Source organism: Diceros bicornis, chromosome 38 (genome assembly GCF_020826845.1).
Source record: "Diceros bicornis minor isolate mBicDic1 chromosome 38, mDicBic1.mat.cur, whole genome shotgun sequence".
Lineage (NCBI taxonomy): Eukaryota > Metazoa > Chordata > Mammalia > Perissodactyla > Rhinocerotidae > Diceros > Diceros bicornis.
Window position 1 is genome coordinate 4,904,080 of NC_080777.1, and position 71,817 is coordinate 4,975,896.

General features: G+C 48.2%; 1 protein-coding gene, 1 long non-coding RNA gene and 1 pseudogene across 2 annotated transcripts in view; 2 read left to right on the forward strand and 1 right to left on the reverse strand.

Moving 5' to 3' along the window:
* The first annotated feature begins 25,119 nt into the window (after positions 1-25,119).
* On the forward strand, positions 25,120-29,326 carry LOC131399377 (left-right determination factor 1-like; annotated as a pseudogene).
* Positions 29,327-35,825: 6,499 nt separating this feature from the next.
* Positions 35,826-45,965, forward strand: LOC131399378 (uncharacterized). The gene is made up of 3 exons (XR_009217121.1): positions 35,826-35,886; positions 44,383-44,449; positions 45,928-45,965. It is a non-coding gene; the product is annotated as an uncharacterized LOC131399378 (long non-coding RNA).
* A 25,226-nt stretch (positions 45,966-71,191) lies between these two features.
* LOC131399379 (pyrroline-5-carboxylate reductase 2) overlaps positions 71,192-71,817 on the reverse strand; it is a 3,526-nt gene continuing 2,900 nt past the window's right edge. Inside the window, exon 7 of the mRNA XM_058533561.1 lies at positions 71,192-71,460. Within this exon, the coding sequence (XP_058389544.1) occupies positions 71,295-71,460 (166 nt within the window). The 3' untranslated portion in view covers positions 71,192-71,294. The remainder of the gene's footprint in view (positions 71,461-71,817) is intronic.

Here is a 71,817-nt window from a genome sequence, read left to right on the forward strand (position 1 = left end):
TGATCACCACATTAAGTCTAGTTGACCTCCATCACCATACATAGTTCAAATTTTTTTTCTTGTGATGAGAACTTTTCAGACCTACTCTCTTAGCAACTTTCAAATATACAATACAGTATTTTAACTATAGTCACCATGCTGTGCTTGACAAACTGACTCTAAAATTTACATGCAGAGGCAAAAGATCCAGAACAACAAACACAACATTGAAGCAGAAGAACAAAGTTGGAGGACTCACACCACCTGAATTTAAGGCTGAGTATAAAGCTATAATAATCAAGACAGTGTGGTATTGGTGAAAGCACAGACAAATAGATCAATGGAACAGATGAGGGAGCCCAGAGATAGATCCACAAAAGTATAGTCAACTGATCTTTGACAAAGGAGCAACGGCAATTCAACAGAGCAAAGAGAGTCTTTTCAACAAATGGTGTTAGGATAACTGGACACCCATATGCACAAAAATAGATCTAGACACAGACCTTATACCCTTCACAAAAATTAATTCACAATGGATCACAGACCTATATGTAACATGGAAACTACAAAACTCCTAGAATACAACATAGGAGAAAACCTAGATGACCTTGGATATGGCAATGATTTTTAGATATAACACAAAAGGCGGGATCCCTAAAAGAAAGAATTGATAAGCTGGACTTTATTAAATTAAAAACTTCTGCTCTGTGAAAGACAATGTCAAGAGAATGAGAAGACAAGCCACAGACTGGGAGAAAATATTTGCAAAAGACACATCTAATAAAGAACTCTTATCCAATATATATAAACAACTCTTAAAACTCAACAATAAGAAAACAAACAACTCAATTAAAATATCGGCCAATTAGCAGACACCTCACCAAAGAAGACATACAAATGGCAAATGAGCATATGAAGATATTCCACATCGTACGTCATCAGGGAAAAGCAAATTAAAACCACAATGACATACTACTTCACCTCTGTTGGAATGGACAAAATCTGGAAAACCAACAACCCTGAATGTTGGGGAGGATGTGAGCAACAGGGGCTCTCATTCACTGCCGATGGGAATGCAAAATGCTACAGCCACTTTGGAAGACAATTTGGCAATGTCTTACAAAATTGAATTTACTGTTACCATAAGATCCAGCAATCACCCTTCTTGTATTTACCCAAAGGAGATGAAAACTTAGGTCGACACAAAAAGCTGCACGTGATGTCTATAGCATCTTTACTCATCCTTGCCAAAACCTGGGAGGAATCACAATGTCCTTCAGTAGGTAAATGGATAAACTGTGGTACATCCAGACAATGGAATATTATTCATCACTAAAAAGATATGCACTGTCAAGCCATGAAAAGACAAGGAGGAACACTAAATTCATATTATTAAGTGAAAGAAGTGAATCTGAAAAGGCTACATACTGTATGATTCCAACTGTATGACATTCTGGGAAAGAAAACCATGGAGAAAGGAATAAGATTAGTGGTTGCCAGGGGCTGGGGATGGGGTTGGGGGGGATGAATAGGCAGAGCACAGAGGATTTTTAGGGCAGTAAAAATACTCTTTATGATACTATAATGATGGATACATGTCTTTATACATTTGTCCAAACCCATAGAATGTACAACACCAAGAGTGAACTGTAATGTAAACTACGAATTTTGGGTGATGATGGTCTGTCAGTGTAGGTTCATCAATTATAATAAATGTACCACTCTGGTGTAGGATGTTGATGATGGGGGAGGCTATTCATGATTAGGGGAAGGGGGTGTATGGGAAATCATAAAGTCTTTTAAAAAAAAGCATTTATCAAAATTCAACACCCTTTCATGATAAAAAACATTCAACAAACTAGGGACAGAAGGAAACTACCTCAACATAATAAAAGCCGTATATGAAAAACCCACAGTCAACATTATAGTCAATGATGAAAGACTAAAAAGCTTTTCCTATAAGATCAGGAACACGACAAGGATGCCTGCTTCTTTCAACGTGGTACTGGAAGTTCTAGCCGGAGTAGTTAGGCAAGAGAAAGAAATAAAAGGCATGCAAATTGGAAAGGAAGAAGTAAAATTATCGGTTTGCAGATGACATGATCTTCTATGTAGAAAACCCTAAAGATTCCTACACAAAAGTTTTTAGAAATAATAAATGAATTCAACAAAGTAGCAGGATACAAAGTCAACACACAAAAATCAGCTGCATTTCTACATACAAACAGTGAACTCCCTGGAAAGGAGATTACAAAAATAATTCCATTTACAATAGTATCAAAGGAATAAAAATACTTAGGAATTAACTTAACCAAGGAGGCAAAAGACTTGTACAAGGAAAACCATGAAATATCTGAAGGAAATTAAAGACATAAATAAATGGAAACATATCCCATGTTCATGGACTGGAGAGTTAATATGGTTAAGATATCAGTATTACCCAAAGCAATCAACAGATTCAATGCAATACCTATCAAAATCTCAATTTCTGCATCTTTTGCAGAAATAGAAAAAAAATTGTAAAATTCATATGAAATCTCAAGGGACCCCAAATAGTTCAAACAATCTTGAATAAGCTGGAGGACTCACATTTCCTGGCTTCAAAACTTACTTCAAAGCTATAGTCATCATAACAGTGTGGTATTGGAATCAAGACAGACATATAGACCAACAGAATAGAACAGAGAGCCCAGAAATTAACCCTCACATTTGGGTTAAATGATTTCTGACAAGGACTCCAAGACCATTCAACGGGGAAAGGACAGTCTTTTCAAAAATGGTGCTGGGAAAACTGGATATCCACATGCAAAAGAATGAAGATGGACCCTTACCTAACACCATGTACAAAACTTAACTCAAAATGGATCTATGACCTAAATATAAGAACCGAAAGTATAAAACGCTTTGAAGAAAACATATGTGGAAGCTTCATAACAATGGACTTGGCAATGATTTCTTGGATATGATACCAATGACACAGGCAACAAAAGAAAAAATAGACAAGCTGGACTTCATGAAAAAGTTTTGTGCATCAAAAGATGCCCTTTTAAAAAAAATTGAAATTTCAAATTTCACTTTCTGATTGCCATGATTTAAAAGATGGACATATTTAGGTTTTGACCTTGTATTTAATTTTATATGAAGAATTTGTAGCTGTTAAAGGAAGAACATGTCACTTTTTCTGTTTTCATAAGCAAATGTAATTTCAGGAATGTCAAAGATATAAAATATTGAATCATTATGAGATGTGTTTGGATGGGCACAAGTAGGTAGAGAATGACTGTCCTGGGAGGTATGTCACATAAGCTTTCTCTTCTGTAGACAATTTGACTTTTAAATCATTAGGACTCGACCTCTTTGAAAAACAGTTTGACTATTCCTTAAGATGTTCAACATAGTGTTACCGTATGATCCAGAAATCCACCCCTAAATATACCCAAGAGAAATGAAAACAGATGTCCATATGAAAATTTGTACATGAATGTTCAAAGCAGCATTATTCATAAGAGCGAAAAAGTGTAAAAAATCCAAATTTCCACCAACTGATGAATAAATAAATAAAATGTGGCATATCCCTACAACAAAATATTATGCAGCAATAAAAAGGCAGTAGGTACTGATACACACTATAGTTGACGAACCTTGAAAACATTGTGCTAAGTGAATGAAGTCAGTCACAGAAGACCATACATTGTATGATTCTATTTACAGGAAATCTCCAGAATAGGTAAATCTATAGAGACAGAAAGTAAATTAGTATTTGTCTCGGGCTGGAAGTGAGATGTTGGAAAGAAGTGGGAAGTAAGTGCTGATGAGCACAAGGTTTCTTTTAGGCGCAACGAATTTGTTCTCCAATTAATTGTGGTGATGCTTGCACAACTCTGAATGTACCAAAAGCCGTGGAATTGTACAATTTAAAGTGGTGAATTACACAGTGTGTGAATCACATCTCAATAAAGTTGTTAAATATTAGGCTCTAGTCTTCTGATTTTAAAAAAGGAACTATTTTGGAGATAATCTTTATTTGTTACTTATTGAAATTACACAGGTAGAAATACTAGGTCTGACTTTGCATTAGGACTAAGAAAATAATTGGCATCCAGCCTCCAAATGCTATTTCCCTGTCTCTCCGGTTTCTACTAGCCAAGGTGTGTTTCTCATTAGATGAAGAACTTAAAAATCGACCTGCGCAGAGTAACACCATGTGAATGGTTGTGGGGGTCAGAGGGCTGTTAATAATCATTTTCATGGTTAATCAGTAGAACTAGAAGTCCCTTTTTGGGGTGTCTTAGCTGCTTTAATTTTAGATTGAGGGATAGAAATTCATGTTACATCAGTTAGAAGATGCAAAGGCAATCTGACGACAGCATGAGCTCCCACGCAGCACATATATATTAGAGAAGAATCCCAAAGGTGTCACCAAGAAAACTTACAGGTAAGTCACCTTCACACATGAAACATAGTCATAATATTGTTCTTTTAAATTATGAGTCTGTTTTATTCCTGACCTTATGAGGCAAAATGTCATCATCCATCAGGCTTTCTCACCTGGGGCTCAAAGAGAGAATTAAGCTTCGATGGCTGAAAGCATCTGTGATCTAGAACGATTCCAGTTACCTACCATTGTAGGGGAGGCCACGACAGAAATAATTTTCTACATTTGGTGATTCAGATAAAGAATTGTGGTTGAGAAAGATATTCATTGTTGGCTTTTTGACATGTCATTGTGTAAATACTAATTTTCCCCGAACAGCTGATTTCTCTAACGTGACATAAAATATAACAATATTTGCACAAGGCACACACTGTTAAGACTAGCACACCATCTTCTGAATTTTAAATCCAAGCATCAGAAATTGTGAAAAGCCAACATTAACTCTGCTTTTTTTTTTAATTACTCTAGCAAAACTGGAAAATAGCAGTTTTCAGAATTACCATGCAAGTATAAATTGCATGATATAATGTATTTCTGTTCTTTTTTCAGAAATTCATCTCTCTAGAGAAGAGAAAGGGTATACCCATCAGAGAAAGGGTATAATTCACCAAACATGTTCATTTCTCAGAAAAACATGTTTGTTTTGGGCTACCTAGTTTAAAATTAATTGTTCAATGGAAATACGCCATCAAGACAGCCATAAAAAGCTTTCTTTGCCCACGTAATTATTGCTTTATAAATTAAGTCCCATCATTAAGCTTTAGTCCCATAGAATCTAATATTCAGAAGACCTACCTTCTAACAGCAATATGAAGATCCTTAATATTCATAAATATCATATTTGGATATGACCAAGAAGAAAAGTGAGACTCGTTGCCGTCTGGGGTCAGCCATCCTGACGATGGGTAAAGGCTCTTTGAGTCTCTGCTGGTGAATGGGTGGGCAGCAGAGTTGGCTTCATGCCTTCCAGTAATTGGTAAATAATATTACAGTCTGGCTGCTCCAGGTCCAGCCAAGATGTTTGAGAGCGCTGCTTCTCAGAGAGGCTCAGAAAGCTAATGAGAACTGTCAGGACGACTCATCTGCTCAGTGTCAGGAAAGGGGACTTGATTTCCAACGACTGCGCTCAAGCAATTTTATTTTGACCTGGTTCATGCAAAACCAAAGGTGGACCTATGAATAGCAGTAAGGAAATCTCAAAACATTATTAGAAGTGCTAAACATACAGTTCTGCTTAATGAGATGTATAGAAATCCTACTATTTAAAAAGCACTGGCCTGGAATCTGGAGATGCTAAATGCAATAAGATACCGTCCATTGTCTCAATGCAGGTGAAGTGTTTCTTACCTTGAAGGACACTGGACAAGACTTACCCCTTCTCTGGCCTTAGCTGTCTCACCTGTGAAATTCCAAGATTTGACCATTTGATTTCGAAGGTTCCTTTTAGGTTAAAAAGTATTTTAAAAAGCAAACAAACAAATAATATGACTTGCTCACTCTAGCCATCCCTAGAAAGCAGAGGTGACTTTACCATAAGTTTCATATGTTTAAATGATATTTATAAACATAAGAGAAAAGTCTGTACAGGGTCACATTGTTTAGACTATTCTTTGTCATTTGTATCAGAATTTTGCAGTTTATATTTTTTGCATCAAGAGTTCTTATTCCAGGAAGCAGGAGAAATAAACCACACTATTTTCTACTAACTTGTCAGGAACAAGGAACCATTTACTAGCTACACTGGCGTGAGCTCCCTTTTCCTCCCTACAATTTGTAGACATCCAAATGCCCATCCCTGGTGGGGGTGTTGGAAGAGATGGAGAGGGGACAACAACGGGCTCCCCAGGGTCAGAGAGCAAGGGGTATCTCTTACTGGAGTCGTGGGTGACACTGTGGGAGATCCAACAGGCTTCCCAAGGGGATCAAAGGAGTCCCCTGAAACCCAGAGTGGAGAAGCAGGCAGCAGGACAATGAGGGAGGCCCAGGGCAGCTAGAGAAGTCCAAGCAGAGGGGAGATTCCAGGACACACCTGAGACCGGGTTGGTCCTGGCTGGGGGCAGGCCTGGCTGGCCCGTTCCGAAGCAGCCTGTTTACCATGACCTCATATCCGGCTGGGGCAGGAGAGTTTCAGTCTCAAATACATTCTCAAATCTGTCAGATCTTGTGTCCCAAGTCCATTCATTCAGCAGCGTTTCACACCTGTTATTTGGCAGGGGCTGGGCTAGTGGCCTGGGATATACTCGGAACCACGGTGTAGACTCTGCTCTCAGACGGCTCAGCAACTATTATAATATCATACAAAGTGATGAGCTGTTGTAGGGTAGGTAATCAAAATCAACTCCTTTTCTCTCTCTCTATTGTTATAACCATTTTTCATTATTCTGACCCTGAGGCTCCTTTAGCATATTAGGTTTTTAGCCAATTTCCCCCAGGGGGGAAGAAGAATTTGTGCTTTGGGCATAGAAGACAGTGAGTACCCAACCTTAGCTGTGCTGAACAGGAGATCTCCCACTTGGACAGACTTGGGCTGAGATCTCCTGCCTGTCACCTTCATCACGTCCCCCAGAGTCTCAGGGACATTTCCTCCCACGGTCTTATGAGCAGACCGCTTGCGACCCAAAGATTTCTATCACAAAGAAGCGGCAACACGATTACAAACATCTCTAATACACTACATCTAAGGTCTAAAGATACTTTACAAAGATAGATGTTTATAGATGGAGGGAGGGAGAGAGGCCGGGATGGAGGTGGACACAGACAGGGGGTTTTAATATATAATTTTACACGTCTATGTCACAAGCCACATCATCCAGTCAGTGGTATTTCTATTTATTTCTTTATTCAATATTTATTTCTTGTGGGGAAGTTTCCTTAGCTTCCAAATGAAACTGAAGAAGAAAAGCAAATAAATATTCGCTAAAGAAATCCTCCAAGGTTAAAAAAACGTGTTCTAAGGATCAACGGTCAAGTACAATTTGGAGGAGCGGCAGTGTCGTTGTCACAAGCAACCACGCACTGCCCTCTGGTGGCCGAGGGGGACATGGCACGAGGGCGGCGGGGCTCCCCTGGTCCTGGCTGGGATAGAAGCCGTCCTCCAACTGAGCCATATTCACAGGCTTGCTGTTGGACCAAAACAAATTCTGTAAGAGTCAATGTTTGGGGGGTACCTTCTTGGGGAAGTCGTTGTCTTGTCATTTCTCACTGTGAAAAAATAGGCGTCTTCCCAAGTTTCAGGGCCCCTGAAGTTGAGCACCTGGGTCAGGCACTGGGTCCCAGGACGGAAAACAGGGACAAGGTTGCTGCCTCCCAGGACCCAGGGGGGTGGGGGTGGGAGGGCGTTGGGATAGCTGGTCTACCTCACAGCTCTGTACGTCTGGTTTAATGACAATAGCACGTCAAAACAGAATATTTATAGAATCCTTCTTATTTTTTAAACAATAAAACATGTAGAAAATAGGGAAACTACAACTCAACATATTTGTATACTTTCATCTAATTTCAGATATAGAGTTATTCCAAAAATGGGACCATCTTATAGTCCCAGTCACTTTTATGATAGTTATCCCTGCCCTCTAATATTGTTGAATATATGATGTTGACGGCTGCCTAGTGCTCCTTCTCATATCTTGTACAGGAATTAACTGCTTCTCTAGTTCCGGCTGTCATCTTCCTCCTCCAACCACACCTGCTTATCTCTGAGAGTCAAGTTCCGTTGACCTGAGCTCCAGGCAGCTTCCAGGCCTGGAATTAGTCACTGAACTTCTAGACCACTGTCACCTTATCCTTTTCTCCCAGGTCAGCAGGCGCTTTGAACCATGTCTCATCTCCTTCTTTCGACTGGGAGCTGCTCCCAGGCCAAGACACTGCTCAGTCAGTGCTCCGTCCAGCTCCCAGCCCAGCACTTGGCATAAGGCACTCAGTCAAGATTTGAAAAACACAGTAAATCTAAATGACTTACTCGTTGCAGAGAACTTTAACTGTCCATCAAAATCCCTTCTCCCTGTCGTGGGGCACACAGCTCGACTACATGATCCAGGCTCCCTTGCAGCCACATGACCACATCTTTGCCAAAGAAAGAGGAAAGGACCCGATGTGTGCTGTTCTAGACCCGGCCGGTCAAATCCCCCGGGGACTCAAGACACTGTGTCCCTGTTTACTAACCATTAGACTCTTTTCCTTTGTGGAGGACTATTCAGATCACTTGCTCATTTTTCTATTAGACTGTTTTCTTTTACTATTGAGATGTAGGAGTATATATCTCTATCTATCTATCTTCTGGATTCAAGACCTTTATTAAATATACATATATTGATATATACTTGATATATATTGATACATATATACTGATACTTGATACATATACATATATATTGTACATATACTATATTTATATGTAAATATATTTATATTATATATAAATATATAAAAGTGATATATATTATATTTGATATATAAATACGTTTACCTATATGTTACATATATATTTGACATAAGCAAATATATTTAATATCAAATATATAATATATATAAAATATATATTATATATTATATCAAATAAAGATAATGTTCAAATTTTCCTCCTAAAATTTTACAATTTTAGTTTTCATATTTGAGCCTATGGTCCATGTTAAATTAAGGTCAGTGTTTGGTATGTTGTAGGGAGGTTCTTTTTTTTGTCGCCATAAAGATGATAAACTAAATTCTGAACATTTTTTGTCATGTCTTTTTTAGTAATCTTTGTAACCACGGCCCAAATAAAGATACAGGATATTTCCACCACTCCAGAAATTTCCCTTTTCCGTCTTTACAGTCAGTTCAATTCTCCCCTTTGACTCTAACATTTACACTTCTGCCCTAGTTTACACAAGAGGGAAAGGTCACATCCTAGACTGTGTAGTTCAGACCCAGACACGTGTTAAAATGTGTATCCGTCAGGATCTACTCAGGAAACAGAAACCACACCAGTAATTTGACGGTTAATTCAACATGATGAATTATTAACTGGGAAAGGTCCTTAACTAACAGAGATAAAAAGAGAACTCTGAAGAATGCAAGAATTGCAGATGGCCGAAGCTCCACCAATCAGACCCATTTTGGGGGATTTCAATTCAAAAGCAAGCTTTGTAAGGAAGAAATCTCCGCGTTTGATTGAAAAAGTGGATACACATGCGTCTGGCTTTGGGAAGCATCAAGCGTGCAAGAACAGGTTCCCGACACAGAGGCGGCTCTGGTCACGGCGACAGCAGCAGTTGCTGTCAAGTCTGGAGGTGTGGCGCCCTCTGGTGGCCATGAAGGGAAGGTCAAGAGAATCACTAAAATGCGGGACGGAACATCCTGAGTTGCCTCTCCACGTGCCCTCGTCTGTTGATGCTGACAGTCTGGACAGCGTCTCATGTTCCAGCTCTTCCTCCCTCTCCATTCGCACCCCGCCAATGGTTACCTTTTCTGTGTACCAGTCTACTTTTATAAATCGTGTTTATTAGTCTCTCCAAGTACCTCCTCTTACATTTGTTGCTTTTTCCTGGTGTACATCTGCTTTCTATTAATTAATTTCTGCTCTTACTTTTATAATTTAGTTTCTTCTACTTTCTTTTGTTGAATTTGCTATTCTTTCTCTGCCTTCTTGCAGTAGAAGCTCAGTTATCTGATTTTCAACATTTTTTTCTTTTCTAATAAAGCATTTGAAGCTGTCATTCTCCCTCTAAGCTACATCCCACAACTATTAGGATATTGTATTTTTGTTACCATTCAGCCAAAGACATTTTCTAAACTTTACTCTGATGTCTTGTTTGATGCCTGGGTCATGTAGAAGTGTGTGGCTTCATTTCCAAACAAAAGGGGATTTTCTAGTTCTCTTTCTGTTGTTGATTCCAGTTTAATTCCCCTGGTTTCAGGGAACATGCTCAGTGTTTTGTGTATTAGGTCAAGATGGTTAATCGTGTTGTTCTAGTCTCCGCATCTTGACTGGGTTTTTGCCTGCTTGTTCTAGCAGTTAGAGAGTTGGGTAAAATTTCCAATCACGGTTTTAGATTTGTCTATTTCTGCCTTTATTTTGAAGCTATGTTATTACACACATACAAATTTAGGATTTTTATATTATCCTGTTGAACTGACCCTCCTAATTATGAAATGTTCCACTTTATCTCTGGTAATAATTCTTCACTGGAAGTCAGCTTTGTCTTAGAGTAACATAGCCACACACCTTTCTTTTGGTTTGTGTTTGCAAGGTATTTATTTTTCTATCCTTTTATTTTCAACATTTCTGTGTCTGTTTGTATGTGCTACTTGTAAGCAGAATATCGTTGTCTTGTTTTTTAGTTCAGTTGGCTTGTGTTTACTTCTAATTTGCTTTTGATTAGTCCACTTACATTTAAGGTAATGGTTGATATACAACTGTATTTGTGTTTGCCGTCATGCTATTTGATTTGATTTAACCATTCTACGCTTTCTTCCTCTATTACTCTTTTCTGTTTTTGTTTTGGATTTATTACTTTTAATTATTTTACTTTTTCCTCTATTAACTTTTTAATGATATGTCTATTAATATCTCTCTATTAATAATACTATTGTTGTTATTTGGTGACTACCCTTGAGATTTGGTTCCTTTCTTACTTTCTTTTGGATTATTTTTTATGATTCCACTTTTCTCTTCAACTACCTTCTTAGTTATGTATATATCTATGTCCGCATGTACGTACATAGATATGCATAATTGTTTTACTTCAGTTGGTGGTTACCTTAGAGATTCAATATCTGTACTTCTAGTTGTGTGGCTTATAGTAGTTTTACAACTTCTACACAAAATCTTAAGATTCATTACATTCATTTATCACCCTCCTGCCTTTTTACTATTACAGTCATATGTTTTAATTCTGCATGTCTGCAACTTCACTAATTTTTTTTTTTTTTTGGTGAGGAAGATCGGCCCTGAGCTAACATCTGTGCCACTCTTCCTCTATTTTGTATGTGGGAGGCCGCCGCCGCAATGGCTTGATGAGCAGTGTGTAGGTCCACACCCAGGATCTGAATCCACGAAGCCTGGGCCGCTGAAGCAGAGCACACAAACTTAACCACTACGCCACTGGGCTGGCCCCACGAATTGTTATTTTTAAAAGATCAATGTTCATTCACCTTTTTATATGGTCATATATATATACTTATATACACAAATATATATATATGTATAAATTTTGCTGTTCTTATTTCCTTCCTGAAATTCTGAGCTTCAAGTAGAAAACTTTTCTTCAGCCTGAAGAATCCCCCTTCGTATTTCTTGTGGTGCAGATCTAGAGCTGAATTTTCTAGGTTTTGTGGGACGTAGTCTTCCATAGACCACTACTTAGAAAACCTTGTCTTAAAAACAAACAATGAGTGTAAAGGTGGACATTTTAGGCATTCTAGGATCTATTGGATAAATATTTTGAATTAGGTGGGAATTTAATCACTTATCAGATCACCCTGGTTTGAGTAACAAACTGCTTTATCTATATGTACAGTTGTCAAATATATTGCTCACAGCTGTCTTAGTAACTCAATTAACAGGTTTTTTTTTAATGGTTTGATACCTGTAACCCTAATATAAACATTGACTCACTTAGCTGCTTTGTTAGTTGATCTTGACATAAATGTGCATGGCTTATGGTGGATACTCAATAAATCTTTGGTGAAAGGATGAACATGAAAAGAAGTTTTTAAAAATAATAATCATTAAATCATGGACCTAAAGAAAATACATTTCATCACTTGTCAGTTTCTCAAGCTCTCTTTTGGTCAGCAAGCATCCCTAATAAACAGAGCAGCCATCAGTCACCTTACCCAAATAGGAAGTAAGATGGAACATAAAGCAGAAACTTCAGATTTTCTGGTTACAAGTGAAGAGGAGACATTTGAGAAAAACTTCAAAGATGCAGATTTTTATCTTTCTGTATCATACAAAAGTCACACTTTTTCTGTTTCATTTTGATGCAGAATTATATCCATATTACATTACTAGAAGCCATGATAAATCACAAATCAATTCCTATCCAAATGAAATGAGTATATTTATAGAAAATGATCACATACATCACATCATAAGTTTAAATCCATACAGAACAAATTTTATATTTAGCAGTTTGGTGATTATCAAAGACACTCTTCATTTACACCTGAATAACATTAAAATATGAGTGATTCATATCAAGATATAGCTCCTTTCGCTAATCTAAGTAAATTCTCCAAATTCAATTTAGCATCCCAATAAATCTGCCTTCTTTATGGTCAACATAAACATGTGATGTGACTTCTTACTATGGAGATACATGAACACAATAGCTCATTTATCACTGTACCACAGAACTATTTATTAACTTCAGGTAGCTTTCTTTTTATTCAGATAATTTAGTTTTCCATTTGGTGCAAAAATAGAGAGTGGTCAGATTTATTTTTCCTGAAAACATTAATATAAAATAAAAATTTAAAAATCACTCTGGGGCCGGCCCCATGGCTTAGCGGTTGAGTGCTCGCGCTCCAGTGCTGGTGGCCTGGGTTTGGATCCCGGGCGCGCACCGACGCACCACTTCTCCGGCCATGCTGAGGCCGCGTCCCACATACAGCAACTAGAAGGATGTGCAACTATGACATACAACTATCTACTGGGGCTTTGGGGGAAAAATAAATAAATAAAATTGTAAAAAAAAAATCACTCTGCCGTGTTTTAGGAATTTATTGTGTATCAATTTCAGTAGCAAAATGACTCAAAATCAAACATGAGAGCGACATCAGCAACATGGTGGAGTGAGCTGTTCCCTGTGTCTCTCCCCCTTTGAACCACAATTAAAAGGACACTCATTGATCAGTGGAGGACACCCACACAGCACACCAGGACACCTGAGAGACCCAAGCAGCTATATATCTGAAGGTGGATAGACTATCCCCCCAAGCAGGTGGTGGAGATAGGTGAGCACCCTCTGGACCCCAGGCAGCCCAGCACACGCATGCGACTACTTTCCCAGCTGAACAATCATAGCACCACTGTGGCCCCGAGTGTGGTAGCGTGCCTCAGTGCAACTGTGGAAACAGGTGACAGCAGCCCTGAGCCCCCTGCGTGATCACTTCCCCGTCTAGTGGGGGAGCCCTCAGGACCATGCAGCCCACAGAGAGCGGCACAGGCTTGGACCCAGTGGGGAAGCCCTGGCCACCAAGCACAAAGGCTGGTGCTACCTAGGAGCAGAGGGCGGCTGAGCAGCCGCTCAGGCGAACAAGCTCCTGGCTGCTGTGAACACCTGTAGTACTGCTGTGGCCCCAAAAGGGAGAAACATGACCCACTGGGACTATGGGAGTGGGCAGCAGTAGCCCTGAGCACCCCCATGATCACCCTCTCATCTAGTGGGAGAACCCACAAGCCCACCAGGTCCCAGGGAGTAGCTGTGGCTCAGTCCCAGAGGGGAGCTCCCACTCACCAAGCACAACGGCTGGTGCAACCTAGGAGCAGAGGGCGGCTGAGCTCCGAGTCTGGGTGAACAAGCTCCCGGCTGCCATGAACACCCACAGGACTGCTGTGGCCCGAAAGCAGGGAGCACAACCCCCAAGGTCTGTGGAACCAGGCAGCAGTAGCCCTGAGCCCCCCATGTGACTACTTTCCCATTCAGTGGGAGACCCCACAGGGCCACTGCAATCCCAAGGTGTGACCCAGGTTCAGAGAGCCACATCTGACAGGGATCACGGCAGTGGGCCTAGATTACACAGCTCCTGACCCCCTCAAGTGGCAGCCAGTGGAACCTGCGTCCAGAAACTATCACTATGCGCCAGCACAAATCCACTCCATCAAATGGTATAAAGAAATATGTTAATACTCCAGACCAGAAGGAAAAAGACAAACACCCAGAAACCAATCCTGAAGGCATGGAAATCTACAATCTAAATGACAACAAATTCAAGACAACCCTCATAAGAGAACTCAATGAGCTACAAGAGATTTCTGAAAGACAGTTCAATGAAATCAGGAACCAAATTACTGAACAGAGGGAATTCTTCACAAAAGAGACTGAAACTATAAAGAAAAACCAAACAGAATTGTTAGAGATGAAAAACACAAGGGATGAGATAAAGAAAAATCTGGAGTCCTTAAACAACAGGGATGACAATATGGAGGATAGAATTAGCAATCTGGAGGATAGGAACACAGGAATGCTTCAGATGGAGGAGGAAGGAGAATTTAGACTAAAAAGAAATGAAGAAATTCTCCAAGAAATATCTGACTCAATTAGGAAATGCAACATAAGGATTATAGGTATTCCAGAGGGAGAAGAGAGGGAAAAAGGAGCAGAGAGCTTGTTCAAAGAAATAATAACTGAGAACTTCCCAAACCTGGAGACGGAGCTGGAATTACATGTAACAGGAGCCAACAGGACTCCTAATTACATCAATGTAAAAAACCTTCTCCAACACACATATCAGTAAATCTGGCAAAAGTCAACAATAAAGAAAAAATATTAAGGGCAGCAAGGCAGAAGAGATTAACCTACAAAGGAAGCCCTATCAGACTTTCAGCAGATTTCTCAGCAGAAACCTTACAGGCTAGGAGACAGTGGAATGACATATTCAAAATTTTGAAAGACAAAAACTTTCAGCCAAGAATACTGTATCCAGTGAAAATATCCTTCAGATATGATGGAGAAATAAAAACCTTCCCAGAAAAACAAAAGCTGAGGGAGTTCATTGCCACAAGATCCCTCCTGAAAGATTTGATCAAGAAAGTCCTTGTACCTGAAAAGAAAGAAAGGGATTACAAAGCCTTGAGCAAGCAGATAAGTAGGCAGACAAAACCAGAAAATTGCAACTCTCTATCAGAACAGATTAGCAAACACTTAATTACAACTCTAAAGATAAAAGGAAGGACAACATGAAAAATAAATATTATCACTTCATTTTAACCACAAATGCACAACACCTAATGGAATAAGTTGTGACAACAACAACTTAGAAGGAGAAGAGGAAAGGGATGAAACCTGCTTAGACTAAGGGAACAAGAAGGTGTCAGGGAATGGACTATCTCATCTACGAGATCTTTTATACAAACCACACAGTAACCACCAGACAAAAAATCAGAACAAAGACACAAATGATAAATAATGAGAAAGCCATCACAGAGAGCCACCAAACTGAATCAGCAGTCCAAAATACACGGGATGAGAGACAAGGGAAATACAAAACAACTGAAAAACAAGAGATAAAATGGCAGCATTAAGCCCTCATATATCAATAACCACTCTAAATGTAAATGGATTGAATTCCCCAATCAAAAGACACAGAGTGGCTGGATGCATTAAAAAATAAGACCCAACAATTTGCTGCCTCCAGGAAACACATCTCAGCTCTAAAGACAAACACAGGCTCAGAGTGAACGGATGGAAGATGATACTCCAAGCTAATGGCAAACAAAAGAAAGCAGGTGTTGCCATACTTGTATCAGACAAAGTAGACTTCAAGATAAAAATGGTAATGAGAGACAAAGAGGGGCAATATATAATGATAAAAGGGACACTGCACCAAGAAGACAAAACACTTATAAACATATATGGACCTAACACAGGAGCACCAAAGAATGTAAAGCAACTATTAACAAACCTAAAAGGAGATATCAACAACAACACAATAATAGTAGGGGACCTTAACACCCCACTTACATCAGTGGATAGATCATCCAGACAGAAAGTTAATAAGGAAATAGTGGACTTAAATGAAAAACTAGACCAGATGGCCTTAATAGATATATATAGAGCACTCCATCCAAACACAGCAGACTACACGTTCTTCTCAAGCAGGCATGGAACATTCTCAAGGATAGACCATATGTTGGGAAAAAAGGCAAACCTCTATAAATTTAAGATGATTGAAATCATAAAAAGCATCTTTTCCAACCATAATGCTATGAAACTAGAAATCAACTGCAAGAAGAAAGCTGGGAAAGTGACAAAGATGTGGAGACTAAACAACATTCAAATGAACAACAAATGGATCACTGAAGAAATTAAAGGAGAAATCAAAGAATATCTGGCAACAAATGAAAATGAAAACACACATACCAACTCATATGGGATGCAGCAAAAGTGGTCCTCTTAGGGAAATTCACAGCAATACAGGCCCACCTTAACAAACAAGAAAAATCCCAAATAAGCAATCTCAAACTACACCTAATTGAATTAGAAAAAGAACAAACAAAGCCAAAAGTCAGCAGAAGGAAGGAAATAATAAAGATTAGAGCAGAAATAAATGAAATTGAAACAAACAAACAACAACAAAAAAAACAGTAGAAAGAATCAATGAAACAAAAAGCTGGTTCTTTGAGAAGATAAACAAAATTGACAAACCCTTAACCAGACTCACCAAGAAAAAAAGAGAGAAGGCTCAAATAAATAAAATTAGAAATGAAAGAGGAGAAATTACAATGAATACCACAGAAATACAAAGGATTATAAGAGAATACTATGAAAAACTATATGCCAACAAATTGGACAATCTAGAAGAAATGGATAAATTCTTACACTCATACAAACTCCCAAAACTGAATCAAGAAGAAATAGAGAACCTGAATAGACAAATCACAAGTAAAGAGATTGAAACAATAATCAAAACCCTCCCAAAAAATAAAAGTTCAGCATCAGATGGCTTCTCTGGAGAATTTTACCAAACATTCAAAGAAGATTTATTACCTACCCTTCTCAAACTATTCCAAAAAATACAGGAAGATGGAACACTTCTACGAGGCCAACATCACCCTGATCCCAAAGCCAGACAAGGGTAATACAAAGAAGGAAAATTACAGGCCAATATCGCTGACAAACATAGATGCAAAAATCCTCAACAAAATATTGGCAAACCGAATACAGCAATACATTAGAAAGATCATACACCATGACCAAGTGAGATTTATACCAGGGACTCAAGGATGGTTCAACATCTGCAAATCAATCAATGTGATACACCACATCAACAAAATGAGCAATAAAAACCACATGATCATCTCAATAGATGAAAAGACAGCATTTGACAAGATCCAACATCCATTTATGATAAAAACTCTCAACAAAATGAGTATAGACGGAAAGTACCTCAACATGATAAAGGCCATATATGACAAACCCACAGCCAACATCATACTCAATGGGGAAAAACTGAAAGCCATCCCTCTGAGAACAGGAACAAGACAAGTGTGCCCATTCTCGCTACTCTTATTCAACATAGTACTGGAGGTTCTGGCCAGAGCAATTAGGCAAGAAAAAGGAATAAAAGGAAACCAAATAGGCAATGAAGAAGCGAAACTCACGCTGTTTGCAGATGACATGATTTTATATATAGAAAACCCTAAAGAATCCATCAGAAAACTATTTGAAATAATCAACTACAATAAAGTTACAGGGTACAAAATCAACTTACAGAAATCAGTTGCATTTCTATACTCTAACAATGAACTAACAGAAAGAGAACTCAAGAAGACAATCTCATTTACAATTGCAACAAAAAGACAAAATATCTAGGAATAAATTTAACCAAGGAGTTGAAAGACCTATACAATGAAAACTATAAGGCATTATTGAGTGAAATCAATTACGACATAAAGAAATGGAAAGATATAACATGTACATAGATTGGAAGAGTAAACATAGTTAAAATGTCCATACTACCTAAAGCAATCTACAGATTCAATGCAATCCCAATCAGAATCCCAATGACATTCTTCACGGAAATAGAACAAGGAATCCTAAAATTCATATGGGGCAACAAAAGACCCTGAATAGCTAAAGCAATCCTGAGAAAAAGGAACACAGCTGGAGGCATCACAATCCCTGATTTCAAAATATACTAGAAACCTACAGTAATCAAAACAGCATGGTACTGGTACAAAACAGACACAGAGATCAATGGAACAGAATTGAAAGTTCAGAAATAAAACTTCACATCTATGGACAGCTAATCTTCGATGAAGGAGCTAAGAACATAGAATGGAGAAAGGAAAGTCTCTTCAATAAATTGTGTTGGGAAAATGGGACAGGCACGTGCAAGAGAATGAATGTAGACCATTATCTTTCATCACACACAAAAATTAACTCAAAATGGATCAAAGACTTGAAGGTAAGACATGAAACCATAGAACTCCTAGAAGAAAATATAGGCAGTACACTCTTTGACATCAGTCTTAGAGGGATCTTTTTGAATTCCATGTCTACTCAGACAAGAGAAACAAAAGAAAAAATAAACAATTGGGACTTCATCAGACTAAAGAGCTTCTGCAAGGCAAAGGAAACCAGGATCAAAATGAAAAGACAGCCCATCAACTGGGAGAAAATATTTGCAAATCATATATCTGACAAGGAGTTAATTTCCAAAATATATAAAGAACTCATACAACTCAACAACAACAGCAAAAAAAAACAATTAAAAAATGGGCAGAGGAGATGAACAAACATTTTTCCAAAGGAGATATACAGATGGCCAACAGGTACATGCAAAGATGTTCAACATCACTAATTATTAGGGAAATGCCAATCAAAACTACAGTGAGATATCACCTCACATCTGTCAGAATGGCTATAATTACCAAGACAAAAAATAACAAATATTGGAGAGGATGTAGAGAAAAGGGAACCCTCATACACTGCTGGTGGGAATGCAAACTAGTATAGCCACTATGGAAAACAGTATGGAGATTTCTTAAAAAATTAAAAATAGAAATACTATACTATCCAGCTATCCCATTACTGGCTATTTATCCAAAGAACATGAAATCAGCAATACAAAGAGATTGCACTCCTATGTTCATTGCAGCATTATTCACAATAGCCAAGATGTGGAAGCAACCCAAGTGCCCATCAACTGAAGAATGCATAAAGAAGATGTGGTATATGTATATACACACACACACACACACACACACACACACACATACACAATGGAATACTACTCAGCCATAAAACAACAAAATTGTCCCATTTGCAACAACATGGATGGATCTTGAGGGTATGATGTTAAGGGAAATAAGCCAGACAGAGAAAGACAAATACTGTATGATTTCACTCATATGTGGAAGATAAACAAACACAGGGATAAGGAGAACAGATTAGTGGTTACCAGAGGGGAGGGGATGGGGGGGATGAAACGGTTAAAGGGGCACATATGTATGGTGACTGATAAAAACTAGACTATTGGTGGTGAGCATGATGTAGTCTATACAGAAACTGATATATAATAATGTACACCTGGGCTGGCCCAGTGTCATAGTGGTTAAGTGCACACGCTCTGCTGCTGGCAGCCTGGGTTCAGATCCCCGGCGCGCACCGATGCACCGCTTGTCAGGCCATGCTGTGGCGGCATCCCACATAAAGTGGAGGAAGATGGACACGGATGTTAGCTCAGAGCCAGTCTTCCTCAGCAAAAAAAAAAGGAGGATTGGCATGGATGTTAGCTCAGGGCTGATCTCCCTCACACACACACAAAAAAAATAATACTGTACACCTGAAATTACACAGTTATAAATCAAAAAAACATTAAATATAGATTTATCTGCTTTTGGCTTATTACAGAGAAACTAAAATATGTTTGGGTTTATTAGTAAATATGTCTTGTATTTTATTAAAATCTTGTACTGTGAAGTAGCATGTTTCTAGAAATTATAAGAAGTATTTATAAATTTGCCAAGCCACAGGATGCTAATGTAAAAGACCATTTATAATTGCTTACTTCTTAGTTTTCACTAAATTTAAGGTCTGTAAGGGTTAAAAATTCAAATTAATAAATGTGATTAAAGCTACTACAATTTAATAAAGAAGACATCTTTGTATTCAAGGAAAGTAAGATATGCGTTTTCAGTAAAGAAGATATAAAGAATGAAAATATTTTTGTTTGTTTTGTTAAGAAAGATAAATTTCTCCTAAACTACTAGGAGAGAAGAAAGAAGGCATGGGGCAAATTCTAAATGTAAAAAGAAATTATAGAAGGTTTGTTGAAGAACCCTGAGGAAAGAGTTTTATTCATGGTCACATTGGCTAAGACTGAAATAAATCTAATCAAGGAAATGTTTTAATGTCAAAAGTAAGGTGGTACATTGAGGCCGGCCCAGTGGAGCAGCGGTTAAGGACACGTGCTCCAGTTCGGCAGCCTGGGGTTCGCAGGTCCAGTTCCCGGGCGCGCACCAATGGACCACTTGTCAAGCCGTGCTGTGGCAGCGTTCCATATAAAGTAGAGGACGATGAGCACGGATGTTAGCCCAGCGCCAATCTTCCTCAGCAAAAAGAGGAGGATTGGCATCAGATGTTAGCTCAGGGCTAGTATTCCTCACAAAAAAAAAGTACAAAATTAGAATTTGTGTTTTTTCTCCTCTCTTAAAAGGAAAACTTTCTCGAATTTTTAGTCTGCTATTGATAAAGAGATTATGAAAGGTTTTTTTCTTTGAGAAGTCTACCAGAAAGGTAGGGATTTTTTGTTTCATTGAATTAAATTCCCTGTATTGCTTTTATCAAGTCTTCATCACAGGCGCTAAAGTTTTTCTTACAGCTATTTAATTTTCTTCATTCCCCTGAAAATCTTTGTCGTTGTGGTTAAATGGATAACTAAGCATTGTTTCATAGGGACATATGGTATCATGTGGGTAAATGTTATTAATATAGGTGTTTTTAAAATTGAATAACATTCCTAAAATTCTGATCAGTTCTAGTTATGTCATAATTCTAGTCAGTACTTTAAAGTATTGTATGTCACAAAAATAGCCAAGTTTCTTTGTCAATTGCCATTTTTAAGTCTTTTGTCATTTGCAGACATTTTTGTTTTACTCTACTTTCACAAATATCTTTCATCTTCAGAGAGATTCATGGAAAGGACTCTGACACTCTAGAATGCAGGTTTCTGAAACTTTCAGATTATACAAATGATCTGGGTAAAAAAAATTACAGAAATCTAGAGGAGAAACTAATGACTTCATTAAACTGCTAACATAAGATCAAGACCAAGAGTTGATTACACAAAACTGAACGAATTGATGAGGATGATTATAATTTTTTATGACTTTTCATTTGAGATACTGCTGATTTTTTAAATGTTTTTTTTTTTTTTAGATCTAAGGAAAAGCTTTTCTCTTTCCTCTTAAGCTATGACTTTTAGCAATTTGGTAATTATGCTTTTGTAAGCAGAATTGAAACATTTATCATTTCTCCCTACCTGATCCCTACAGAATTTGGAAACTCTTAGTTAGTGAATATTGCTATTTTCATGGTAATATAGTTATTTACATAAGTTCAATAAGAATCTGTCCTCCTTATAACAGGACACAACTGGAAACATTGGTTATATTACCAAAGCTTTGACTGGAATGTCATATTTGAGAGAAACGTACAGACTCAGATATGACCCGACAGCTAAGGAACAAAGATTGGACTTTTTGGAATAAAGCCACTTGGAAATATTGGCCTGGTACCTTGTTTACAGGGTTCCCAGCAACCTTACCAGGGGAGTAAAGAAGGTCACTTTCCTGACAGGTGCAAGGAATCTCAGGATATTTTGGGGAACTTAAGAGAGGAATCCACCCAAATCTATAGGTATTACAGGTGGAGTCTGATGACAAGTCCTTGGCTTTGCTTTCCTATGAGAGACCTTTAAATTTCAATCTGAGATTCCTTATAAAAAGTTCCAGCTAAGCAGATTTAAAAGAGCCTATATGATCAATTGCTATTCTTGCTGTACTTATATAAATAATTGGGCAAAGTTTATTGACACTAGACTTATTTTACAAACCATTGAGTCTTAATTTGGTTATCTTTGGTAAGAATGAGAGTGATCTTGGAGAGAAAAATTATGTTTCAGTAGAAACTATAATACAAAGTTGTGGGTATTAGATTCTAGCTCTATTAATTGTCTTTGAGGTTTTGGTTTTCTAGCTGTAAACTGGACTGGATCTTAAATTCTTCTAGTTTCCTCAAATATCTGGCTACAAATCTCCAAACTTACAAGCCAGAGGTGTAATATAGTGGGGGTTTCAGGGGCCCCAGAGAACAAGCAGTTTATTAAACCTTTAAGCTACAAGTTAGGTGAAAAACAGTTAACCCATTCCTTTCTGTACATGCCAGAATGCCCTATTCCTTTGCTGGGTAGGGACCTACTACATAAAGTAGCAGCCTCCAATTATTTGAAAGGGGACCAATTGGAGGTAAATGTCCCCTCAGCCTTTGGTCACCAGCTGATTATTCTCCTGACAAAAGAGACTGAGTCAAAATATTTAAAGGGAAACAGTGGAATTACCAGAAATAAATCCCGGAGTTTGGGCCCATGGAAGAGCGGGACATGCCATCTGAGCAGAACCCATGATTGTCGAACTAAAACCTGGGCACAATTGCCCAAATGTTAAACCACATCCTCTCAGACAGAGTGCCCTAAATGGTATGGCCCCTCTCATAAAGAACTTGATTGATCAAGACCTCAACAGGCGATGCCAATTGGCATACAACACTCCAATCCTCCCAGACAAAAAGCCAACTGGGGAATACCAGAGATACAGGAGAACAACTAGAGTATGCCCTTCAGATAGGGGAAACAGTGAAGGCTCTCAGCATATGGCAACCAGTTCCTGCATGGCCCCACAAATTTGGGCCTCCATCCCTTCTAGCCTGGTGATTGGCTATACCTAAAAACATGGAAAACTGGGAGCCCACAGGACCAGCTCACTTCTAAGTGGAATGGGCCTTATCTGGTGATTCTTACCACTCACTCTGCCCTAAAATTACAGGGAGTCACCCCTCGGGTACACTATACCCAAGTCAAGAGAGCCCCCCAACCGGAAGACTTGGAAACTCCAAGCCGTCCTGACTTCTCCTATGAGCCCCTCTCAGACCTGAAGCTCTTATTCTGGAGACACAAAGATAAGTCCTTGGTGGGCTGGCATCCTACCCCCATGAAGGTGCTGGGACTCCTTCTTCTGTCATCTCTCATGACTATACTTATCCTCACCCTGACATGTGCTGCCCCTGGAATACCTACATCTACAGCACCTCTAGGCTACAAACAGAGGCTAACCGGTTAAATGAAAAAGGACAACCAGACCTAACCACACAGATCTGGAACGGGGTTGAACAGGCTCTTCCCAGCCTGACTTGGTTTCTACCACTTTTTTGGCCTCTGGTGGCTATTCTGCTTCTTCTACTCTTTGGACCTTGCATTCTAAACTGTCTGGTTTCCTTTATTGGCAAAAGACTAGACTCTATTAAACTCCAAATGGTATTAACCCAGGGGTATGAGAAGTTGGCAGCCCAACCCAGTAACAACCAAACATATCTAAAAGTTGCTAGGGACAAGTTCCACTCCTCTGTGGGTCCCTATGATGACGTCCCTGGTCAGCTGGAAGTAGTTACGGAAGACGGACCTTCATCCATTGCCGCTCAAGAATGAGGAGCAGGACATAGTCAGAGGAAGGACTTTGTCACCCAGGGAAGTCCCTAAAAGACTTTCCATGTCTAATGCTTTGTTTTTAAGTTATGCTACCTTATAGGAACCAAAGCAGAACATTGTCAGGTGGCCAAACAGCAGAACCGGTCCAAACCAGAAAGATCCAAGATGGCGATGGGGTGCCGTGCGCAAAAGGAAACGTGTGCAAAAGGTGCCGAGTGTAAGAAGGGAAGATCTGCACATGCCCCAAATGCCCCCATTCCGAGCATGACACGGAGACCCCTCCCTCTTCACATCCCATAAGAACCCTGCTTAACTTCCCTTCAGGGAGAAGGTGTTTTTGAGCATCAGCTCTGCCTCCTCCATTCATTGATCAACGAAGAAAGTTTCTGCTCTCCTATTCTGAACCTGGTCTCATTCTATTGGCACGAGCAGCTCCAAACAAAAGGACCCAGTTGTGGGTCACTGGTCCCTTAAGGCTCAGAGACAAGTCCACTTGGCCAGCGTCAGTGAGGCTGTAGGACTCTGGCTGGAAATAGCTTGAGGATGTGGAAAGACTTTAGCGCTGGGAATTGGAAGATCTGATTTTATGCTGGCATCCCTCATTGACTGGGTGAGCTTGGGGACATTTTCACCTCTCTGAGCCTCGATTTTCTTGGCTCAAAATTGGAGGAAGGGGTAGACTTTCAACTCTAATCTCTAAACCTATGAACAGCCAGGAAGAGGGAGAGGATGAGTTTCCTTATTGGACAAAACCCCTTTGATGCTAAATGTTCCCGGCCTCCCTTGCCTTGGAAGGTCCCCCCAGAACAGTGGGGAACACTGGCTGTCCCAACCGTGGACAGCCCAGGATCTCAGGAGCCCTCTGAGCACCAGGCCCAGCCGCTCATCCCTGCAGGCAAGACTGATCCTTAGTCAGGGAGCCCTGATGTTGAGGGGGCAGATTAGTTACAGCAAGGAACAGGACTCAAGTCAGACCCCAGAGACTCCAGTGTGCTCTGTGACTAGGGGGAGGGGGGCTCTAGCAGAGAATGCGATCCCTAGCTCTTCTCCAGACAACAAGCTTTTTAATTTACCTGGTCAGGCAGCCAAGCCCAGGAGGCGGCTCATGACCTCTGTACAGACAGCAGCAGCCAGCTGTCCACAGTCCAGACAGCCCTTTGTGCCCTTCCTAGACAGCCCCTCCTCAGGGCTTAGAGACCCGTCTAGCTGCTGAGCTCCCAGGCGGTCCAAGGGGTGTCACCTCCCTCCTCCCTCCCTCCCATCCCCCAGGCCCAGCCCAGGGCTGGCTGTAAAGCTGGCCCAGCCTGGCTCTCAGCACACCCCCTGGGACTCTCCTGGAGCCTCCTCAGGGGACACATTGCCCTGCCCCTCCTCCTCCTGAGCAGCACCATGCAGCCCCTGTGGCTCTGCTGGGCACTGTGGGCGCGGCCCCTGACCAGTCCCGGGGCGGCCCTGACCGAGGAGCAAATCCTGGGCAGCCTGCTGCAGCAGCTGCAGCTCAGCGAGGTGCCCATCCTGGACAAGGGCGACGTGGAGGAGCTGGTGACCCCGGCCCACGTGGGGGCCCAGTACGTGGCCCTGCTGCAGCGCAGCCACGAGGCCCACTCCCGAGGGAAGAGGTTCAGCCAGAACTTCCGAGGTGAGGCCTCCCTCCCTGCTGCACCCTGGGCCCTGGGGAGGGGGGCTGAGACTGGATGTGCCCATCCTGGGAGGCTGTCTGGGGGGCCCGGGGCCCACGGGGGCAGTGAGGAGGGACCGTGGACTGTGAGCACTGCTGGGGCTGGGCCCCTGTCTGCACTGAGGGCCCCACCCAGTGTGCCAGGCTGGACCCGCTGTCAAAGCCGAGGCAAGAACAGAAATCCACAGGGAGGGGAGCAAAGAGGAAGGAGGGGAGAGCGGAGAGGAGAAGACACACTGGCCAGAACTTCGTGCTGTGGACAACAGAGGCTGGGCTCAGCAGAGAGCTGCCTTAGGGAGAAAGGACCTCTGGTCAGTTCTCAGCTCTGATGTTTGTTGTTCTAACATGGACAAGTCACAGAACATCTCTGAGCCTGTTTGCTTCTCTGGAAATGAGGTTAAACTGGCTGTGATACTTCCCAGAGTCGTGGGCAATAATGGGATGTAGGGGACGATTTCATCATTTTAAAGTTCATAGTTTGAAAAAAGGCCTGTCAGGGATGGGACCTGAATCTCCTCACTCCCTGGGGCCAGGGCTCAGCTCCTCAGCACCCAGAGCTAGACCCACACCCACCCCGCTCTCCAGCCAGGCTGGGTCCTGGGGGAGACGGGGAGAACGGTCCCCAAGGCCTCAGCAGAGGCGAGTGCTGGTGGCCGCGAGCTGCTCAGTGATCACGCTGCCAGCCTGGAGCCTTGGGTGTTAGGGACACGCTGCCTGTGGCCTCTGACAGTGGTGCTGGACCTGTCCCCACCATTGACCTCAGGGCTCAGTTGTTTCCAGGTCCCGGCCCCTCTTCCTCCTCTTGGGGCATGACCCCCTCTCCAGAGAGGGAAAGGAGAGTAAAGGCGGGGCTCTTCCTCTGCCCCTTAGGACAGCCGGGGTCAGCTGGGGCCCACAGGCTTCCCCGGGCTGGGTTCTCCGCCCCCCACCCCCATTGCTCCCCTTCCTGGCCGCCCCCTCTGCCTAAAGATGGCTGCCCGTCTGCTCTGCACCTGAAGCCCCAGCCCTTGGCTCAGGGTCCCCAGCTGACCGGCCAGCGGAAGGGGGAGGTCGCCGGTGGCACAGCCCCACCCCAGACGACTGCTGTAGGAGACTGGGCCTGGCCCCAGAATTTCTTCAGAGAAGGGGGAGCTCCCTTCCGTGCTGGCGCACCAGTTTCCCAGCCCCAACTCCTCCCTGTGGGTGACTGGGGAACTCTGTTCTTTGGTCTGAGCCCTGCCACCCTCAGAGCTCCCCTGGCGCCCGCAGAGGCCCCTGACCCGCTCGTGTCCCCAGAGGTGGCCGGCCGGCTCCTGGCGTCCGAGGCCTCCCGGCACCTGCTGGTGTTCGGCCTGGAGCAGCGGCTGCCGCCCGACCGCGAGCTGGTTGGGGCCGCGCTGCGCCTCTTCCAGGAGCCGGTCCCCAGGGCCGCGCTCCGCAGGCACGAGCGGCTGTCCCCGCGCAGCCCCCGCGCCCGCGTCACCGTCGAGTGGCTGCACGTCCGCGACGACGGCTCCAACCGCACCGCCCTCATCGACTCCAGGTGGGGAGGCGGCGGCGGGGGTCTGTGTTGGGGGAGGGGACAGGGGAGGGGGGCGGGGCCCAGCGCGGGGGGGAAGGGAGGGGAGGGGGGAGGGAGGGGGGAGGGGAGGGGGGGAGGGGAGGGGGGCGGGGGGGAAGGGGGGAGGGGACGGAGGGGGAGGGGAGGGGGGCGGGGGGGAGGGGGGCGGGGGGAGGGAGGGGAGGGGGCAGAGGCTCCCCAGGGCCCTCCGCGAGCCCGGCCCCGGCCCCCGCTCAGCGCCGGCTCCTCCCCGTGTGGCGCGCAGGCTGGTGTCCGTCCACGAGAGCGGCTGGCAGGCCTTCGACGTGACCGAGGCCGTGAGCTTCTGGCGGCAGCTGAGCCGGCCCCGGCAGCCGCTGCTGCTGCAGGTGTCTGTGCAGAGCGAGCCCCCCGGGCCCGCGGGCCTCCGGCGCCCACAGGCTGGTCCGCTTCGCCGCCCAGGGCCCGGCGGGCGGCGCGCGGGGCGAGCCCCAGCTGGAGCTGCACAGCCTGGAGCTCAGCCACCGCGGGTAGGCGCTGTGGGTCCAGGCGGTGAACCCCAAGAACGAGAGAAACAGGGAATTCAACTTGTACCCATAGGGCACCTTTGCAGGGTGCTAGGGCAATGAACGAATATATAAAATTTCTCCTTCACTCTTAGGAGTGATATCAGTTATTATTATTTGTTATTTGGTTATTTCTAGTTATCCATCCATATCACACACAGCCAGCATCTGAACATAATGAGAGATGGCTCATAAATCTCCCTCCCCGATGCCCCACTAGGCCCCGCCCTGGGCCCCTGACCTCGGCCTTCCCAGCTGACCTCTGACTCTGCCTCTCCTTGCCCCCACAGAGCTCAGGGCGACTGTGACCCTGAGGTGCCAGTGACTGAGGGCACCCGCTGCTGCTGCCAGGAGATGTACCTGGACCTGCAGGGGATGAAGTGGGCTGAGAACTGGGTCCTGGAGCCCCGGGGCTTCTGGCCTATGAGTGTGTGGGCACCTGCCAGCAGCCCCTGGAGCCCCTAATCTCCAAGTGGCTGCTTCTGGGGCCGCGGCAGTGCATCGCCTCAGAGACGACCTCACTGCCCATGATTGTCATCCTCCAGGAGGGAGGCAGGCCCAGGCCCCAGGTGGTCAGCCTGCCCAATGTGAGGGTGCAGAAGTGCAGCTGCGCCTGGGACGGGGCGCCCGTGCCGAGGAAGCTGGAGCCGTAGGTGCGGGTGTAGCCACTGAGGTCTTGGCTTCCGTGTGCGTCAGAAGTGTCCTGGGACACCAGGAGAGACAGCGATTGCTGCACCGCTGATGGGCAAATGCCCTGTGCTCTCTCCTCAGCTGTGAATTTGCTTCCTCTGACCAGTCAGCTCCCCTCCTAATTTTTGTTTCCCAGGAACAAGACTCCCTGGCCCTGGGGAGCCCTGCCCAGTCTTCTCTATTCTTCATTTGATTCACTGCACTCTATCCTAAGCACTTACCTGAGCGGGTTCTGGAACCTAAGAGCGGAAACCCCAATTTGTCATTGTTCCCCTGTCCTATCGCTGGATCTGGGCTGAGCTCTGTGGTATGCACGGGAGACCCAGCTGCCACTCTGGGCTTGAAACCCAGGATCAAGAAGGGCTGTGCATTCCCATCTCAGATGCTACGGGCATTCTGCAAGAAACAAATAACACGTTTTATTCTCTATTTCTATATTTGACCCAGAAGCCTGCAAATTTGGAGGGACTAGAAAGTTCTACAGGGATTAGGTCAACCTGATTAGAAAACTAAGGAAAGAGTTAAAAGAGACTCATCAAGTTCTTAGTTAAGTAAAACAGGAAGGTAGGATTGAAATGCATTTAGAGTCTGGTGGCCTGTCCTCTCAGAATTGAGGCAGAAACCTTTTTGTCCTTGTTGTTGACATTTTTACTTTTCTGGGCACAGTGAGTGTGCTCTATTTCAATTCTACTTGCCACAAAATAAAAAGCTTTGTGATCAAAATCATGATCAGGACTACAAGAATTGGGGTCACTCCTTAGATTTGGGGGCAGATGAAGGGAGCCACGGTTGAAGTGTTGGGGATAAGATTTTAGGATGCCAAGATTACAGTGGCTTTTAAACTGTGACTGATGTAGGATCCCGGCCTGGGGCATGAAGGCTTAGATGCCTTGCCAGTCTGCACAGCTCTTATTAGCTATAAATCCTATATCCTCTAAGTCTCCATTTCCTTCTCTATCAAATAGGAACAATCCCCGACTCCCGTACTTTTACCGGAGATGTAAGGACATGTGTCTGCCTGACACATAACAGGGGCTGTGGTTATCTCAACTCCCACCTTGGCCTTCTCTTGATTTTGAAATAAACATAACCTACTGAAAATCAAATTTAGAAATCCGTTCCCTCTGTGAAATCAAGGATCCTAACTTTCCTCTTTGTCAGTGGTTTCCTCCATTCTAATTACTGGGGTTGGAATCTTGCCCTTCCCTGGACCCACGGCAGAGACCAGGCAGGCGGTGGTGGCATTAATGAGGCAGGGAAGGAATGAGGACAGGCGGTAGGGGTGGGGGGGTAGGGGGGAGGGAAGAGAATGGACAGAGTCAGTCTGAGGAGCCAAGGGGAGTCCGGTGGGCCACACCCAGGAACCTGCAGGAGGTCGGGTGTGGGGCCGGCAGCAGGAGGACACAGCCGGGGAGGAGAGATGGCCAGGCACAGGTGGGAGGGACAGGGGCTGAAGGCAGGGGCCAAGGGCGAACTCTGGGAAATAACTAGTGCCTGGGGTTTAAGGAGGGGGAGGGGAGAAGGAGGAAGCCAGGTGGGACAGAAAAGAAGTGGAGGAGAGGCAGGAGACCCCCCCCCAACTCCCAGAGAGCCCCAGGCTGGTGCTAGAGCCACGGCGGGGAGGCAAGGAGAATCCCTCTGTCATTACAATACAAGAGGAAAGCCCAGAAATGAAGAGAGAACAGAGGCCCTGCAGAGCTGCGCGTGCGCGGAGGGAAGAGCTGTTCAGGACTTGGAGATCTTCAGTGCTAGAAAGGGTCTGAGAGGAAGCTTCGGTCCAAGCCCCTGGTTTTGCAGAAGCGGAAACGCAGGCCTGCGTTGGGGGGCAGTTGGCGGCGGCGGCAGGCAGGTGGCGCTCTCCGGCTCCCCAGGACGCGCGGTCCTCTCTGAACCCCGTCCCGCGCCCTGCGCGGTGCACAGCCCGGCGCCCTCGGCGAGCTTCCAGTCCAGGCGCCGAGGCCACTGGCTCAGTGGAAACACCGTGCTACCCGGCCCCGGAGACACGCCGCGCTCAGCGAGCCGGGCCAGATCGGTGCCCCCGGCGGCCCGGGACCCGGAGAGCCGCTGGAAACACTGCGATCTCCCTTTGGGGCCAAACGGAGCACCTCGGGGCTTTCAGGGTCCCGGCTGCTTAGAGCGGCGGCGCAGTCGCGGGCTGTCGCAGCGGCCCCGGCGGCCGAGGTGCAGGATGAGCCGGCCCAGCTCCCCATCCTCCCCACTGCCCCGGGCGGGCCTCAGAGCCCGTCGAGGACATTCAGTGCCATCCAGGGACGATCAGGACGTGTGCAGATGCTCTCCCCTCGCGTCCCCGGGCCGCGAACCCCTGTGCTTGGCCCGGGTCTCCCCGAGGTGCCCGGGGAATGGGGACGTGCGAGGGCCGAGGAGAGGAATTCGCCGAGGCGGCGCCCTCCTCGGCCCCTGGACGCCAGCAGACGGCCGGGAGGAGCCGCGCGGGCTGAGCGGCCGCCCTGGGGCCGGGCCGGGGCGGAGCGGGGCCGAGGGGCGCACGGCCCGGGGCGCGGGTGGCGGCGTCTGGGCGGACATCCGCGCTGGCCGAGGGTCCAAACTGGGCAAGCCGTGGGCGCAGTTCTGCGCATGTGCAGGAGGCGCCGGAGTGTCACTTTGTAACTTTTCAGTGGTGGGGACCCCGCCCCGCCCGGCCGGGTGGAGCCAGAACATCTCCCCAGGCTGCGCCCGCCGCGCGACCGCCGCAGGTAAGGTGGGCAGGGCCGTGAGGAGGGGAAAGTCGCCCTCCGCCTTCCGGGACCCGCAGGACGGGGGCGCTAGGCCGGGGAGCCACGTCAAGTGTCCGGATCTGGGGCGCGACACCCCCGGCCTTCGCAGCACCCTCTCCCAAGCAGGGGCGGGAGGAGAAGGTGAGTCCCCGGGGCCCCGTGGAGCAGGAACCAGTTCTGGGAGTTGGGGGAGAGGGCCAGCGCGGGAGGGAGCTCTTTGGGAAGAACCACAGGCTCCAGGTGAGCATTTGAGTTCAGAGACACTGCGCAGGTGTGAGTGAGTGCAGGGGGATGTGCTGGGGGTCCGGCCAGAACCCCTGAGCGGGCAAAGGGCCGCTCCCACATGACTCTGGTCGTCCGTGTTCCTTCAGGGGGGCTCTAAAGGCTGGTGCCCCCGACCCTGTGGTCAGGGAAGCCCTACGGGAAATGAGTGGCGGGACCGACGCAGCTTGAGAGGTGGCCAGGCTGCGGCTGCCTTTGCCAGAGCCAGCTCCCACTGAGGACCCCTCCAAGGACTCCTCCACAGTCGTTCCTTTCCCGGGTGTCTGGTAAGCGTGGGGACAGCGAGGGGCAGGCATTGACCTCGCAGTGTTGGGCTAGAATGTTCTATTGGAGTGGTGCCACTGAGTGGGGATTAAAGGAAGCCAAAACCATCTGTTTCCCCGAGGTAACTTTCCTGACTCTGTTCAGAGCCACCAACTCTATGGCTCTGGCATCACACCCTCCAGCCATTGCCAAGTCTCTTATAGGGGGTGAGAAAGTGCCTTGGCCTTCGGGGCATCCTCCCATGCCCTTGGACCTGCCACCACCCCCTGCCTTCCTGCACTTCCTGCCATGTGTGTGTGACATCGTCCCCAGCCCAGCAGTCCCAGGGGTCAGAATTGGGAATCACCACCCCCGTCTCCCCCACACACACACATACACCCCACCAGCATTACCAGGTTTATCTATTTGGGTTCTCTGTACGTTTCCTTCTTGTCCCCAAGATTTTTGTCCCTGTAACAGGTAGAAAGAGGAGCAGAAGTCCCCTGAGGATCTGGTTTCAGCAGACTGGGGAGGTGGGAGCTTGAGGAAGGGCCTGCTGAGCATCTCTGCTGGCTCTTCAGCCGCAGACGGTGTGAGAGAGGCCAGAACTTGGGCACCAACTCTGGGCCTTTGGTGTCGGGAGACAGACACTGGAGATTCCATGAGCTGCACCAGGGCCACCAGGAGCCTCAGAAAGGAAAGGTCAGCCCCCAGCCTGGAGCTGGTCTGCTCTGGAATGCTGGGCCTTCCTTTTAGACCAAAGGTACCAGGAGTGCAGGGGTGAGAGGGCGGAGCTGGGGGGCGCTCCCTGAGGAGGCCCTGAGACCCCCTCCCCACCCTCGACCACCCCCTCTTTGTCTCCTCTGTGTTCTCGGTTCCCACATCTCCTCTCCGGCTGCCCCTTCCCCGCCTTTCCTCTCTCGCTGAACTAAGGTGTGGTCATCAGCGGGCTGGAGAGGGAGCGTGGCACAGCAGAAAGGGAACTGGGAGTTGGAGGCTGGGTGTGGGACTGGATTCTGCCCCAACCAGCTCGGTAATCTTGGGGCGGGCTCTTAGCTCTGAGCCTCCGTTTCCAAGTGTGTCCAGTGGGCCTGTCTCTGAGGTCCCAGCCTGACATGCCGTGCGCAGTGGGCGCATGGTCTTGTCTGTGGCTCGGGTGGATCACCAGCTCTGCATTGTTGGGTGTCCCTTCTCCCTCGTTGCTGTGTCTCCGCACTGTCCTCTGCTCTCCCTCCCTGTACCCCTGTCCTCTACCTAGACTCTGGGGCTCCAGTGGCTCCCACAGGAACACCTTCCCAGCAGTAGTGCTTGAGGCTGCAGGCACTCCGGCACCTCTAAAGCAGGCAGCCACTGCAGCTCCTGTCCTTCCCTTTCCTCTGGGTCCCCCCGCCCAGGAGGCTGCCCGCTGTGTCCTGGATGAGCCATCCGCCCCGTCCATCTGACCCTCGGGACTGTTCCACTATGGAGCTATTCTCTGTAGACTCTGCCAGGCACACGGGGGTGTGGTGTCCTTGCTGCTCTCCCCGAGTCCTTGCTGCTGGCTCCCTGCGCCCCGCCAGCCCCTGGAGGAGACACCCACCCTTGGCTCTGCCAGCGCTGGCTGGGGAAACTGCGGGAGAGTTCCAGCCCTGACCATGTGTCTGGTGCTGTTCTCCAGGGAGGACAGGCGCGATGACCGACTCCCCGTTCCTGGAGCTGTGGCCGTCCAAGGAGGTGTCCGTCCGTGAGCGGCTGGGCATCGGCGACCAGCCCAATGACTCCTACTGCTACAACTCGGCCAAAAATGGCACTGTGCTCCAGGGGGTCAACTTCGGTGGCATCCCCACCGTCCTGCTGATAGACTTCTGCTGCTTCCTGGTGAGACCCCTCGTGAATCGTGCCCCCCCTTACTCCTTGGTTTGACCCCCCCCCACACCCCCAGGGCCTTCTGGGAAACTCTAGCGAGGAGCCCGACATACCTGGGTCAAATCCCAGCTCTGCTGCTCACCGGCTCTGTGACCTTGGGCGTGTTCCATGGCTTGTTGGGCCTCAGGTTTCTGCTCCGTAAAATGAGGTCATAATTCTCACCTCGGAGAGTTTTGGAGAAGATTAAATGAGGCAACGTATGGAAAGAACACACATGGCCGTTCCCTGGATTATTACCGAGTTATCAGCCTGTCGTGTGTTTCAGGCCCTCGGAAGGCTCTGCACAGGGAGGAGAGATGTGAGTGGACAGTGTGGGTTAGAATCAGAGCAGCTGCTATTCCCGATTTATACATGTCACCTCCTGTTCCCCAGGGGGTCCCTGGGCCTTTTAGAGGATGAGACGTGGAGAAAGCTGGGGAAAGGCAGACCTGGTCAGAGTGACCTCAGTGGCCTTTCTGTAATGTAGACCTGCTTGTTCCCAAAGATCCCCCATGAAATGCGCCATTTTCTTCCCTGTGCTGACTCAGCATTGGCTGGGTGAAATTTACTGGGGCTAAGGCGCACCTTCTTTTCATAAATGCCCATGGAATGGTCGGTCCCTCTCCATGCCTTCGCCTAACATGCAGCGGAGACCATCTGAATATATGGGGTAAGAAGGGGGTGAAGGTAGTAGACACCCTTGGGCTGTTTGGGCCAGAGGCGAGGCTTGGGTGGGGCCTCAGGGAGACGGGGCGAGGGTAGTGTGGGGTGTCGTTTCCCCCCCACCCCCAAGAGGAAGCGGTATCAAACACGAGTTTGCTGGCACAGAAATGTTGGTAGAAAGGAGAGAGGGAGTTCTCACTCCTCTTTGCGGTTTCGGGGTTTCCTGCCTGGGATTGTGGTCTGAACTGTTGCACTGGAGTTTTGCTACATTGTTGATCCTTTATGGGCAATGGTGGGAACCTGCATGCTACTCATGTTGCTGTTTTTGCAAAAGGGCTTTATAAGTGTCAGATAACCCACTTCTTGGAGCTAAAACCCATTTGCAGGTTGAGAACACGCTCATATATACCAGCCTTGGTTGAGAGCAGGGAGTAGGCGGGAGTGTGGTGATGGATTTGGGGGTCAGTGGGATTAATGGAGGAGGGTGGCCCTGGAGCTGTAATCCAGCATCTTCAGGGAGAGGAGAGTTTGGGCCAAGGTGAGAAGTCTGGAGAGGGAGATGGGCAGGGCCCCAGGCGGGTGGGGTGGGTATGGCTGGAACAGGGTCAGTGGAGGAGGGAGTGGCTCTCCAGTGGGGTGTGCTGGTGGGGGTGGGTTTTTATTGCAGGGAGTTATGGGGGTGCACATAAGAGCCAGACGGGCCTGGGGAACATGGACACGTGGGAGATGGCCACACCACAGGAGCCTAGGAAGCAGCAGCCGGGCAGAGAGGGCAGCACTGTCTGAGCAGCCTTCCTGTTTATCCTACAACACGACTCTCCTGCCTTTGAAAATGTATCACCAACTTCCCGATCCACCCTGAGAAAATTCCACGGGAACTCAGGCCCTCTGGGGTCCAGGCCCCCTGGATTCCCTTTAGGAAAAGAAAACACATTTGAAACCCCAGTTCTTGACTGGGGCAGGCAGGGATATGCTAATTAAAATGTCTCTCTACCTCCTGAACCTTGAAGGAGGAGAGGCAGGAACAAGTCTGAGAACCGGCCAAGATGGATATGTAGGGACGGAGGAGACAGACTAGAATTTACAGAATTTTAGAGCTAAAAGGGGTTTAGAGAGATGGCCTGGGGCCCCAGCTCGTGGAGGCTGAGCCGGCCAGAGCACCAGGTCCTCAGTGGGCATCGTCCCCTGCAAGCTCCATGCTGGGCGTCCACAGGGCTTGCCTCCAGGAGAACCAAACTCCAAGTAGAGATCTGATCACTTCTGGCTCAGCCTGGGGGTGCTCTGACCTTGGTTCTGTAATAAAAATGAAACTCTGTGTGAAGTGAGGAAGGGTGCTGGTCCACAGGGCAGCCGTGAGGCCAGACTTTGCCTTCCTGCTCCGGGGCCGCTCAAGGCAGATCAGCTGAGGAAGGTCATGGCTGCTGATGCTGCCTTGAGAGCAAAGGACAGGACAGGTGAGCTTGACTAGGAGGGCACCAGAGCAAGCTCGGCGTCGGCCTTCGTGACTTGGACACAGGCGACGGGAGCTGGTGAAGGGGGTGAGCAAAGCATCGGGCCATTGAGCTGTGTGGCCTTGGGCAGCTCAGTACCCTGTCTGGATTTGGATGATCTCCAAGGCCCTTCTAGCCCTACTGAGTCTAGCAGGTGGGCTTTGCCCCTGAGACAGCTGTCTCTTCTAATTAGAATCATCCATATGCTTTCACTTGGTTTCTCTTCTCCTTTTAGTTTTTAATATTGGTATTTTCCATCATAAGAAGATTCTGGGATTATGGCCGTATTGCCTTGGTGTCAGAAGCAGACAGGTAAGAAAGACACATCACGTGGAATGTGAGAGTGTATGTGTGTGTGTGTGTGTGTGTGTGACTGGGATGGGATGGGGGCTTGTGAAGCCCACCAGGCAGGGCCCACACATGACGCTGATATTAGATTGTGTTCTTTGAGTGTATCTGCCAGGCCTGTACCGGAAACTGTGTCTCTGCTCTTCACCACAGACCTGGGAGGTCAGCCTCATTACTCATTGTCTGATGAGAAACCAAGACCCACACGCCCAGCTCTCTCCTGGGGCTTTGGCCTGGCCGTGCCTGTGAACCTCATTGGCTTCAGGCTATGGAGGAATCTAATTGCTTTCGATGGTTAGGGCTTTCATCGTTAGCCTAGGAGGATGCCAGTTTCTTTCTCATCTTGAATATTTTCCAGTGTACCTTCTTTGAAAATCATTAGTTGGGGCTGGGGATGAGCTGGGACGGATTAAGAAGGGCGGTAGGGCCGTGGGTGAGCTGCTCCCGTCCTCCTTCCTGGTCAGTGCGGGCTGATGGCCCTGACTCAGCCGGCTCCAGACGAGTCTGTTACAAAGCACAGACTCCCTCGGCCAGACCTCAGGGCCTTCCACCTGCACCCTGGGCTCTGCTCACGTCACCTGAAGGGAGAAAATGAACTCTAGATCTGCATCACTGAAGTTTCCAGCTCCAGCTGGCTGTCAGACATCCCAGGACCTGGTGTCGGATGCAGCATAGGAAGCCAGTGGGGAAGACACGGGGCCTGGGCTGCCCCGCCCAGAGCCTCCCCTGCTGTTCTCCAGGCCGACCCTCCACTCTTGCTCCACAGGCTGCTCCCGTGTTGAAATGTGGTCTTTGCGGGAGGAGTGAGGGGCGTATCTGTAAACGCACCTTCTTTTCCCACAGTCTCTGCTCTGGCATTTGCGAAAGCCGGGGGCGTTAACCGTGGGGTCAGGTGGTGGGTGCTACTCAGCTGTGTTGGAGCCTTAGCCTGTTGTGGGGGTGGGGGGAGCTTTTGGGACATCCCATGCATCTGTGACACATTCACCCCTAGGAGGGGCTGTGTCCTGCAATAGAGTAGAGCACTGGACGTCAGGAGACCCCGCCACCTCCCTGGCTGTGTGATCTTGTTACCGCACCAGGTCCGTTTTTGCCTTGTTACCGCACCAGGTCCGTTTTTGCTCGCTGCCCAGAAAGCCAATCACCAAGACGACGAGATTGCAGAGAGGCTTTAATCACAAGGCAGCCAAGTGAGGAAAACGAGAGAACCAGTCTCAAATTCGCTTCCCCGAAAATAGGGACTCAGGGGTATTTATGGAGAAGAGGGCAAGGTGGTCTGAAATGGTTGGAGGTGAGGAGCAATGAGGTAATTGATGATCTGTGCAAGCGTAGTCAGGTTTCGTGTCTCTTCGTAGGATGCATGTTCACAGGATGGCAGCATTAGCATGCCCTGAGGGTGGAGTTCCAACCTCTTGCCGTCGAAAGGGCCCAGTTGATGGGTTGGTGGTCTCAATCCAGCCTGAAGTGGACAAGGGGTTCAGTTCCTGGGAAAAAAATAGCTCAAACACCCATTACCGTGGTAACCCAGGCTCCAGGGAGATGTCATCTATAGGAACCTAGTGGGAGTCAGGTAGCATATTGCATATTGCCCAAACAGCACAGTTAACAATGAGTAAGTTTATCATGCAGATTTAAGTCCTTGCCTTCCGTTCTGATAAGTTTCTAGGTCAAACCATCCTCCCCTTCTTCCTGGTACAGGGAAGAAAATACCTTTACAAATGGAAATTTTCTTTACAAATGTAAATGTCTCTCATAAAGGGTAACTAGAACTAAGAATGGGCTTAGCAAGACCCACCCAGGTACCTGGAGATGTCTGTGGTGATGGCCCTTTCTGGGGGCAGGCCTCCCATCCCAAACTCCTTTGGTCAGTTAGTGGCGGTGGGGGTCAAAATGTCATTCAGGCAGAGACGTATTTTGAGTTGGCAAATTCTAATCCTCCATAGTTACTAGCTGCTTAATCATCAATGGCTGTCTGCCGTTTTCAATCTTGGTCAAGTCCCCAGACTCCTTGGGGTTTGTTTTGTCGGGGGAAGAGGGAGAATCACCCTCTGCCCTTTCTCGTAAGGTTCTTCTGGCTGGCCAAATAATCAACAAGACAGGTTAGCAGGAGAAAATAATACCAAGTTTAATAACATGTATACATGGGAGAAAGCAGGGACACTGCGTTTCTCAACACAATAGCAGAAATTTTCATCTTAAATATCATTTTTAGCCAATGACAAAGGAGGATTTTGGGGGCGGGGGGAGTCAGTTACAGGAGATTACCAATAAAGCACAGTAAACAAGAGTAAGGTTTATTATGTAGCTCAAGGCCTCACCTTCCACATTGATAAGTCACTAGAAATGAGCTCATCCCCCTCTCTTCTCCAAACAGAGAGGGAGATACCTTTACAAATGGAGATTTCCCTTATAAATGTAAATGATCGTCTGGCAACTCATCCAGAGAATGTGGACAGAGAGACAGAATTTCTGATAAGAGGGGCTTGTTGGTGCCTTTCTTATTGTAACATTTACCCTACGTTATCTTTACAGCCATCATGATAGATCTATTCCAGGAAGGAGCTACCATGTCAAATTTTTTAGGCAGTTAGTGGGGGAGGTCAAATGTCTTCAGAGAAAACAACCAAGGTAAAGAGATAGATTTCAGGGTGGCCAAATCTTGATCTCCCACAGTCCCGCCTTTGAAACTAAAAGTTTCACAGTCCTTTTGAAACTTAAAGAAGTTTCATAGTCCAGAAGCTGAGTTGGTAGATTGTTTCATCTCACTGAACTCATTTCTTAGTCCTGATAATAGATCAGTTCCATTAAGTTCCTTTTGGAAGGTGGTGATGCAGGTGGGCTCTCAAGGTTACGCCTATATTGTGGAAGCAAGCAATCAAGTATTTAATAGAAGCATTTCTGTGTAAACGAAAGAAAAACAAGGTTAATGGTTGGAGCAAGTTGTAAAGCAGTTTCTGAGTTCAGAGGACAGCCAGTGAAGAAGAATTTTAGATGTCAGCGTCAAAGCATCTTTTGCAGTTTAAAATGTCTCGGATGGTGTCGTCAGGTCATCTCAAGTTTATATCAAGTCCATCAGCTTCAGTTTGTAAGGCTTCAGGAAAAAGGGCAGGTTCAGTTTTCAGTGATTTCAAATGAAAATGATGGAAAAAATCAAAAACGTTAGTTTGGATATCTGTAGCCAGATATTTCAGGAGACTAGAAGAAATCAGGATCCAGTCTAGATATAAAACAAAAACCTCAAAAGACAACAAAACTAGGATCTAATATCCACAAATGTATACTATAGTTTTTACTGAAATATAATTTTTCTCTCTAAAATCACCCTCATTTTTATTAAGATAGTCAAATTAAAACTAACTAGTTTGTAAAGTAAGTCTAGATCCAATAGAGTTGGCCCAATTATTTACATAAGTACAGCAAGAAGTAGCAATTGATTATATAAGCTCTTTTAAATCTGTTTTGCTGGAACTTTTAATAAGGAATCTCAGATTGAACTTTAAAGGCCTCTTGAGGCCAAGAAAGCCAAGCCAAGTATTTTGTCATCAGACTTCGCCTGTAATACCTACAGATTTGGGTGAATTCTTCTCTTCCGAGGTTCCCCCAAAATGTTTCGAGATTTCTTGTACCTGCCAGATAAGTGACATTCTTTACTCATCTTGGTAAGTGCTGCTTGGAACATAAGGTACCAGGCCAATAGTTCCACGTGGCTTTATTTCATAAAGTCCAATCTTCATTCTTCAAAAGCTGTATGGTTATATTGCAAATATGATGTTCCAGTCACAACTTTGGTAATAGAACCAGTGTTTCCAATTGTGTCCTGTTATAAGGAGAACAGATTCTTATTGAACTTATGCAAATAACTATATTGTCATGAAAACAACAATACTCACTTACTAAGAGTTTTTAAATTCGAGGGATCAGGTAGAGAGAAAAAGATAAATATTTCAATTTTACTTACAAAAGTATCATTTATCAAATTGCTATAAGTCATAGCTAGCTCAGGAGAAAAGAGAAAAAGTTTTTCTTAAATCTGAAAAAACAAAACATTAAAAATTCAGCAGTACTTCAAATGAAAAATTATAAAAATTATAATCATCCTTATCAGTTCATTCAGTCCTGTGTAATCCATTCTCGATCCCAGTCTTTTTGTTAGCAGCTTCATGAAGTCAGTTTCTCCATCAGATTTCTGTAATTTCTTACCAAGTTCAGTTTTGTGATCAGAAAGTTTGTCAGAAACCTGTATTCCAGTGTAAATATCAGAGTCCTTTCCATGAATTTTTCTGAAGTTGAAACATATTTTGCAAAAGCATTAGAGCAAAGAAATGTCTGTAAACAACAAGACCTCAAAATGGCAATTGCCAAAGAAATTTGGTTAATTTTGTGACATACAACACTTTAAAATAATAATAACCAGAATTATGACTGATAATCAGGACAGATCAGCATTTCAGTAATGTTATACAATTTTAAAACACCTATATCAATAACATTTGCCCACATAATAGCACCTAAGCAGACTTATCATCACTTGTCTGACAATGTTTTCTATGTAATTTAACATACTGAATAAGCCTAATAAGTTAAGTATCTTTCTCCTTATAGGAAGAGAGCAAATTTCTTTGAGAAGTTCCAGGGCCCTTTGAAAATTTTCAAAGAAAAAAAGACTTATTTTAAGATATGAATTTTGGTGGAGCTTGTCAAAAATATAAACAGTCAAAGCAAACAGAGCATTAACAGTCTAAAAAGCCTTAATAGAGAGACCTCAGTCTTTTGAACACAGGAAATTATTTTAACAGGTTTTTTTTTTTTTTTTTTTTTGGTAGACTTATTCAAAGGTAAAGAAAAATCTTTTATAATCTCTTTATCAAGTTTAAGCAAATTATCTTTTTACGAGAAATTTCAATTTTGCACCAGCTTACTTCTGCTATTAAAACTCATTTACTTAATTAAATTCATTTCAATCTTAGCCAACTTGACCATGCAAAAACTCCTTTTCCAGAATTCCTCTTCCACAAACCTTCTATAACTTTCTTTTTACATTTAGAATTTGTCCCATGTCTTTCTTTTCCCTCCTAGTACTTGAGGACAAATTTATCTTTCTTAATCAACCAAACAAAACATTTCCATTCTTTGTACCTTTATATGTCTTACTTTCCTTGTACACAGACATATTTTTCTTAATTTTTTAGTAGCTTCAATCACATATATTAATTAGAAATTTTAACCCTTAGAAACCTTAATTTGTAAGTAAAAACTAAACAATTATAAACTTTCTTTTACATTAGTATCTTGTGGCTTGGAAAATTTATGAACACTTCATAACTTCTAGAAACATGTTACTTTATAGTACAATCTTTTAATAAAACACATGTTTACCAATAGACCCAAAACATCTTTTAGTTTTCCTGTAATGAAAAGCCAAAAGTAGACAAATGTATATTTAGCAATCAATGTCTAATATCTTATGTTATTTGGAAATGATCTAGATACTCAATTGAATTTTTATCATAAAATTTAGCAAAACTCTAAAGTTTTAAGTCACCAAAAAGAGTTTGGAAGCTGTAACCACCATAACACATAATTATTGTTTAAAGTTCACCCAACATTCATCTTTTTCACAACTATTTAGTTACTTATTCCCAATAATTATTTAGATTGCCTATAAGACTTCATAAGACATTAGATAAAATTAGCCATCATTTAAATTACTATTTTTGTTAACCAATTCTGTAATAGAAATAACATCAATTTTTTTCTACAAAATTTCATGTAAATTTCATCACCTCTTATACCGTTAAACATAGTTATCATTGAGATTTTTATCAATAGGTCTTGGTCTTCTAATTTTGGACAAGGGAAGCATTCCCAGTCAGACATTTTAAAACATACTCAGGCAAAGTTGATGTAACCTCTTTATATAAAATTAGCTCAAACATTCTAACCTTTATAATCTTATCAACACTTACACTTTTACATGTTCTCAATTCATTTGTAACCTGAGTCAAGGTCTTAAGCCTAGTCAAATTTTTCCCTTCCTTTTTTCTGGCCTTTTCTTAGGTACCAAATAAATAATTATGTGAGAGCTCTCAAAACATTTTTCTCCCCCAATTTAGAAGTTTTCCCAATTCAAAGGATCCATCGTCTGGCCATTGACGAGTAGGATCTTCATTTGGATATTTATTCCAATAGTGACTCAAACCAATAAGCCTTTTTAAGGAAAGACCCGGAGGTAACTTTCTACGCTGAGAAGAAATTTACCATGGATGCAAAGAGGCGTCCCTGGTGAGGGCGCAGATGATGTAGCCCCCGTGATCCACAGAATTCACTCCCAAAGATATTCAGAGAAAGTAAAGACCTTCGTTGCACAGGCGGTAAGGATGGTGTAGTGAAAACGGTGTCTCCGGTCTCCCACAATAGTGTGGGACGCCTCCAGTCACAGACCCGCTAATCTGTGACACCGGGCAGGCGATACTGGAATGGGATTTTTCTAGCACTAACAAGCAACGAAGGTAAAGACAACAAAAGCCCTTATGGACTGGGCCTTTTATGACAAACTCCCCTGAGAACTTGGCACAGCTGGACAAAGAGACAGTTTGGAACCCCAGTCTACTCGACTGGCCACCAAGGTGCACCCCAGTAAATGCACCTTCTGTATGGTGGAGACCAAGGAGAAGATTCTCACTGGTCACAAAGCCAAGTTCTCAGGACACAGAAGAAGACAGAGACTACTCTGGGAGGAAAAGGGATCAAGATCAAAACCAAGAGTACTCTACCAAATTTAAACCAAGAGTTACTAAAAGCCCAAGAAACTAGTTTCCCAAATATTTTCTCCTGCCAATCTAAATTTAGAAAGAGAAAAAATTCTCACCATTTCCTTCCGCCGGACTCCGCAGATAGAGATTCCAGGAGGCTGACATGGTAAGAAGTCTTACCTTTTGCCGGCTTTTGTCAGGCGTTCCCGTATCTCATCATCTGCAGTAGTCCAGGGAGAAGGCAGGTCTTTCAGCCAGAGAAGGCAACTTGCCAGCCAGTGTGGATCCTGCCGACTACGCCAAAACTGTCGGGGGAAGAGGGAGAATCACCCTCTGCCCTTTCCCTTAAGGTTCTTCTGGCTGGCCAAATAATCAACAAGACAGGTTAGCAGGAGAAAATAATACCAAGTTTAATAACATGTATACATGGGAGAAAGCAGGGACACTGCGTTTCTCAACACAATAGCAGAAATTCTTGTCTTAAAAATCATTTGCAGCCAATGACAAAGGAGGATGTTGGGGGCGGGGGGGAGTCAGTTACAGGAGATTACCACTAAAGCACAGTAAACAAGAGTAAAGTTTATTATGTAGCTCAAGGCCTCACCTTCCACATTGATAAGTCACTAGAAATGAGCTCATCCCCCTCTCTTCTCCAAACAGAGAGGGAGATACCTTTACAAACGGAGATTTCCCGTATAAATGTAAATGATTGTCTGGCAACTCTTTGCAGGGTCATCCAGAGAATGTGGCCAGAGAGACAGAACTTCTGATAAGAGGGGCTTGTTGGTGCCTTTCCTATTGTAACATTTACCCTACATTATCTTTACAGCCATCATGATAGATCTATTCCAGGAAGGAGCTACCATGTCAAATTTTTTAGGCAGTTAGTGGGGGAGGTCAAATGTCCTCAGAGAAGACAACCAAGGTAAAGAGATAGATTTCAGGGTGGCCAAATCTTGATCTCCCACAGTTTCCTTCCCCGGGGTTTCTGTGAAAGTCAAATGAGACCGTTCTCCATAAAGGCTTTGAGAGTTAAGTTTCTCTGTGTCTTACACCATTAGGTGGGATGGTGGAGCCAGGATAGGAAAATAGAGAGAAGCAAAACTTAGCATATTGCAAACACCTCGAATTCCTGGTGCCTGGGCCATTTTTATGGGTTACTTGGAAGAAAGGATCTGATTAAAATGTCATAGTTCATCAACTGCAAAATGCACATTTTGACATTTTCTTTTCTCTGAAATTGGGATGTAACTTATTATCAGTGGTGGTCATAGTTTAATCAACAGCATTTTTCCTTTTTTAGTGGTTCATAAAATAATTGTGCTCTTTACAACCAATGGTGTATTAGATTTGATAAAATACAGTGTATTCCAAGTTTCATTTGTTGTATTGGGAAATATTGTAAGCAGGCAATGCTTTGAAGTCACTTCAGGTTGACTAGTCACAGTGCTGAGGTTCCAGGGTATGGGCACGGGATGGTCCATGATGCGCTGACCCCACAGTGTTCATCCCGTATAACAGAGTTTGTCTCACGACGCCTAGGGATGGCCATTGCCCTTGTCTGTACTGTTCACAGGGTGGGTTATATTTTGTCCCAGCCATTGGGGGCTAGTAGCTCTGCTCCTGAGCTCTAAGAGGCAGCAAGATACTGGACATAAGTCTTTAGACTTTTTAAAAGAATTATCTGTCATTTTTTCCTCTGTGTTTCTAGTGAATCCAGATTCCAGAGATCATTGTCGTCTTCCTCCTCAAGGCAACACGACGTTGAAAGCGAGCGGGTTGGTATCTGAGGGACAGTTGTGGTTGTCACCAGACGGCAGGAGGTGGGGCAAGGACGGGCAGTAATGAATTGGCAGGTAGAGGGCAGCTGTGCTCCTGTTCAGCCGCTAACCTAGTCCCCTGGGTCTTGAGTGCCGGGTGTTGATGAGAGCTCTTCTCTGCATTGACAGAAGCCTATGAACTCGGCGAGTGCCACGGGAAGGAGGGCAGCTGGATGACCCTTGACTCTCAGGCAGTGGGCTGCGGAATCCCCTGTGGTCCCAGCACTTGTAAGGGCTTGCTGGGACAGTTAATTGTGGACTTGCCCGCTAGCTTATGAGCCAAATTTGGGCAGGGACCGTGTCTTACCCAGCGCTGTTCCCCACCCCCTGACACCCAGGAGCTGCTGAGTAATTGTCGAGTGAATGATGAATGAATATTTGTCTTTCCCAGCTGGTAACAGTCCTGCTTTAGGGAGTAGTAAGTGTAAGAGATTCGATGGACAATAAAACCTACCGACACCCTTTTCCTTCCCTAAATCCCGCCCCAGGGAACTGTCCAATCAATTAGGCTCATTTCCTCTGGTAGCCATTGCGAAAATTTTCTAATTGGGCCTTTAAAAAACTGTGATAATGGCTGGGTGGAACCTTCTGTAACCTACTTGTTTCACCAGAGCCTTAGTAAGTACATGCCTGAAATTGAAACCGTGCACTTTCAGTAACTTCATAGTAATGGAAGGTAAACTGAACTTATTTCTTTTCAAACCTAGATATGTCCACGAGCAACATAACAGAGGACTTGGGGGAAAAGGACCCACACACTCAGTCCATTGAAGAGCCCTTGGAGCAAGCAACTGGCTATTGAAAAGGTTATTTTGTAACATTTTGTCTAACTTTTTACTTGTTTTAAAGCTTTGCCTCAGGTGGTAAACTTCATTTTATGTGCCATTTTGTTGCTGTTATTCAAATTTCTTGTAATTTAGTGAGGTGAACGACTTCAGATTTCATTATTGGCTTGGATATTTGAGGTAAAATTTCCTTTTTGTTTATATAGTGCTGACTTTTTTTGTTTGAAATTAAACAGATTGGTAACCTAATTTGTGGCCTCCTGACTTTTAAGGAAACGTGTGTCCCACATCTCACTCCGTCCTTTTGAGACAGTCAAGCAGAAGCCCCTGTCAGCTTCTCCAGAGCTGCCCTGAGCTGTCTTCAGCTCTTGGTTCAAGTTTCACGTTTGACCCTGGAGCCAGTGTAACTCCACAAATTGTCAGAACTTGAGAGGTTTTCCTCAGATTGCCAGGCACAGGTGCATATTATGAAAGACTGGGAGTGTGCAGACTCTGTCACGTGTGGGACAAGGGGGTCACTTGCTGAATTTGAGAGAAAAGCACCCTTTTCATATAAGAGGAGTTTAATGGTCATTTAATGTCAAAGACGATTCTATCTGACTCCCAAAGACAAATATGTTGCAAGCTAATCCCCGTTCTCTCCGTTTCCAGGGACTGTTCTCCTGGCTGGTTAGGATCTTCCACCTGAGGTGGGTTCAGCAGGGGCGGCTGGGGGTGTTTGTATGGGCGGGTCTGTTTGGGTGTTGGGCCAATCAGGAGGAAAGAGCCAAGACGCCTGGTCCTACGCTGGGGTCTCTTAGGTTCTTTTCAGTTCGGGTCTGAGGCAGTGTGTGGGGGCCGAGAATCCAGGTGGCCCAGGCTGCCCCCCCGCAAGCTAATTAAAGCCAATGTTTTGCTTTAGGCGGGAGTTTTATCTACTAATAGTTAACACTGATATATTTGGGTGGAAGCCCTTCTAGGCCGTTTCGCATGTCTTTGAATTAGTGAAAAGTGGAGAAATAATAATTGCGTGATACATTCAGCTCACTTGGTTAAACGTTTTCTTTTTTCAAAACTTGGGGCTGTGGAGAGAAATCCTGAAGAGGCTCTCGGTATTAAGAGCTGGGTGGTCTCCTCTCATGTGGTGGAGGGAGCCAAGATGTGGGTCTCGGCTCTGCCACCTGCTGCCGTGTCCAGCGGGTCTAAGGAGCCATCGTTGTCACACACGCCTTATTGTACACAGCACTGGGGATGCGAAATGCTGCCTGTTAGGCTGTGATCAGCTATGACTTTAGGGTGCACCCCATTTCAGAGGGGTTGAGATATGAAGAGGACATCTTAGAATTGATGAAATATGGTAGTTATAGGACTTTGGGTAAGTCCCTCTCTCTGGGCCGCAGTTTCCCGAACTATAAAAGGGGCCGAGGATAGCACCTGATCTGCCAAAATTAAATGAATTAGTACGCGCGAGAGCGTGTTGTAAACGGTAGAGTTGGGTGGGAGCTGTTCTCAGGGGAACCGGCAGGAGGCAGGGTTTCTGGAGAAGCAGACAGTGACCTCTGGTCTGGAGCAGGAGGGGACAGGAGGAGGGGGTTCACAGGGGAGGGGCCCGTGGTGGGAGAGGCGGATTTGCCAACCCCACCCTTCCCTGCCCCTGACAAAATCATGTCACTAGGACGCATTTCCTCCTCACATTGGAAGGGATACATGCACTGTGCAAAACTCCATTGTGCACAGAAAAGAAGCAATAAGAAGAAATTTTAAGTTGCCATAACCAACCTCTGAAAGATGCCACAGCCTGTTTTCCTTTGAAGGGCCGCTCTCCATGGCTACTGCTGGTGGGGGCTCAGACCACCCCTCCCACCCCTGGGCTGTGGACCCCACTCTCAGCCTGGACCTGATGGGGCAAAACCAGAAACTCAGGCTCATCCTTTTCCTGGTAACCAGCAAGGCTGTTGACAAGTTTACAGTGCAGTCGCTCCCCTCGCCTTTCCTGCTGTTTCATTGTTCCGTGTCCCCCTCCAGTCCCCTCCGCGTGGACACTTGTTTCTCATCGAGTGGGGCTGTCGTGTGGGTGCAGCTGTGTATTCTGCTTGGTCATTTTAGTGCCGTATCAGGCGTATTTTTCCTTCTCAACTCCCAGTGCTGTTTCTCTTCTCTTCGAGCCACAGAATGGACTGCACTTTGGCTTTTTTGAAGCTACAATTAAGTTTTAACAGCTGCTCATGGCCAGTGTTACAACTGACCTGTAAAGAGGCCTCTCCGTTTCCTTCTGAGTGGCCTTTCCCCAGCAGGATAGGGAAATCAGAAGAGCCGGGAGAGTCCTGTCAATCGACACGGCTGGGCAAGGATCACACATCCTGGGCAAGGCGTGCCTTCCACAGGTGGAACTCTCCCGGCAGTGGGGCGTGGATGTTGTGAGTAATTGATTTACTGTAAAGTAATTGATCTGATATGTTCTCTTTTCAGTCAACCTGGTGTTTCTCTTTCCGGTTGATTTGTGTCATTTCCCTTCAGTCGATCTGGTGTTTCCCTTTCCGATCGATCTGATGTTTTTCCCTCTTATTATATGACCTATTCGGATCTGCTGCTATCTCAGCCGATGTGGATATTTTCCCTTTCCAGTCGAGCTGATGTTTTTTCCCTCTTATTATTTGACCTATTCGGATCTGTTTGCGGACTATCGCCTTTACTATCCTCTATATAATAAAATATACCTTCAGTCCATTTGTTTGGAGTGGAAAGTTTCTTTTACGTCTCCGATCGAATCCCCGAACCTCTCATAACACACTGCTAATTCACCTCAAGCACAGCGGGAAAATTTCCTCCAGTCTGCCCCCTCGCCTGAGCTCCAGATCCAGGAGTCCAGTCACCACGTGGACATGTCCTCCTGGACATCCTGCCAGCACCTCCCACTCAGCACGTCCACGACAGAGATGAGCTCTGTGTCTCTGCCGAGCCCCTACCCTGAACCCACGTGCACAAGCACACACACTTCTATATGCAAGTGCACTCACACATATGCATGTGTACACACTTCCATATCCAAACGCACACACATGTGCACACACTTCCATATCCAAATGGACACAGGTGTGCACACACTTCCATATCCAAACCCACACACTCACATACGTGTTCACACACTTCCATATCCAAATGCACACACACGTGTGCACACACTTCCATATCCAAACACGTGTGCTCGCGTGCACACACACACACACAGACTCCCCTCCTCATCCTCTCTTCCCTGCTCCGTGAGAGGCATCTGCAGGTCGCGGCAGCTGTTGGAAACCTCGGTCACTGTGACGCCTCCCTCTCCGGCCCCACCAGGCCCCGGCTGTCCTCCCTCGTCCATTCCCACCCACCCCGTCCCGGAGAGGAGGCCCTGCTCCTGCCCTTGCTGCCTAGAGTAAAGACCACTGCTGCTCCTCAGCTCCAGGGCAGTTAGTTTACTTGATTCATCAGAAGCCAATTTGCTGAATTTGCTTGCTTCAGCTATTTAGATGCAGTTGGTCAATTATATTTTCATCCTCAGAACCACATTTTAAGGAATGTTTGATCCACCTCTGCCCTGCTCCCAACTAGCGCAGCTCAAGACAGGAACAGAGAGAGGGGAGCCTGAGGGGCAAAGGAGGGCGGAGAGGAAAGTATTAATATTAAATAGGAAAATCTGAAGATTTTGTAAGGAAAGAGGCTTCTCAGAAATGAAGAAGATACAGATAAGACATCTTCATATTCAGGAACATATTCTTCTTGGTCCTTAGTCCCTCCTCTCTGAAATCCTGGATCTCTAGCTTCAGCAGCACGGAGCAGGAACAGATAAAATGGACATCTTTTTAAATGCAACTTTAGTGACAAAATGAAACCTGAATAGTTACAACAAACATTTAAACCTTGTGAACTGGCTTGAAGCGAGTTGGCCAAATGCTTCCATCTCCCCTGCGGCTCTGATCACAGCTTGAAAACCGCCACAACCACCATCTCCACCTCCTGCTGTTGGTGATCTTTCTAGAACACAGATCTGGTCATCTCTGTCCCCTGCTCAGAGCTTTGCTGCTCCCTGGAGCAGGGCAGGAGCTCTGGAGGGGCCCAGGGGACAGTCTGGTGGGGCCTCCCCTCTGACCCTGGCGTCTGTGTGCACCGAGCAGGGCCAGGCCCTCACCAGGGTGCTCCTGTGGAGCTCCATCGACCCCGGGTCCTGCCCAGAGGGGTGGGGGAAACACATCCCAGGGTAGGGGCTTGTGAGGCTCCTGGAGGACCGCCCTACGGGAACGAGCTCGCGGTCTGGCCCCAGTGTGCCTGCTCCCGCCTCTGGACAAGCCAGCCTTTCCAGGCACACCTTGCATTTCAATCACTCCAACCTTTGCTTCTGCTTTTCCCTTTGCCTAAATTCCCTTATTCCATCCCTTCTACCCAGCAAGCTCCTACTCATCCCTCAAGTCCCAGACCAGATAGATTGTCCCAGTCATTTCCCCTCCCTGCCCCTTAGACAAAGCAAATCCTCTTCTTTGGAATCCCACTGTCCTTTGCGGGTGTCTTTAGAGCTCATTTCTTGAGCACCTGCTGTATGCCTGGCCCTGTTCCAGGGGCTGGGCTGGGGCACGGCCCAGACAGAGTCCTAACCCCAACGCGGGACCCAGTCTCATTCACTCTCTGTTCCCCACCCCCACACTGTGTCCGGTGCTCTGCAGGAATAGACAGGCCTGGGCCCTGGAGAAGGCCGGTCAGGCTGACCGTGGTGAAGCCGGGTCAGGCAGGGACCGGGCAGACACGCACTGCGGAGGCTGCAGCCTCTGAGGTTCTGGGAGGCGGGACAGCCCCCCGTCTCTCTGCACCACCCTCCGGGATGGGCCTCCACACACGCGCAGTCCTGTGGCCGTGATGCCAGGCTCTCCAGGGGGTCAGGAGGGAGAGGCCCCGACCGCGTCCGCCTCTCGGCAATGATGGGCGCTCACTGCCCTCGGGACTCCCTGGTCCCAGGAGGGGCTCTGTGGCAGAGGGACAGACAGCCTCGAGCTCCGCATCCTCTTCTTGACCACCCCCCTGTGAGGCTTGTGGAAATCACTGGATCTCTCTGTGCCGCCGCCTCCTCATCCAGAGATCGGGGCTCCGCTGGTCACAGGGTGAGGACCTGTGGGTCCTCCCACAGCACCTGGAACTTGCCGACCATCCCCCCAGAGGAAGCCACCAGAGATGAGGATGGAGAGGAGGGTGATGGGGAGGAAGGGGCGGCCGGGACGGGCCGACAGCAGGGGTGCGTGGGGTCTCACCTCTCCAGGCCTCCGTCCTCCAGGTCTCGGAACTCCGAGTTGGTCCAGGTGGAAAACTTCTCTAGAATATAGGCAGCCAGGCCCACGGGAGAGTCATTGAGGGCACAGCCTGGAGCGGGGAGAAGCGAGGGAGCGGCTCAGGCCCGGGCCAGGGAGCTGGGCGTCAGGACTGAGGTGGGGGCAAGAAGCCCTTGTTGGGGCACAGCTCTGCCCAGCTCTCAGGGCTCCTGCACCCCACTTACTTACCCCTCGGCCCGATAAACAGGGACAATCCCCCCCACTGCCTCGTGGCGATTCACACACTATATGGCAGCTTCCTTCACCCTGAAGGGTCTGTGACTCTGGGTTTTGAGATCCAGATGAGAACTACATCTGAATGCTGTTTTTAAAAAGGTGGGTTTTTTGGGTTCACTATTATCAGTGAAAAATGAGAAACAACCTAGAAGTCTAAACTAGGAGATCAGTTATAAATAAATATTGATCCACCCCTAAGCTAGAATACTGGGCAGGCATTAAAAATGACGTGGACAACAGCCTGGAGGAATCTCACAAACGTAAGATGGAGCGAAAGCAGCCAGACTCAGAGGAGGCCCCCCTGTAGGAGGCCGTCTCATATGAAGCTAAGCACAGGCGGAGCTGCTCCATCTGTCAGACGTGGGGAGGGTGGTTACCCTGGGGGGTGGGGGATTAGTGCCTGGAAGAGGCCACAGGGGCTTCTGGGCTGGTGGGTCATGTTCTGTTTGTTGACGTGAGTGCTGGTTATAGGGACGGATTCCACTGGGGAAAAATCCTCAACCCAAATGTTAGCATGTTCTTCTGAAGGCTGGGGAGAGGGGCGGTGGGGAGGGACGAGAGGTTACAGGTGATCGGCTTTTCTGTTTTGTGTTTTTCGCATGTTTCAATTTTTTAACAATGAACGTAGATTACTTTTATCCACAGAGAACAAAACTGGTTTTCTAAAGCGCTATCATTATTATCGTGAGCTCCTAACGTGTGTGTGTGAGACGGTCATGAAAACTCATAGAAGACTTTGAAATGGGCAAAATGATTCCTGGGCGTCCTCTGGGTGGGACTCGGGAGTTATCTTGTGGACCCTTCCAGGGTTATCTGATTCTGTAGGAGTCCCCTCTTCTCTTGTCTTCCAGTATTTTACGGCTCTGTAAACTGTAGAAAACGGAGAGTATGCAAGTGGCTCTTGTTCATAGAGAAGCAAGTGAATTTTGTCCAGAGAGTAAATTCTAAAAGTTCTCATCACAGGGGGAAAAAAACACTTTTTTCCCCTTGTATTTATGTGATGTTAATTAAATGGATGTTAACTAAACTTATTGTGATAATCATTTTGTTACTACACAAAGGGCACGATCTGTTCACTGCAAGACGAAAGCCAGTCCTCAAGAGGCAAGATGGTGGCAGAGAAAGGGCAGTTTATTACAGCTTGCTAGCAAGGGGGAAGATGGCCGACTAATGTCTCAAAGAACCATCTTAAGGGAGCACAAAGTCTTACAGCAGTTATGTAGGCTGCTGGGTTACAGGGGAGGGGTTAGGAATACTGACCCTTGGGTGTTACAGACTGGGAGTTGCCGCACCAGATCTTTCAGTTTTCATTGATGATGGCTGTCAGCATAGACTCTCTTTTTGGGGGTCATCACATTCCTAAGGAACTCAAAAGAACAAAGTTATCATCTTATCGCAGCTGGAGGTACATGCACAAGAAGGGGTTGTAAAATCTACAGAGCAGTTAGATCTCCTGGAGGGTGCACATCCAGCTGGGTTAGGTAGTCAGAGGTCATTCAAAGTTACAATAGAGTTTCTTTTCTACAATGTGGCTTCCCTCATGTCAACCTTGTCTTGAGCCGGTATCAATTTCACGATACATTTAATTCAAATCATGATGCTGTCAAGTCTCGTATTTGCCCCCAAAATAAAAAGTGTTCAAAAACACCTGACATAAACCAGTCTTTTTCCCCAAATCTTGCCCTGAGGAAGGAAATTCTAGAAGCCATTTGTCTCCATAAACTCCTCTTCTGGCTCCCTTTCTCTTCAACTAATTAAGCCAATATTTATTGACAATTTTGCCCTGGAGATTTGATACCAAACCTCTTTTTTTTTTTTTTTTTCTTTTTTGTGAGGAAGATCAGCCCTGAGCTAACATCCATGCCAATCCTCCTCTTTTTGCTGAGGAAGAGTGGCCCTGAGCTAACATCCATGCCCATCTTCCTCCACTTTATGTGGGGCACCGCCACAGCATGGCCTGACACGCGGTGTGTCAGTGAGTGCCAGGGATCTGAACCCAGGCCACCAGCAGCGGAGCGCAAGCGCTTAACCCTACGCCACGGGTCCGGCCCCCTGACACCGAACCTCTTAATCTCAAATTCATGTGCCTGATGCACAGAGAGCCAATCACTGAGACATTGGTGCTTGGAGATGGAGAAAGATTTACTGGAATTGGCCAAAACGAGTAGGTGGGAGCCTGGGTTCGCTCAAATCCGCCTCCCCAAGAACAGGAAGCAGGGGGTTTATAGAGCTAAGGGGCTTGGAAGGAGGGGCTTCTGGGAAACAAAGAGGTCCCTCCCGATAAACCCTTGGGTAATCTGGTCTCTGGGCTTCAAGGGCTGCTGAGGGCCGGCCATGGGCGATGGCAGCCTCCCCGAAGGCATTCTCTTTCTCCTGCAAAACAAGTTCACAAATCCTCGAGAACCTGGAGTCAATCCTCAAGTTAAATAGGAAAAACAGCAAATTTAATATCTACAGTACCCCTCGGGTACCTGGCTTCAGGGACACCTGAGGGGACAAAGGGGCAGCTGCCACCAAAGGAAGCTCCAGTGCAGCGTGGGGACCCCTGGGGGGGGAGCTCTGCAGAGCTGTGTTGGGGAGCCCCAGGGCGCCCTAAATGCCCCTGCTTTAGGTGGTCCCACAGTGTCCCCACCCCCACCCACAGTGTCCCCACCAAGGGAGGCTGTGGCCTCAGGGCAGCCCGGCCTCTCCCTCCGCCCTCCCCACCTCCCGTTTCTCATTTGATGTCCCCGGGAGGGTGACACTCTGGACATTGCACCAAGTAGGCTCAGAGCAGTTAAGACCTTGTCCAAGGTCACAGATTGTTGATGAGAGCCCTGAGAGGGCCAGTTGTGGCCTGGTGACCTTGGACAAGTTCCTCACCTGCCCGTGCCGGTTTCCGTGTCTGTGGGAGGGGCCTTAACACCATCCGTCCCATGAGCTCCCGGCGAGGGTCAGCGAGCACCGTACAGGCCCGGAGTAAGCGCCCATCGACACCCGCCGTGTCACCTGGCTCCTTCCTGGCCCTCTTTCCAGAATTGGGGCCTCGCCTTGCCTCACCCAACAGACTAGCAGACAGCGGTCAGAGGGAGGGTCACGGCTCGCCTAAGGCCACACAGCTGGTGAAAGGCCCAGCATGGACTGCGCCCAGGACTCGCTCTTGCCAGCAAGGGGCTGGATGTGCTGAAATGTGGGTCTCATTCCTGCCCAGGGACCCCCTCAACTGCTCTGGGAGAACAGGGAGGTCCACTCCCCACCCAGGGGTGTGTCTGTAGACCCCAAGGAGCCACATGAGCCCTGTGGGAGATCAAAATTGACAACCCTGAAATATGTCTCTTTACCTTGATTATTTTCTCTGATGGATATTTGACTTCCCCCACTAACTGCCTAAATAATTTAACACAGAAGGCCTGTTTCAGGAAGGAGTTACTATCATATAATGCCTGTAATATAATGTAAAATAGATGTTACAATAGGAAAGGCACCAACAAGCCCATCTTATCAAAAATTCTGTCTCTCCCAGGCCACATTCTCTAGGGGGCCCTGCAAAGAGTTGCCAGACAAACATTTACATTTATAAGGGAAATCTCCATTTATAAAGGTATCACACTCTCTGTATTGGGAAGAGGGGGGGGATGGCCTTATCTGTGGAAACTCTTATCAGTGTGGAAGGAGAGGACTTAAATCTGCATACCCTTGATTACTATAATTTCTGTCTCCCTTCTGACTCCCCCCACTCCCAACATCCTCCTTTGTCTTTAGCTGAAGATGGTATTTAAGATGAGAATCACCACCATTGTGTTGAGAAACTCAGTTTCCCTGGTTTCTCCCACATATACATGTTATTAAACTTGGTATTATTTTCTCCCGCTAACCTGTTTTTTTAATTATTTGGCCAGCCAGAAGAACCTTAACAGAAAGGGCGGAGGGGGATTCTCCCTCTTCCCCAACAGCCCCCAGGCCTGGGGTCAGGCATGCTGATGGGTGCAGGGTTGGGGCAGCCCAGGGTGCCTGGGTCTGGGCTTCAGGGTGTCCCTGGAGCACCCACAGTAATGTTTGCCCCTGGCTGGGAAGGGGACAGGAGCTGTCCTGGAGAGCCCACATGCTGGGCTCTAATCCAGACATGAACCCCTGCCTGGGCTCCAGCCTTCATGGACCTCAGAGTCCCCTTTGGTTCTGAGCCCAGGCCCAGGTCCAGCTTGTCCACCCACGGAGCCCACGGCATGACCTCTGACCTCATGTTTTCTCGTGGCCCTCACCCAGCAGCCTGGCCTCTGGTTGGGGTAAAATCCTGGCCTATAGGGGCAGAAGGGTGGTCATGGCTCCTACCACCCGCCTGTCACAGCCCCCATCATCCATCTCTCCACAATGTCCTCAGCTACTGTGGACTTCAGGGTTCTTGAGCCTTCCCTCATTCTCCCCACTCCCCTGGCCCCCTCCTGTCCTCCAGGACAGCAGATCTGGCTTCCAGTGACTTCACCACATCAGGGCCTTTCAGGCCCAATCCCCAGACCCACAGAAGGCCAGACTCTCCCCCAGATCCACAGTTCGGGAAGCCTTCCTTCCTCTGCATGACAAAGGGTGGGGGCCGCCCTCCCTCTTGACGGCTAATCAGGTCGTTGTAAAAAGTCTCCCAATCCACAGTCGCTTTCTTCTGGCTGATTGCCCAATTATCTTATTTCCCCAGGAAAACTCTTGAACCCATGTGAAATCCACATTTGGGAGGGGCCTGTGTTTGCAGAGGGATAATAGGTCTGAGGGATTTGTCGTGTGTCTGCCTCTACTGAGCCCCTGCTGGTCCACACTCCATCATCCCCTGTATTAACAGTGTCTCGCCAGAAGGGCCCGGGGGCTGACCCGCGTGTTGCAAACAGCCTGAGGTCATGGAAAGAACCGGCTTCTCTCTCTTCCTAAGTGATCTCGTCCAGTGTCACGGCTTCATGTGGCATCCACTCACTCCTGACTCCGGGCTCACGTCTTCAGCACGACCTCTCCACTGGGAACCAGTGTACCCGACTGCCCCTCCGCCCTACCTGTTCCCCTCAGTAAATGGCTCCACCCTACACCCAGCTAGGCCTCCAGAGCTAGGGGTCGTTCTTGATTCCTATCCCAGATCCTTCAGAATCAATCCCCAGCAAGAACTGTTGGTCTCACCTGCAAAATACACTTGTATCCATTCGTGACCCTCCATCACTCACCTGGGCAATAACAACCCATCCCCCAGCTCCCATTCCCCACCCCGTAGTCAATAGTCATCTTTAACAAACTTTAATCAGATGTACACTATTAACATATTCTATCAATTAAAATCCTCCAAAAATTAACTTAAAACGGATCACGGACTTAATGTAAAATGCAAAACTATAAAAAATCCTAGACGATAATGTGGGAGAAAAATCTAGATGACCTTGGGTTTGGCAAGGACTCTTTAGATATGACTCCAAAGGTATGACCCATAAAAGAAATAATTGATAGACTGGACTTTATTAAAATTAAAAACTTCCGCTCTACAAAAGACACTGTCAGGAGAAAAAGAAGACAAACCACAGACTGGGAGAAAATATTTGCAAAAGGCATAACTGATAAAGGACTGTTACCCAAAATATACAAAGAACTCTTAAAACTCGACAATAAGAAAATGAACAACCCGATTAAAAAATGGGCCAAAGACCTGAACAGACACCTCACTAAAGAAGATATACAGATGGCAAATGAACACAGGAAAAGATGCTCCACATCATATGTCATTAGGGAATTGCAAATTAGAACAACAATGAGATACCACTACTCACCTGTTTGAATAGCCAAAATCCAGAGCACTGACAACACCCCGTGTGGAGCAAGAGGAGCTCTCACTCACTGATGGTGGGAATGCAGAATGGTGCAGCCACTTTGGAAGACAGTTTGGCGATTTCTTACAAAACTAAACATACTCTTACCATACAATCCAGCAATCATGCTCCTTGGTATTTACCCAAAGGAGATGAAAACTTATGTCCACACAAAAACCTGCACACGGATCTTTATAACAGCTTTACTCAAAATTGCCAAAACTTGGAAGCAACTAAATGCCTTTCAGTAGGTGAATGGATAAATAAAGTGTGGCACATCCAGACAACGGAATATTATTCAGCGCTGAGAAGAAATGAGCTATGAAGCCATGAAGAGACATGGAGGAAACTTAAATGCATATTACTAAGTGAAAGGAGCCAATAAAAAAGGCTGTATACTGTATGATTCCAACTATATGTGTATCTGTACTACATACTCTATGATTCTTTTACATTCTGGAAAGGACAAAGCTATGGAGACAATCAGAAGATCAGTGGTTGCCAGGGGCTGAGCGGGAGGAATGAATCGGGGGCAAAGAGGATTTTTAGGGCAGTGAACATACCCCGTGATAACATAATGGGGGATGCATGTCCTTCCGTGCTTGTCCAAGCCCGTACACCGTACCACACCCAAGTGAACCCTAATGTCAGCTGTGGACTCTGGGCGACGATGCTGCGTCAGTAGGTTCATCTGTTGTAACAAACGTACCCTCTGGTGGGGAGGTTGATAGAGGAGGAGGCGGGGGTGGGGGTAAGATATAAGTGAACTCTGTATTTTCCACTCAGGTTTGCTACGAACCTAAACTGCTCTAAAAAGTAAAGTCTATATAATAAATAAATAAATAAACAAACCTCTAATGGCTTCTTAGTACACTTTGGATAAAATTCAAATTTCTTACTATGTCCTTAAAGCCCAGGTTCACCTTCCTGCCTCACGGCCTGCCGCTCCTCACTTGCTCCCTGAGAGCCAGCCACACCAGCCTTCTCACTGTCCCCGAACATGCCCTGCTGGTCCCACCACAGGGCCTTTGCACCAGCTGTTCCCTCTGCCCCCAAGGCTCTGCATCCAGACATTTTCAGGGTTCACTAATTCTTATCATTAGGACTTAGATCAGATGTCACCCCTCAGAAAGCCCTCTCTTGTCCGTTCCTGAATATCTGTAGGTCCCTTCCTGCCTCCACCAGTTACTGTCTCTCTTATCATCCAGGTTTATTTTCTTCGTGGTACTTAGCACCATCTAAAATTATCTTATCATCTGTTTGTTTAACTGTTTGTTGACTGCCTTGCCATTAGAATGCAGATTCCGTGGGCTCAGTGACTTTGTCCAGCCTGTTTACTGCTGGGTCCCCTGCCAAGAACAATGACCAGCACTCGTGGTGGGAACGTCCTCAATATTTGGCAGATGAACAAATTAATTAAAAGATGGGAGTTTTAGCTGTGCAAGCTTTGTGAACTTCTCTGGATCCCAATTTCTTTGTAAAATGAGAGCGATAACCAGATGTTCCTTCTAGCTCTAAGCCACTAGAAGAGACAAGAGGGGTGAACTGCACTTCCCCTGGACAAACACCTGGCATCAGTGTAAGATGCCGCCAGGCTCCTGCCAAGGATGGTCTCCCAGGACCAGAAAGGGTTGTCGGCTTCCCAACCATGGGCCGCCTGCCCAGGAGCCCTCTGAGCCCCAGGCGCATGGCTGCAGGCAGGATTGTTCGCCAGGCAGCCAGCCCTGTGTTGATCTGGAAGTTTCTGCACCTGACCAGGGCTCAGTTCCAGCAGGGAACGGGGTTCCGGGTCCACACAGTGGCCCCGTTGGTTCTACGCCGCAGGGCTGACCCAGCGCCTGCAGGATGTGTCTTGGTGAGCAGGTGGACTCGACTTCATCTCCTTCTCAGGCAAATAAGCTTTTAATTTAAGTGTTTGGTCTCCCCAGGCCCAGAGGGGCTCTGGCCACCCAGAAACTCCCAGAGGTCCTCGCCCCCCTGGGCATCTCCTGACAGGAAGGCACCTTGTGCATTTTGTGTGGGCCTCACCTGGTGAGCGGGACAGCACCAGGGGCCTGGCCTCCCACAGCCCTCCTGCGACAGCAGGTCCCCGCTGAAACCAGCCTGTGCTTCCAGCCCCAGAGAGCTCCCGGGGGGCTTGATGTTGGGGGGTGGGGACAGGGCATGGCACGCAGAGCCGGCCCAGGGAGACCCCTGACGTAGGAGTCTGGAGACCAGGATTTGACTGGCTCTGTCACCAGCTCATAAGGAGGATACTTCTGCACTCTGGGCCTGAGGGACAGAGGTCCTGCAATGTCAAAAATCAGTATCTGTCCCCATCCTTTTGGAGCAAGAAGGCTGCACTGCGCGCAGAGAAAGGAGGAGGGTCAAGCTATTGTGGGGAGAGCTTCCCCACCCTAAGTCAAGTCCCCATCCTTGCGCCTCCCTGGACCCACGGCAGAGACCAGGCAGGCGGTGGTGGCATTAATGAGCAGGGAAGGAATGAGGACAGGCAGGTTGGGGTGGGGGGAGGGAAGAGAATGGACAGAGTCAGTCTGAGGAGCCAGGGGGGAGTCCGGTGGGCCACACCCAGGAACCGGCAGGAGGTCGGGTGTGGGGCCCCGGCAGCAGGAAGTAACAGCAAGAGAGGAGAGATGGCCAGGCACAGGTGGGAGGGACAGGGGCTGAGCGCGCAGGGGCCAAGGGCGAACTCTGGGAAATAACTAGTGCCTGGGGTTGACGGAGGGGGAGGGGAGAAGGAGGAAGCCAGGTGGGACAGAAAAGAAGTGGAGGAGAGGCAGGAGACCCCCCTCCCCAACTCCCAGAGAGCCCCAGGCTGGTGCTAGAGCCATGGCGGGGAGGCAAGGAGAATCCCTCTGTCATTACAAGAGGAAAGCCCAGAAACGAAGAGAGGACAGAGGCCCTGCAGAGCTGCGTGTGCGCGGAGGGAAGAGCTGTTCAGGACTTAGAGATCTTCAGTGCTAGAAAGGGTCTGAGAGGAAGCTGTGGTCCAACCATCATTTCACAGATGGGGAAACTGAGGCCTGCCAAGGTCCCTACTTGTTGATGGCGGAGCCAGGCTGGAGTCAAATGTCTCGGTCCTGGGATCCCCACATCTCCAAGCTCCAGGCCCCACTGAGCCCTTTGCCCCTGGCATGTTCTGTGCAGCGGGCCCCAAGGCTTTCCTTCGGGGGAACAAAAATCCAATTAAAAAGCTGACTTTCTGGCTCAGCCTGGGAGGCTTGCTGCCTTGGCTCTGGAATTAAAAATGGAACAACAGGTAGAGGGAGGGAGGGGGCTTGTCCCAGGGCTGCTGTGGGACCAGCCTCTCGTTTCCCTCATGGGGCTCTGGCTTCCTGCCCAGGGGCCCTGACAGCGATGGAGGCCCCAGCCCGGAACAAAGCACCAGGCTGCTGTGCCCAGAGGGAAAGCATCTCCAGGGCCTGTGTGTGGGTCGGTGTTGACAAAGGTGGGCCCCGGGCTGCCCTTCAGGGCTTGAGCACCAACCTACAAGGGGGAGTGGACACGGCCCAGGCCAGCGAGCTGTGTGGTCTCGGGCAGCCCAGGACCCTCTCTGGACAAGGAGGGATTTGCCCTGTGTGATCTCCCGGTTCCTCCAGCCACTCTGCTTCTAGACCAGGGCTGTCACCCCGAGCTAGGACTCACCCAAGATGTGTGTCTGTTTTATTTCGCCTCCATTTTTGCTGTTAGTGTTTTCCATAAGAAAATTCTGAGATGTGTTAGTTCCGTGTCAGCAGCACCACAAAAGCATCCTCGGGGGTGTGCGTGTGTGTGCGTGTGTGCGATCCCTTCCCCCACTACGAGCTGACCAAGGGCAGCACTGAGGACCGCGGGCTCCGTAACTGCACGGTGACCACAGCGCAGGCTCACGGTGGTCCCAGCAAACGTTCCGTCTGGATTTTAATGGGAAGGCGGGTCCTCCTGCCAGGCACCCCTGAGACCCCCAGGACGTGTCCAATAACAGGGCCTGGCCTTTCCCATCTTACAGGCCAGGGTCCCTTGGTCCCCAGATGGGAGCCGCTCTAGGTGGGTTCCAGCCGCGGGCAGCGCGGGGAAAGCGAAGGAACAAAGCTGGCCCCTCCGGGGACGGGGCGATGAGGAGAGGTCACAGTGCCTCACAAACGTGGGTCGGGCTCCGGGCCCTGCGGTCAGCGGCTCAGCGGCGCTCAGGACACCTTTGTCCCAGGTATGGACCGGGCCTGAGGCAGACCCCACGCGCTGAGGGGCGAGGACACGCCTGGAGAGAGCCTGCTCCCCTGTGGCCTGGATGTCCAGCTGGCCACGCCAGCAGGGAGGCGGTCAGGGCAGCAGGAGCCCCGGCCGCAGCCTGGGCAGAGGCCTTCCTTCTCCCTGATGAAGACCCCGCGGCCCCGCTGGCGATGACCAGAGGGGCCCTCCACGACCGCGCTGACCTGCGTCTGCGGCAGGTGGAGGTGGCCACTCCAGCCACGTCCGTTGCCTCCTGAGCATCCTCCCGTTTCTGGAAGTGCTGAGTTCAGAACACAGCCCCATTCACCTGACCCCCCCCTCACCCGGATCACCGGGGCCTCGTCATCTGCGGGCCTCGGGGCTTCTCCTGCACCCGCCTCCTGCGAGCCCCGCCCTCCTCCCGCCAGCCCCGCCCCCTCCCGCCAGCCCCGCCCACCTCCCGCCAGCTCCGCCCCCCTCCCGTGAACCCCCGCCCACCTCCCACGAGCTCCGCCCACCTCCTCCTGCAAGCTCCGCCCTCCTCCTGCCAGCTCCCTGCTCCACCCCCTGATCTGCCCCTCCTGTCCGCTCAAGCTCTCGCTGGTCCTTCTCCCCTCAGCTCTTGAATCTTCATGATCCCCACGCTCTGCTTGTTATGGGCCAAATTGTGCCCCCCAAATTCATACCGTGAAGCCCTAACCCCCAGGACCTCAGAATGTGACTGTCTGGAGAGAGGGCCTTTAAAGAGGGCACTAAGGTAAAACGAGGCCATGAGGGTGGGCCCTAGTCCAATAGGACTGGTGTCCTTAGAAGAGGAAATTAGGACACAGACCCAGGAAGACCCTGTGAGGACACAGCGAGAAGGCGGCCATCTGCAAGCCAGCAAGAGAGGCCTCAGAAGAAACCAACCCTGCCCACACAGGGATCTTGGGCTTCCAGCCTCCAGAACTATGGGAAAATAAGTGTCTGTGGCGTAAGCCGCCCAGTCTGTGCTACTTTGTTATCCAGCAAACTACTATTCTGCTCTCCTCACACAGGCGCCCCCAGAGCTCTCCCCTCCTCAGCTCCAATTTACGCTGCTGGGTTGCAAACCCACGCCTGGTTCTCTGGCCTCTTCTAAGGCTGCCCCTCAGGGGTCTCCACCTCACCCTCACCTCACCCTGATGGCAGAGTGGGGTGAGCATAGGCTCTGGCCTCTACTTCGAGCAAGCCTCAGTTTCCTCATCTGTAAAAGTGGGGATCAAACACCCACTCCACAGGGTTGTTTGTGAGGACCAGCCTCGCCCTGGGTGGACCTGTCCTTGGCACTCAACGAACAGCAGCTGTTATTTCTCTCAAACCTGACCTCCTTCTGGCACTTCCCGGGTCAGTCCAGGGAGTCAGGAAGCTGGAGGTGTGGCCTGGCCTCCCCGCCAGCCTCCCCTCCCCGCCCCCGTCTCAGGGATCTGTGTTGGCTTCCTTAGGTCAACAGTCCCCACCCAGCTCCTACTGAACCACAGCTCTTGTGCTCTGCTCAGCACACAAGGGGGGCCTGGGGGCGGGGGGGAGCTCGCTCACCTGCTGCAGCTCATCGACGTGGAGAATTGATTCTTAAACGATCAATTACGATACAGGTGGGTGTGCTGGGGAAGCGGGGGTGGGGGCATGGGGAGGGGTCCTTAAGCCTTGTGGATTACCCTCTTCAACCAAATAGCCACAAGACTCCAATGACTGTTCTCCAAGGCTTCCCGAGTTTCCCTTCTTAAGCAAAAACAAGCCTGACTCCTCCCACGGCCGCACCTGCCTTCCCATGGGCGTCTTCACGTCCAGCCTCACGAGCCTTCCCGTCTCCGTCCAGTCACCCGCCCCCCAGCACACACTGTCTCCACTGTTGCCATGTGAAGGATGTTCCAGCACCGGGCATCCGTCCCACCACCACACCCGGGCACCGGCAGTGCCCTCACCCGGGGTGTCACTCCTGAGCCCGCCCATCGCCCTCACCACCTCTTTCTACCTGGAAAACTCCCCTTATCTTCAAGACCTTTCCGATATCACCTCCCTCACCGTCTTCCCATTACCCTCTCTGCTCGCTCTTTACTGCCCCATCAGAGCACTTAGCGCCTTGCCGTATGGAGGTTGCAGCAATTTCCTCCGTATCTGCTTTCCCCACCAGATCAGGAGCCCCACTAGGGGGGGAAGAGATCGGGGCTGGTTTTATTGGGGCTCCAGGGTCTGGCACACAGTGGTGCTCCATATGTGCAGACTGAATAAATGACTGAATGATTAAATGTATGCGAGTCGGATTGAGCCTGACACGTCATCCCATTTACTCCTCACACAGTGGAGGAAGGGCACAGTTATAGGAAGGCCAGCTTCTCTCTCTGCCCTCCTGCCTCCCTGACCCCCACGGTCCCCTGGGGCTTCTCGTGACCTGGGCCTCCCTTTCCCAGGGCTGGCCCCGAACGCCTCAGGATATGGACACCATGACATCAAGGATCCTGGTACAGGAGTAATTTGCATTTCATGTGCCCATGATAAGACCTAAATAAATACATATTGACTGTAATCGTGCAGGTTCTCTTCTCTGGTCGTCTCCTTTCTGCTCTATCTCCTTGGATACCCGGGATGTTGGCTGCCGGCCACGATCAGCTCAATTCAACTTAAGCATTTGTCAGCTCACAGGGCAGCAGCTCCCACGCTGGCTGAGGGCCGGAATCTCTGATTCCGAAGTTTGGGGTGGGAGGTGAGGATCTGCCACATTTAGAGGCAGAAAAGACAAGGAGAAGGAATTTCCAGTGGAGGAAATGGGGTGACCAAAAACAGTGGGGGGCATGCAGGTCGGGAGGGTCTGGGGCCCAGAGGGAGCATTTTGGAGAGTAGAGGGTAATAAGACTGGGAACAGAACTCAATACATGTGGTTTCCTCTCCATTTCCCTTAATTTAAAAAGGCAGCCGATCCATCGTTTTGAGAACAGGTGTGGGCACCAGGTCTGGAGCCTTGGTGCCCCGGGCAACAGGGGCCATAGGCCCCCCAGACCAGAGCTGGACTCCAGCTCCACCGGGTCTGGCTCTGGGACCCATCCTCCTGGTCAGCCTCCCTGAGCCTCAGATTCCTGAACAATGACCGTGAAAACAACAGCACCCTCTGGTTATTAGAGCTCACCTCCTGCCAGACACCAAGCCCAGCCCTTATCTCATTTCATCCTGTCTCAGCCCTCCAAGGAGGGGACCGTTATCGTCCTCATGCTGCAGATAAGTTCCTGGAGGGCAAGTAAGTTGCCCAAGGTCACAGGGCTTGTAAGTGATCTGACTCTCCGGGCTTCTTGAGCAAGACGGTGTGTGTTGATTCAGACGGCCAACAAGAAGCCTGGACGCAGGGGCACTCGATAAGCCTCGTGTCCCTCAGCCGGGACGCCCGGGGAGGACGCAGGTGTGTGGGCAGCTGCCTGTCACCTGAACGGGGCGGCTGCCCCGCCTTTCCCACCGGGGATGACGATGCTGAGGGCGGAAGGCAAAGGCTGCGCGGAGGGGAAGATCCAAGTGCTTCCCTCTAACCAACACTCAGCTGCTCTGTTCTGTGAACACATGGAACCGCCCGCCACAGCTGGCACGGGCGCCGAGCCGGGTCGGGGTCTGTGGCCGGGGGTCTCCCCGCACAGGAGTCCCACCAGAGTCAGGCTGCCTGCGCGCTCAGCGGTTAGCGCCTGGCGCCCTCTAGTGGCGCAGGGGAGCCGTTCCTCTGCCGCTGGGCAGGGAACGCGCTTTCCTCGTGGACCCGCCGAGGAGGGGGCATTTTTAGGAGCCGCCCGCTGTCCCTGGGAGCTCGGCTGTGAGACGCCGGGGGGGAATTGGAAAGAGGACTTAGCATCCGGAGGCTGGGATTCTGGCCCCAGCTCCCCAGCTGCCTTAGATAAGTGTCTTGGGTTCTTCATGGGGGAGACGGGGATGCCCACGCCCTCCCCACCTGCCTCCCGGGATCGCTGTGAGAATCCCATTGGATCTGATGAGTGACAGCACCTTGTCGGCTCCAAAGCGCTACTGAAGAGCAACATACTGTGTTCACGAGAAGACAACTCAGTGTAAGTCCAGGATGCTCAGGACCAGTGAGGGGCGGGGAGTGGGGAGGATCTGGGGCGGAGGAGCCGCGGAGAAGCGGAGGCACCCCCAGGAGAGGGGGTGGTGTGCGCAAGACCGCGAGGGCGGTGGGGTCAGCAGAGACAGACACATCTGTTAGGGCAAAGGGAGCCTGATGGGGAGATGGGGTCACGGTGTCGGCAAAGGAAGTCCATGAATGCTCGTCTGGTTCCTTTCTCTTAATTCAAAAGGCAGGTAGGAGTGAAGCAGGTTATATTTGCTTCTATCAAACAGAGAAAATTAAAATGTCTGCTTCTCTGAGCGGGTTTCCAGTGGCTTGGTACCCTCAAAACAAGGTCCCCCCACCCCCTCAACCAAGGCTGTAGGGAGGCCGGTCCTGACTCTCTGTTCTGGTCTCTTTCTGGGGCACCTGCCAGCGAGCCCTGCAGCACTGTCCCCTGCCTACAGCCCCCACTCCTCACCCAGCTGAGTTTTCCAGTCCAGTCAGAGCAGTGAGGTGGCAATGCCCGCCTGGGGCAGGACAGTTCAGGGCTTCAGGAAATGGGTCTGGGTTTTAGGTACCTGGGCCTTTCCCCTTACATCTGCAAACCTCAGTGTTCCCATCAGTAAAATGGGGAAATAATAACTGGGTCATAATTATTCAATTAGAGATTGAATGAGCTTATGTGTCTTGCACGTGCCACATTGTGCCTGTGCCTTACGAAGAAAACACCTGTTAGTTCATTAAGGCAGTGTCTGCGTCTTAGGTCATATATGAGAGCTCAACGAGGAACACCGGGCGGGCTTCCCATCTCGGGAAAGAAGAGACCTTGCAGTGCCTGGGGTGCAGAAAGGGGAGGCGCTGTGACTCCAGCTACGCTAAGTCTTTACCCAAAACAACAACCAGCCTGGGAGAAGCACGGGCAATTATTGTTATTTTTCCATTTTAATGAAATAATAATAAATTGAAACTGAAACCGACTAATGACTTGCCTGAGGTCACCTGGCCAGTGAAGATGAGAACCCAGTCCTTTGCTCTGGTACCAGAAATTTACTAACTCAGCTAGTTAATATTCACATATCTTAGAATTCAGGGTGGACCAGTAACTGAGAGGTGCACACACACCCCCCAAAGATGACTCATCAGTTGTTTTTCATCCCAGAGGCAGAGATTTCTCAGCCTGTCCAGGTCACCCGCTGTTGAAGGACCTCGATCGATAGGAAAGTCTCTGAGTTCCCACCAAACCCCTCATGTTGCTGCCCCAGCCCCCCGAGTGCCCTTTCGGTGGTCTTTATTTTTAAGGAAGACAGAATATTTATCCATGTAATCCCTCCTAAAATTGAAAACTGTTATGAAATTGGTTTCCATCCCAACCTATGAAATGGCAGACGCCGCTGGGTGTCCACACGCTGAAGAAGCTTTCGGGCATCCCTGGGGGTGGGACAGGGCGCACTAATAGAGGTGCCTGAGACAGAGGGGCCAGGATGGAAATCAGCCAAGAGTTCCCCACATCCCAGCCAACCGAGCAGAAGCACAGCAGTTCAGAAGCGCTCAATAAACACTTGTTGATTGAATAAGAGAAAGTCGGAACCTAACCAACAGTGGATTACCAGATCCAAAGACAGGCTGGGAGCTGCCCAGGGCTTCCACCCCAGTAAATCAGAGGCCTCCTTCGGCACAGCAAGGAACAGCCCAACCTGACATTTTAGCAGAAGAGTTGTCATTCATTCATTCATCCATCCATTCAGCTGTGTTTATTGCCTGTCATGCACTAGGACCGGAGGAATGATGTATGACCCAGCCTGTTTCCCCGGGAGCACCCACTCTGGTGGGGGAGACAGACAGGCAGGAGATGATTACCACACAACGTGACAGATATCAGTGGGGAGGAGGCCCAGGTGCCCAGAGCCGGGCTCCAGCCCATCTTGGAGGCTAGAGGCAGAGGGGGGCGAGGGGGAGAGAAGAGACTGGGGCACGGAGGACCTGTCTGCCTGCCTTTGCCAAGGAAGACATTCTCATGCTCAGGTATTCCTGGACACAGATCGAGAGCAGCCCTGACTGCCCACCTGGGGCGACATGTCCTGTAGAGCCCGGCCAGCCAGGGCAGCCGGCAGCTCCCGAGGGTTTGCAAAAGGTATTTTGTGAGTGGGTTACACCTTCATGTGACTCCTAATCAATACAGTGGGAAAAGGTTTATAATGAAATGTCTCACCCCTGCCCCATCTACCACATCCCTCCCACCCCGTCCCCTCCCACACGTACCCCTTTTCTTGGTTTTTTGTGTATCCTAGAGTTTCTTTATCCAATTTCCTATTTTCCTCCTTTCTTACATAAAAGTAGTATCCTATCCACTCTGGCTATGACCTTGAAAAGAGGTGCATTTCATTTTCAAAATGCACTGAGTTCACGCAGTCACCATATCCGTTTCTGCCTGTGTTCTGGTTTGTTGCTAAAAGTGAAGCACAGGTCAAGGCTTTAAGGCATTTTGATTCTATGCGCAGAAAGGCCTGTCTACACCGCCTGGTGCAGTGAGGGGAGCACAGTCAGCCTCTCCGGTGTCCCTAACGAGAGCGTTGCTTAGTAACGGTCACACAGGGACACGAGGACTCAGGTCGTGTTTGTGTTCCCGCTCGGCCTGCCAGTGGGAGCAGGGAAACATTTTCTGATCTCTTAACTACGGAGACCACGCCTGCTTATGGCCATCAGCCATGTAAGGAAAAGAAACAAGAAAGAAATCAAGTGAGAAGTCGACCTCCATCCACTTCCCAAAGTAACTATCGTGAACAGTGGGGGCAGGGGGTTTGCCCCCATTTTATAGGAGAGCAAAGTGAGGATAAGGAAGTGTTTTCTGGGGTCCTGGGGGATCCAGTTATGGGACGGGGCTGGAGGGCTGCTCTAGGCCGGCTGCCCAGGGGTCCTGAGGGCAGAGGAGGGAGGGAGCCAGGACGGGGCGGGGGGTGGTTAGCACCCGTCCTTCCTCTCTCACCCCTCCCTGCTGCCTTTTTCTCTGCCTCCCCATTTCCAGATCTCCTCTGTGTCCACGTCTGTGCTCGGCCCTCGTGCAACTCAGGACGAGGAGTCTTACCGACGGGGGCACACCCAGGCCTCGCGGACGCTCAGCACAGAGGGCTCAGCGCCTACCTGTGGGAAAGGCTGCGCTGACCTGCACGCTGGCTCTTACTGCTGAAAGGCTTGCAGGGGGCATTCGCCTGCCTTCCTGTGGCTCAGGACACGAGCTCCAGGACCTCCGTCCAGGGCCTGATGCACTGGGGGGCCCCCTGCCCACCTCAGGGAGTGGCCAGCCCCTGGCTCTGCCTGCCTGCAGCTCCAGCCCCGGGGCCGGGCCGCCCTGGGAGAAGGTGGGCAGCTGGGAGGGGCCGGCCTGGGGAGAGATGGCCAGAACTGTCTTCCAGGGGATGACCCTGCCCTCCCTCTCCCTGGGGACTGGAGGCGCAGCCACCTCCAGGCAAGTCTGGCCCTGACCGCACTGTCAAAGCTCAGAAGGGAAGGACAGGGGTCCTGGGCAAGGGGGAGCTCACCTGAGCCAGGTGGACCCCCCACACGAAGACATAAACCCGGGCCAGGCAGGTGGTAAGTCCTCAGTCAATGTGTTGGTGGATCTGGGCCTGGGAAGGGGCAGGGGAGAGAGGAGGGGACAGTCTCCTGTCACCTGGGACAGCTCGCCGACAGCTCACCAGCCAGCCTAGAGCAGAGAGGACAGATTGGGTATCGGATGTGGACTTGACTCCTGGTACTACTGGCTAATGGAAAGGTGGGCAAGTTATTTCCGTTTTTTTAAAAGCTTTATGAACTGTAATTTACACATCATAAAATCCACCCACTTTAAGTGTACAATTCAACGACTGTATGTTCAGTTGTGCACCCATCACCCCAACCTTATTTTCAACCATTTCCACCACTCTAAACAGAAACCTCGCGCTCTTCCCACTCCCACCCCAGCCCCAGGCAACCACTGTCTCTGTCTCTGTCGATTCGCATTTTCTGGACATTTCATACAAATGCATTCATACAAATTTCATTCATATAATTTATGGTCTTTTGCGACTGGCTTCTTTCACTTCTATTTTTTGAGGTTCATCATGTTGTAGGTGTTGGTACTTCCTTTGCATTGCTGGATGATATCCCATCGCGTGGGTGTGACACATTTTGTTTACCCATTCACCAGTAGATGGACACTGGGGTTGTTTCCACTTCTTGAGTATTATGAATATGCTGCCATGAACATTCACATGCAGGATTTGTGTGGACATGTGTTTATTTCTCTTAGGCAGCTATCTAGGAGTGGAACTGCTGGGTCATATGGTAACTCTATGTTTAACCTTTCGAGGAACTACCAGGCTGTTTTTGTGTGTGTGTGTGTGTGAGGAAGATCAGCCCTGAGCTAACGTCCATGCCAATTCTCCTCTTTTTGCTGAGGAAGGCTGGCCCTGGGGTAACATCCGTACCCAACTTCCTCTACTTTATGTGGGACGCCAGCCACAGCATGGCCTGACTAAGTGATGCATGGGTGCGCACCCAGGATCCGGTGCACACCCGGGATCCAAACCCGGGCCGGCAGTAGCAGAGCGCGTGCACTTAATCACTAAGCCACGGGGCCGGCCCTCATTTGCCATTTGTGTATCTCCTTTGGTGAAACGTCTACTTGAGCGCAACTTCTTCAGCCTCTCTGAGGTTCCCCTTACTCTTAATTATACCCAGCTCCTCAGGCCATGAGATTTTATGTAAAGAGTTTGCAAAGGGCTTACCATATAATGGGGCTTAAAAATGACAGCTCTTAGTATTGTGGAACTCGTCACTTTGGCCCCATGGCAAGAGCCTTCCCCACGGGCCCTCAGGTTTGGAGTTGGAGCCAGGGCTGCAGGAGGGTGAAGGACGAGCATCACTTGCAGGAGGGTGGTTCCACCACGTTCTACGTTCTGTTGAGCAATTCCACAAGGTCCCGTTTCATACCCACCAGCACCTTTTGAGGAAGCATGACCTCCACATTTATGGATGGGGATCAAACCTTGAGGTCAGAGACATTTAGTAAGTTCTCCAAGGTCGCTGAGTTGAAAGTGGTAGAAACTAAGATTTGAACTCAGCGCTGACGCTGATGCCAATGCCGCAGGCAGCGAGCTCCAGGGGAGAAGCGCCGGGCTCAGCGGCCCCCATGGGGAAACCACAGGCCCGGTGCAGCCGTGTGGACGGCACACCCAGCCTCGGCTTCTGGGAGGCAGCAGAGCCAGTGGCTAAGAACAGGGACGGCCCCACCACTGACCACAGCTCACCTGGGGTCAGCGGCTTACCCCCTCTAGGCCTCAGCATCTTCTGCAACATGAGGAAGAGAACAGCTCCTCCCTCAGAGGGCGGCTGGAGGAGCCAACGCTTAGCCAGGTGCCTGGGCCCACAAAGCAGGCAGCTTCCTCCCGTGTCTGGGCTCCTGCCTCCCCCCACCTAGGCCACTTGGCTCTCCTCTGCCACGAGCGTGGGCCCATCCTAGGACACAACCTCCTGAGCCTGATCCTGGGGGCCGGGCTGGAGCAGAGCGTCATTACAGCTCTCGGGCCCGGGCCCTTAGTTCCTCTCATCCCTACTTCGTGCCCTTAGACAGTGCTCCCCACAGAAGCAGGGACCACCTGGTAAGGAAGGGCCTTGAGTTCTCCAGACTTAAGATTAAGCCTAAGAAAAGCAGGGCAAGAAGAACTAAAACTTTATTAAAGTAGCTACACTTGGCAGCACTGAAGAGCACGTTTTCAGTGGTACACCTAGGAAGCAAGACTTAAAGATAAGCATAGTCTCATTTCATGCATTTCTGATTAATTATGACAATTCTAAGTTGCTCACTTTAAATTGAAAGAAAAAAGCCCTCATCATGTTTTGTACCTCTCACCTCCCTCACTTGGCATCAGCTGACCCTGCCTGGGCTCCACTTGGTCCTCTGGGGGGACCTTCCTACCGAGCCTCTCTCTCCTGCAACAGTGGGAGGCGTGCAGGCTGCACCTGGCTTCCAGCATTGACCATCCCTTCAGAGCGTCTTCCAACATTGGTCCGAAGAGATTTAAGGAGGTTTTTTTGTGTGTGTGTGAGGAAGATCAGCCCTGAGCTAACATCCATGCCAATCCTCCTCTTTTTGCTGAGGAAAACTGGCCCTGAGCTAACATCTGTGCCCATCTTCCTCCACTTTATGTGGGACGTCGCCACAGCATGGCCTGACAAGTCGTGTGTTGGTGCACGCCTGGGATCTGAACCTGGGCTGCCAGCAGTGGAGCATGCGTACTTAACCACTACGCCACGGGGCTGGCCCCAACTTAAGGAGGTTTTATAACAAGGATCTGAAAACTGAAAATCAGAGCCTGCCCTCTCCCTGCACGGTTCCTCAGTCAAGGGCTCTGGTCACAGACGAGGGCAGAGGCTGCCTTAGTCCTTCTTGCCTCCCGGGGCCGGGTTTCTTGTGAGGAGCGTCCCTGAGCCGGAGGGGGTCAGTGTGGACACTGTGGGGGACTCCAGCTTCACTCTGTCCAGGAGGGTCTTCTTGAGGGCGGCTGGGGAGATCTTTTCCTGGTCAGCCATGGACTGCAGCTCTCTGCAGACAAAGCCCCAGAGGGGTTGAAGGAGGAAGGCAATCAACCTCGGAGCCAGAATTTCACGAGGCTTCCCGTCCACAGAACCCCAACCCTTGTTGACTTGAGAGCACCAAAAATCAGAACCCCCAACCAAGTAATCCCCAAGCTTCTCAGAACACGGATGGGTTACTACACAGATGTAGAGCTCCAAGTGGTACCTGTGATCATATGGGGAGAGAGAGTGGAAAATCACAGGGTCTGGAACCATGGACTTGAAGTCAAATGCTGCCTCCATCACTTCCCAGCTGCTTGACCTTGGGAAAATCCTCTCTGACCCTCAACCTCCTCATCTATACATCAAAGCTTATCCCAGCTGT